Source organism: Pinus tabuliformis, chromosome 8 (assembly GCF_031772625.1).
Source record: "Pinus tabuliformis cultivar Carrire ecotype Pingquan chromosome 8, CPIR1, whole genome shotgun sequence".
Lineage (NCBI taxonomy): Eukaryota > Viridiplantae > Streptophyta > Pinopsida > Pinales > Pinaceae > Pinus > Pinus tabuliformis.
Window position 1 is genome coordinate 559,543,296 of NC_142294.1, and position 72,089 is coordinate 559,615,384.

At 34.8% G+C, this 72,089-nt stretch overlaps 1 protein-coding gene across 1 annotated transcript; it reads left to right on the forward strand.

The window, feature by feature from the left end:
- Positions 1–18,568: 18,568 nt before the first annotated feature.
- Positions 18,569–24,223, forward strand: LOC149236694 (protein MODIFYING WALL LIGNIN-1-like). The gene is made up of 4 exons (XM_089369002.1): positions 18,569–18,667; positions 18,752–18,885; positions 22,751–22,816; positions 23,893–24,223. Exons 1-4 carry the CDS (start codon positions 18,569–18,571, stop codon positions 24,221–24,223), a joined length of 630 nt encoding a protein of 209 aa, XP_089225128.1.
- The last annotated feature ends 47,866 nt before the right edge of the window (positions 24,224–72,089 follow it).

Below are 72,089 nucleotides of genomic sequence, written 5' to 3' on the forward strand. Positions count from 1 at the left end.
TATTTCTATAATTCCTATAGTTGCACACGTGGACCCTATGTGTATTAATTCACACCCTAAGTGTCTTATTCTTCGACAGTGGTGAGCCCAACCAGGTATGTTAGAATGATGCACATTTTCTTACCTCTCATCTTACTGCCTAACAACTGAAGACCTGAAGACACGTTTTAAGAAAACACCAAAATTCCACACCCTAAGTGCCCTACTTATCACTGTGGTGAGCTCGCCCAAGTATGTTAGAGCAATGTGCAGGTTGTTACCTCTCGTCTCACTGCCCAAAGACTATGGACTAGGAACACTCTATCACCAAACAAATAACTTGGCTGACTGTATCGTCAACTGCCATCCCCAGCAATGACGCTAGAATGTAGTGTTGTTTTAATCAATCCTAATTGACAAAGACTGCAACCATTTAATTGTCAACCCAAGGTAGGTTTTTATTTCAATTGAGTTTTCACTATCTGTGTTGATACACTACAACTAAGAGTGAAAATAGAAAACAATAAAGAATGTCGCTAAATCAATTGCAGAAACTAAATCATTCATGCAAAAATTAAAACACTCTACAGAAATGAAATCACACTTCACAATTAACAGAGCAAAGATGCACCACACACTATACTTATAACTACACCAATTGGTAAACTACCATACTACTCATCAAATCTATTTAACAACATAACATAATTTTGGAACTAAAGCAAATATATTCTACAGATTATCAAACAATAGTAGAAAACCATACAGATAATAAAAGAGAGAAACAATAATCTACAACTACTCTACCGCTATAGTCCCTGCTAAAGAGGAGGGCCCTTCCTCCCTACGAGGGGCACAATAATGAACACAAGATTAGTTTCAAAATCAACTAGGAAACAACAACATCATCACCGCGGTGCCTTTGATATTAAGAACAATTAAAAGTTACAAGATCAAAATAACAGTACTCTCTATGTCGTCCCCCATGCCTGAGGGATTAAGCTTTTCTTATAGAAATTACATACCCAAAAATTAGGAACATATGAGTCATGATAATCTCATGATTTTCATGTTGATCATAAAATAGAAATTGTTATAACAGTTCCTAAATACGAATCCTATTTAAATACATCGGTTAAAACCATAATTGCTTGGATCTGTCATTTTCTAAGTAGACAATTCATAACTCCCAATAGTTGTTGCATGGAATAGTACCCACGGTTTGACAGTTATGGTGTAAAAGCATCATGCAGTCAAGTGATAGTTTGGGATGTAACAATAGCACAAGATAACAACAACGTGTACTGGCACCCAAGGTGTAACAATAATAATCTATAACATCAACGCAGTGTAACAATAATGTTATTAACAACATAATGGTGTAATAACAAGATCTGTAATAGCACACAGAGTGTAAGAGAACTCTGTTTCATCCTGCTCTTAGATCGATTAGTGCGGTTATTCTTTCCATAACATCGTCCTTGCGAGCAACCCCTGAACAAGAGGAGAGGATCCAAAAGACTTCTCCAATGCTTACCCCAGTTAGCCATAAAAAGGGAATATTGCATCGTTATATCTAGAAACAATGGAAACATAACATGACAGTAAAATATGATGTTCACAATAAGGAAAAAGGTGGTTAACATGTAAATTTATGTTGGTCTAGAGGGGAAAGGGGCGAAACTGGGGAAAGAAAGTATAGGAAATAGGTACACAAACTACACCCAACAATTACCTTTTCCTGATTTGAAGAATTTCATGATTGTTGATCTTGTGTTTGTATTTAAATGAGTAGGGGAATGAAGGGGATTATTTTTATGTAAGGATTAAGTGGGGAAATCATGATAATATGAACGATGGATCAATAATCCTTGAAGAATTAGACCTTGCATGAAAGAATTGACCAAGGTAGAGAAGTTGGAGTTCTACTAGTGTGTCACCAAGTGTTGTCACTACGACAAACACTCTCCAAAATTTTACCTACACTTGAATTTTGGAGCCTATTGTGGATATTATGATCGGTCATTTTGTGGTCACTTATTGATTGGTCGAAGTCACTTTCTCACACATTCTTAGTTCACAAGAAGTTCATGAGAATATTCTTTTACTCAAGCTTGAATATGCATAACACAATCCATCAAGATAGTTCCTGTGCAATGTTCAACCCATGTCCACAATTAGTGAACGCTATTAGTGATAGTCTCTCACTTTTGGTTGCGTTTGTTCTTCTATTTTGGTGAGGTTTTCAATCTGTTGCTTTTGTGCACCTTCTCTTTCACGAGTGTTGTTTTAGTGCTTTTGATTGTCATTTTTTCTTCGTTTCACTTTAATTAGTGCCCTTTTCATGTTATCTTTGCATTGGCATGTGTCGCTTTCACTATCGTTCATGTATCGCAAGTTTCATTCACACTTTTCTCTTCATGTAGTAAATGTCATATTTGAGCATTTGGAGTGACACATAATGCACAAAATCTAGTTTTGGTGGTTTCAAGGGGTAAAATTCGTGTAAATGAGTTGGAATTACCATGTAAACATGCATCACACTCATTTTCAAAGTTTTAGGCATTATCGCACAAGTGTCATCACGGTCATTGCAAAGTGTATATTTGATGCCATGCTTGGTGTAGGTTGTCACAAAGTTGTTGCATTAAGGAAAGGATGTTGTTCATGTGTTGTGAGTATTCCATGTTGTGTCATAAAGTGATATAAGTGTGTGTTCATGTTCAAAGTCATGCTTTTTCCTATCTTCCTCTCACTGATCTGACACTTGGTCAAATTGAGAAAACTCTCCAACCAGACCATTCAACCTCCTTTGGCCAACCTGAACTATGCATTGTGTAGTCTCAACCCTCCAGCAACAGCCTTGTCTCTTGGAACTACATAATGTGAAGTTTCTTCCTATGAAAACTACGTCCTACTCAATCTTAGTGCTTAAACCCAGCCCCTAGGCTCTAGAACTACACAATATTTTCCTCCAGCCAGGCCTGAATTGTGCATTGCATAATATCAGCCCTCAAGCCCAGGCCTTGAGCTCTTGAACTATGCAATTGTAAAATCACTTGGCCTCCCTATCTTTCCAACTCTGTATAATGGGAAAATGCAGTACTCAATCCCTCGTCCTGTATCCTTGAATCCCTCAACTATGCAATCACTTAGCCCAGGCCTTCAGAACTACGCCCTACAAAGTCTCAAGTCTTTACCCTCCATCTTGATCCCTTGAGTCCCTCAAATACCCAGTCCCTCTACTGAGGCCTCCAAAACTGCACATTCCATAGTCTCAAGGCTAAAGCCTCTAGCCTAATTCCTTGTGTCCCTCAACTACACAATCCTTTGACCCTAGCCATCCTAAACTATGCATTACACAATCTCAAGCCTAAATATCAAACCTTAACCTTCAGAATTGCACAATCTGTGAGTCGTTATCTTAACCAATCACTAGTTCCAACCCTAACAAGTGATTTCATGAAGCATCTTAGGCTAGGGGTTTATTGGACTAATGTCATCTTGTGATGGGTGGATTTCAGTCACATGTATTCTATTATGTCATGACATGATGATGATGAAGGAGATGGAGAAGGAGAACATGCTAGAAGATGCCTAAGGAGCTGAGGAGATAATATGATCATTGGGAAAGAATATGAAGGAACACTGGATCATACAAAAAAATGGAAGATCATGACCACATTGAAGACTCCTTATCTTTAAGTCATAAGGAGGAGGAAGAAGAAGAACATGCACCATCTTTTCAATAAGACACAAAGAACACAACAACAAAATGTGACTTAACATTTCCATGTCATCAGTGTCATGTCATGTTGTGTAATTATCCATCATGTGCAACATCATTCATGGATTATGTAATTATATATTGGAAAATGTAATGTAAAGTGGATGTCCAAGAGTCATCTATGTAATGTGAAGAATCATGTAGGTATTCGAAAAGTCATGAGAAGTCAAATAGTCATGAGGGTAGTCCAAGAGACTTAATGGAGGTGAAGGATCATCTGATTTGTTATATATATGCCCTCATTGTTCATGCAAGAGACTTTTCGCCTTGGCTTCTGCCATAAGGCATCAGAGAGGCAGAATCAATACTTTTGGGGAGCAAGTCATGGCTCCAACGCTTCACTATTAGAGCTAGTGATGTTCTTTGTATTCATGTACCTTAGGACTTCTAATTAATACTTGAAGCCTAATGGCTAACACGTTTTCATGCATGTATTGTGAATATTCGTGATAATGTTATGTGAATGATTATGATTATGCTTACTTCCACCTATACTAAATTAGTTGAGCTATTTTGGTTATTTTAGTGTTTATCTTATTGAAAATGTGTTATAATGGTTGTAACAATCATTGCATCTGTGTGCACTATTATACTTGATGTTAGGCGATTCTCTTTTCTCTTGTGTGCACCTCTACTAGGGTGGTACTATTACCTCTCTCTTAGAGGCTCACCCATAGCTCACCTTTACTCCCTGTACAAAAGAAGAACATTGATACACCTGCAACTAAACAATCACCAAACACACTTAATTGATTTCACAAAGGCACATAGGTTCTTCTCTCTCTTGCTGATAGCTAAAGCCAAGACAAACCTATAAGAATATATGAAAATCAGGTCGATACTCCAGTTGTCTCCTATTCCAAATGTTTTGAGGTGTAATTTCTACTTCACATCAGGGATACCACCTTAGTTGATTAATTTCTAGCACCATTAACAAACTTTGATCCTCACACCACTTATTACGTGGTTTTCAGGATAGTAATTGTCAGTTTTGGTTATATATTTAATTAATATCAGTTTAGTGGTTTGTCTAAATTTCTCCTTGTCAAGTTTTCTTGGAGGTTCTACTAACACATGGCCACATGAAGGCACTTTCTCTAGTCGAAGAGGTGGCACACCATAGGATTCCTCCCCTAAGCATCATCATATCTTTGTTTGGGACTCCATTGCAAACATTTTTTATTCTATTCCTTTGAAAATTAGAAAGAAAATCTGCACTCTTAAAGCAAAGGAATTTGGAGAAAGCTTATACTACTCAGATTCATAAGCTATTGGTAGTGGTAACACTATCTAGGTATTTGATCTAGGTAAATGGAGGAAGATATGACTATACTTTCTCCAATCAATTTCAACTCATAGGCAGATGGTGAATCTTCTTCACATGGTGTTGTAAGATAAACGTCTGGACAGTTATAAGCCGTTTTCTAGTCAAGAAGATATAAAGTGGATCCTACAGGATATTCGATATCACATGGATGAAATAGAGGTTCGTCTGAACAAAATGGATCGTTATATAATTTCAGATCTTGATACTGAATCCAAGGCACCTCGGGATGGGGAAGCGGTCACCAATGCTCCTCCACTTAACATGTTTATTGTACCTCCATCTCTAGAGCTCTCGATGATTATCTTAGATGGCTGAATATGTAGCTATTTTTTCCTCTTGTCGAATGTATGCAATCTCATCTTTATGGTGTTAGGGTCAACTATGTTTTATGTTTATGTTGTTTCAGTATTCTCTTAGTCATATTGATATTCTTAGGATGTTTTGTTTTGTTTAGCCGTAATCTCTAGTTTTTTTTGGTGATGTCAATCAACCACTCGGTCATCGTGATAAAATATGTGGTTGATATTTGTCAGAAAGTCCCCTATCTTCTGACGAGGTCAACATGGTTTTCAAAAGCCTACCAAATTTAATCTTGCTCTACTTATTAGTACAATATCAAAAGACAAAAATTACACAAAAAAATGGATAAATTCAATTATTTTTAATAAGTAAAAAGAATATTATTATTATTGTTGTTGTTGTTGTTGTTGTTGTTTTTAGAAAAAGTAAGATTGTTACATGAAGTTATAATATCATTTTAGGGAAACTATCTTCTAAAATGTTGATTTTGTGCCCTTTTTAACAAACTTGATATATGTGTGTCTGTATGGTTGAGCAAAGGGAAGGTTCTTGTGAGTTTCCTCACATATGGTAGGATTGTTACATGAAGTCATAATTACATTTTATGGATGGAAATTGTGTTCTAAAATGTGAGCTGGTCTTCTTTTTAACAAACTTCATATATTTGTGTGTATGGCTAGGGAGGGGAAAGGCTCATGTGAGCTTGCCTCATGTATTGATATAAAATCTTGACCATCTTATAAGTTTTTAATTAGTGATAGCTTTAAATCACATGGAAACCATTAGCATTTCATAATTTTAACTAATTCTTAGTATTTCCACATTGTTTACATTGTACCTATCAAAATTAGCTTTGACAACTCATAAAAATGTGGCTTTGACAACTCATAACAATGTGAAACTATTAAGATCAAAATTGTCAAAAAGGATAATGATTCTCTTTATAATAGAGGTTCCCCTGTATTGTGAAATTATGAAAATCAAGAAAATCAAAACCATGTAACATTCTACAATTTGCTTCGATTTTGATTTTGTAAGATCTTTAGTTTACTTTGACTATTTTGTTTTCTTTTTTCAATTTCAATATTTTTCGATGAAATTTGAATTTGAAATAATATTAATTATTATACAAATTAACTGATTTGCATTTCATGGTTTTTTTATAATAGAATGGTTTAATATGGTAGTATCATGAAGGTATTAATTTTGTTTGTAACATAAGTTTGTAAGGTGGTCAACAAGATTTAGCCACGTTTAAATTATTTGTGTTTTATTTTTCCTAGTTATTATTATATTTTTTTTAAATAATTTTTTTTTCTTCCTTTGAAATTTGTTATACGATCTTTTTTTTTTAATGTTTTTAGTTTTTATTGATATTATTTTTTGAATTCTTTATATAATTTTTTATAAAAATACATTTTCCTGTTACTTAAATTATATTTTGAAATGTAAATTAATTAAGTACTCTAAAAATAATTTTTATAAATTAATTAAACAATTTTAATAATTAAAAGATACCACTGCAATTTTTTTTGTAAATTTATAGGATTCCTTTTCTGAAGTTATCTATGCAGAATCATTTTTTTGATGCCTTGTCTAAATTTATGTATAAATGCTTTGTTTGAACTTTTATCTACATATCATGTAGATTTACCAGAAATTAACCTTGGTGATACCTTGTTTGAATTTATGTATAAATACTTTGTTTGAACTTCTATCTACATATCATGTAGCTTCACCGGAAATTGATCTTGGTGATGAAGATGATGCACTTCACTAGTTTTTGTTAATTGATCAAGTATTACCATGCCCACCACACACTGCTATACATAAATTACTGGTATGAATATCTACACTGTGCACCAAATGTAAATTCCAACTGCAAAATATTTTTTAACAAACATTCTAAAATGAGGTAAAGGGATATATTTGTAAGTAATTTAAACTTGCATTTGATTTAAACTTCCACTATGATTATTAGATTACTAGTATATGCATTTGAAATATAACTACTACACTATATGGATAACTGCAAGTGGAATATAACAATATTTATAATTACAGAATACTTGTGTGGATAGTTGCAAGTGGAATATATCAATATTTATGATTGTAGAATAATTATGTGGATAATTCCAAGTGGATAATCCCAAGTTTCGGGTTTTTTTTTACCAATTGTGAGTTTCAAGAAATTCATGGAACTTAGATTTGTGCTGTGGGAAGAAACTACTAGATGTTTTTCCTTACGAGTGCTTTCCGTCAAACCATAAGGGAATCTTATACCTAGGTTCTTATAATGCATAGAATCTTAAAATCAATCCATATTTTCTCTAATTTAGCAACCCTAAGGTAATCCTATACATAGGTTTTCCTAATGCATAGATGCTTAAAATTAATCCATCTTTTCTCTAATTTAGCCTAGTCAAGGTGACATTCACCATTTGAAACCTCCATCAATGTGTACTTCACTCTTATGTTGAGGCACAACAAGGCGTCCAAGCTTCGATGCTTGACCTCTACATCGATGACCACCACTTTGAATTTAAACATCTCTAAGGCTAACTGTATGTTTATTTTTTATGCCTCCCTTACAAGATGTGATTACCACAATTCCAAGGTTTCACTGACTAACTCGAGTCCCTTATGACACTGCAGAATGCTTGGAGATGCCCTTCATTTCCTTCTTGCTCTTGGGGTTACGACTAGAGCTCACTTTACATCAACAACAATAGTTAAAATGAAATAAAAAACAATAATGGACAATAAATAGTGTTAAGTGCTATTTATATGTAGTAAACATTTTAATTTCACAATGTCTCCATAGTTACCTTTGAACATTTTGCAGTACCATTTATTTCCAAATATGAAAGGAGAACCATACTACATATGCAATTCTCGGTAATTTATGGGTATTTTTTTGGTTCTAAGTGTCATCCTTCATTTGAATTTTCTATGTTGACCCACCCTATGAATATCACCCTATCAATCGACAAGCCATATCCATGGCATATAATAATGGCTGCATGGTAAAATGAGCTCAATGGTGTTTTTGGCTTCCATAGAACCCATGTTGGTACCAGCTTATGGGGAGAATTTATCTGTCACTGGTAACATGACTACATCAGTTGTGCCACTCTCTTCTTCTCATCATATTGTAAGAATATCTTCCTTCTCAACATTTTTCAAAACGTTGCTCATTGTACCATCGAATTTAAAATTGAAGGGCGAAGGAGAAGATCTTTAGGATTATTTAGATGTACCTTTTACGTAGTGGTGGGTTGGCATGGAGTTACATAACTTTCTATGGAATCTCCATAAGTCTATAATGATCATTATCACAGGGTTTTCTTAGATGTGACCATCTAGAGTGTCAATGCCTAAACACTTACCACGAAAATAAACTTGCATGACAAATTGAAGTGTTGTAGATTTATTTAATTTTAAATTATTATATTTCAAAAATTTACATTTATTTTTTACATATAATTTAATATTTAATTTAATTTAATTTTCATTTACAATGGTGAAGATTCACAATTTTCATTGCACAATAGGTGGATTTTTTCGTGGCCAAGGGGCTAGTGATTTGAAATAGTTGGTGTACAATGATTTTATCTCATTGACCATTACTAGCTTCTCCCAATGCAAGGTGTAATTCTCACCATCTCTTGTACTTCATCTTCTGGTTTTCTCTCTACATTAGCAAAAAATTAATTATGTCTATAGTGAGACCAATGCAGTGTTGAAGGGATTTCTTGTTACCGGAGGTGATTCAATTATTATCTTTAGAAGGGCATGCCATCTACATTTCAAACCAATCTATATTTAAATGTTGTAAGTTATTACACCCAGAACAAAAAGTTCAAGGATGAATCTATAATAGAGTAATTTATAGAATTCAACCTATATTGTCCTTATTCTCTTTGATACTAGTGTGTTTTAATTCATTTATATTGAACTCAATAACCTTTCTAAGTTCCAATGCTGAAGAAATACTCCGCGTGCCTTTTTATGACATCATTCCCATACCTATTTAGCATTATTAAATTACTAGTGATTGCAGCTATCAACTGAGTCTTTTTATGACATCATTCCCATGCCTATTTAGCATTATTAAATTACTAGTGATTGCAGCTATCAACTGAGTGGGATTTTAGTCCATCAAAGGTGAATTATGGCACCCTTTGTTCAAAACATCATTATTTTCCACTGGCATATGTTAGCCACTACAACTTGTGTCATATCCACTCTTCCTTAATGCGATTTACAAGAATTTGGCTTCATATCTTTTATTAAGGATAGAATTTTGTTTTGCACATTTTTCATATTAGAGAAATGTTGATTTTTTATGTCATATAAAATGTGCTTGCAAATCTAGTGTTTTATTTTTTCATTTAGGAGTTAACTTGCTTGTGACACAAATAGTTTCTTTCCAATGAACAAAAAATACTACTTTTGAATTATCAATGCATTTTTCTCATATTTGAGCAACCTGTTTCTCCCCCTAACACATTTTAGTTGTTAAATTTTAAAGTTACAAAAGATGAAAGAAAGAAAAACACCATATAAATTTTCAAAAGTCATATTCTGTGTATTTTCATTTTTTATTAATAAAAAACTTTGTATGTATTTTTAATGAAATATATATGATTGTCAAAAACTCTTACAAGTGTAGAATAGTGTTTGATCCTATACAACAATTGCAATATTGTAGTTCGTTATGTGTACAATATTTTTCTTCTTTTTTCTACAATATGCAATCTTGCTAGTGAAGTGGGCTTTTAGTTAAACTAAATTGAGACAATAAATAATGATATCAATAACAATGAAATTCCATTTCCTTAGTGGGGTTGATGGATGAGGCAGGTCAAGGGAACAGGGTGAGTTCCAAAGACCCCACCGACCTTCCTACCAATGAATAGGGGTGGCATGACACCACACATATATGGAAATATTATGCATTTACTAATTATTGAGTTTGGAATGATGGAAATTGTTAATTTCTTTGTTAATTTCATTAATTTATTTCATGCTTGTTTGGGTGGTAAGGGAGGTGGGGATTTGGCAGATTTCTTGGCAATTTTAGTGAGTGAATTTAATCTCGAGTAGAGATTTTGGTCAAGGTGTTACAACTAAATTAAGGTTGCATGAACCTAGGTCCTACTGCATGCAATATTAAACCTAGGATCTAAGAATTCAGAACAGACGCTTGGCTTTGTGGGAAATTCAAGAAGAGTTCTATCACAAAATTCTCTGTGCATGCATTGGGATTCACCCCCTACCCTACTCATTTTTCCCCTCAATTTCTTGTTGTTTAGGTTGCTCTCTCTATTTGTGGATCCTTAGGGCTACATTTGTATAGTATGTTTCCTTTGCCTATGTATGTTGGAAATTAGTTAAGGATCAACTATTAATATCTGGGTAGGGTTACCTTGTAATTCATTTTATATTATTTTGGTGGAATTTGTTCCTATTTTTATGAAACATTGTTTTATGTTGGGCTATGTTAGCTGGAAGCCCATAAACTCTAGGTTTATTTCCTGGGGTTGGAGGCCTATGTACCAGGCCAAATTTTGTGGTGTGGCCCTTTTCTATGTTCAATTGGGTGGTGAGGGGCTATGGGTGAATGGAGTGGCCTCTACCTAGGTACAATAGATGTCATGGAAAGATAAAATCCATAATGATTGTCTTGCAGTGTGGTCTCATTCTACAAAATGGAAGAACAAAGGTTCTTCTAGTGGTGAAAACCATGTTTCTTTTGGACCTTGGATCGATTGTACTGCATCAATATTCATAATTCCACATCAATGATGGGATAGAGATGCAATGAGGAATGGAGGCTAGATTGAACAACATAGGCTGGGTGATTGTGACCTTGGAGAAGTGGTTGACCCATACTCCCAACATATTGTAGGAAGTATTGTTCAAGGCCCCTCACTAAAAACGATGGATAATCAACTTGGTAAAATAAATCGTCTTCTAGAATGTATTAGTGAGGATCACCATGAAGACCAAAATGAAATTATCAATTTTATGGATGATATCTAACATAATCAATGGCATATGCAAGACTAGTTGGTTAGTCTCTAGAGACGTCAAGTAACAATACAAGATAAACTTGACCACCTTGAAGGTGATCTTGCATTCATGGAGAAGCATGTCCATTGTGACTTTAAACCCCTCCATTTCTTGGCTCTTGTCCTGGTAATCCTGCTCCAACTAGTCCTTTTAAAGTTTCATGGTTGTAGGTAGAATTTTGAATTTAAACACTTTATGGTTTATCTAGTCTCTCAATTTATCATTATTAAGTATGCTTAGGTGATTGCTTATATGTTTTGGTTTATATCTATTGACCAACAAAGTTTCTAAGAGAGAGGCCAAAACGTTTTTGAAAAAATGTAATCGTTGTTGTTATTTTTCTAATTAATAGAAATGATTTGTCTTACAAACAAAAGCAATGACATTCCATGAGAACCATATCCATTCTCTTCCTTAGACATGATTTATAGGATTTTGACTTCACATATTTCATAATGTAAATATATTTTTTTATATATATATTTTGTATCCTAGAGAAATATTGATGTTTTATTAATCATATAAAATGCACTTGCAAATATGGTATTTTCTCTTTTTAGGAGTCAACTTGTTTGTAATATATAGGGTCTCTTTCCAATGCACAACCATTTCTATTTTTGAATTATCAATGTATTTTTCTCATATCCAAGGGATATGTTTCTCCCTAACATGTTTCAATTGTTAAATTTTAAAGATACAAAAGATGAAAGAAAGAACAACACAATACATATTTTCAAAATTCATATTCTGTGTCTTCATATTTTTTTATTAATAAAATTCGTTCTATTTATTTTTAAAGAAATATACAAGGCTATCAAAAACCAATCCAATCTTCTCATCTATTGGTGTGTCAGATCCTAAAATTTGTAGAGATTCTTCCCTTGTTTTCTTAGCTCTCTTTTTCTTTGGTGAATTCTTGAAGGAAATATGTTTGGTAATAGTTATGATTTTGAGATTTGTTTTGGGGCAATTCATGGTATTCCTCCTCATGGAAATTTCCTTCCATATCTTAATTTTGAAGAGAAGGAATATTTTCAAATATTCTTTATTGAAAAGTTCTTCTGAGAGGATGAATAATAATATTGGTGCAAGTTGGTTTCAAGTTGCATGAGAATTTATAGAACAAAATTTAGTCTTGATATTGTTTTGCCACGGGGTTGTCTTCTACTAGATATTATTCCTTTCATCTATTCCATCTTTAGTAGAAAAACTTGTGATTGGGGAGAGGACCTTCAAGGAGAACCTTTATTTTTATGCACTGAAGGAAAATCATAGCTTGTACGTTTCAGGCTTTGGAATTGGCTCAAATCTATTAATTTCGTTTAGAAGAGTCTTTTTTTTTTCTTTTCCCTTTTGTATATGGTTATGATGCTGGGGAAACATGGGGGGCACAAGTTTCCTCATACTTCTCTTTAGGTTGTTGGGGTCTGGAAATGAAAATGGATTAAATGACCTACCTAGGAGTAGATTCTCCATATAAATGGAATATTTTTGTACTCTAAAGGTTTCTCCTATGATCCATCCATTAGAATTAGGTTCAGTAATGGTAGAAATGGTTTAAAAAGATTTAGATCCAAGAATACATTAGGATACAATAGATTTGTATATCTCAGTTGATATTAGAGGCCATTAAGTGCGAACCAATGAAATTCTCAATCTAAATGAAATCTAAATTGTGCCTACATTCCTAGGGTAGTTTAATTACCCAACCAATGCTTAATGAAAAAACATAAATGAAGTGATACATTTTTTTAAAAGCAAAAAAATGAAACATCATTTTCCCAAAATCCTTACAAGTGAAACATCTCAAAAGCATCTATATTATATATATAAACATTGAGAAAACATGTATATTTCTATATAAATCAAGGTAGAGATGGTATCCATAGAAAATGAAATTAACATCTATATGCTATAAACTTATGCCTACGTACCTTTATTTCACCTACCCACCATGAAAAATATTTATCAACAAGTATTCCATTGCCATGCAAACTTGTTTATTTTAGTATTCAATTGATCTTCTTAATCTCTTTTTTTTTAATCTAATACTTATCCTTCAAAAATTGAGTGTGTTTTCTTATAAATATTATGAAGGGGATGGATCATAAGGGTTTTCCCTAAATCAAGGAATATGGATCCATATCCATGTACAAAGGTGTGAAATATTCTTAAATAATTTTATAAAATTTAAAAGTTACTTAATAGTGAAGATAAAAGTTACCTAATGATAAAGATAATAGTGAAGATATTATTAGTAATTTAATTTTAATTTTAATTTATAATAATGCAAGAAGTCAATATAAATGAAATTAAAAGTAGTAATATACCTGGAAGGAAAAGGTAATAAAATCAAAATATAATAAAATATTTTTAAACAAATTTGTTATTTCAAAATGATTATTATAATGATATATTAATGGTTTGTATATTAAAAAAAAAGGAATAGTCAATATGTGCAAACCACTTAGATTGAAATATAATTTATAGTTTTTTTTTTGATAAATATTTGACTCAAATAGTTATTGGTTAGAAATATATCAAACGTCAATTTTTACCGATAGTAAATATAAAATAATGCCCAAGGGAAAATGTTTTATTTATAAAATTATGATTATTTATAAAATTATGATTATAACATAGGACATCTAGAATTGTGCACCCTCTATAAAAAAAATAGAAAATGGTAGAGGCCTATTAGAAAATAGTAGGGGTTTTTTAGGGATTGAAGTTCAATGTTATAATTATGAAGGGAAAAAATAACGTAAGTGTATCTCTTCTTGTTTAGTAATGATACATAAGCAACTTTTTTTTATTTTTCATAGTAGTTGGAGGAGTGAAATGGTGCAATTCACATTCGTTCTATAGTAGTGATGTGCAAAATTGTTGTGAACATCAAGATTTGATGTTTAGCATTAAAATTTTATTATTTAGCTAATAAAGGTGAGAAACCAAACTTTTTTGTGGATGTGTTTTTTTCATTGAGCCTTACTCACAACCAGGGGTTAAATTTGAGGAGTGATTCTACTCATCAAGGAATTTTTTTATGACGTTTTTATTTTTAAATTGTCCATCATATGACTTTTAATATTTATGTGTACAAGTTTCATCTAATTTCAAATTGTACTCATAATTGTTCCAAATTTCGTTCTCTGTTGCACCATTCGGCTCAAGTCTCATTACTACACTTTGTTTTGAGACTTGTTGATCAAACTTTTTTGGAAATTTTCCAGATTGTTGAAATGTTTTCAGTTTTTTTTTTTTTTTTTTTAAGATGGAAATAGTGATAAAATAAATGGGAAATATATATAAAAACAACAAAAAATAATATTATAAAGTGAAAAAATATATATTCATAATTACTCTCACATGAAAATAATGAATGTTAATATTGTCACAACAAATTTGACAAAAATAATTCACTCACACATACCATGTTTTCCATTTAAGTCACTACCATGTTAATCCCATTAAAAGAACAATAGTTGTGAAATAATTTTCAAACCAAAAACATAATGTGCATGAACTATGTAAATGTTCAAATAGTATATCCAATATCATCATGTACACAAACTAAATTTTGGATAATTTCACCAAAAGAGGTAATTGTCAAAACACCACCATTACAAACATAAAAATAAAAGCAAAAACTTTAAATATTTAAGATTCTTCTTTCTTTAGCATCTTTCTAGATGTCAAATACCCTATCCCATTCCACCATCGATGAATCAAGCCCTGTTAGAGACACCTGCATCAAGGCATCCAATGCAACTAATGATAGCTTTGTTCTTCGCACATCCTTTATTATGTTTTGTCTTGAGAATCCTCTCTCACAAGAAATTGTGCTTGCAGGAATAGTAAGTATTGCCTGCCATAACTTTGATATGTTTGGAAAATTTGTACGCAACCCTGTAACATAAAAAATCCTCCATGCATCTTTCATGGATGATCCCTTTCAATTAACAAAAAGAATGTCAAGAAATGGATGCAACTCTTTTAAACAAGCCTCAAAATCAAATGTAGTTTTGTTTTCTTTACTTTGATAATATAGATGTTGTAAGTGTTGAAAAATCTTTTCAAGCCAACGCTTTGAATTTCATTCTCTACCATGAACATCCTCTAAATAATGGCAAGGGCTACACAACCTTGCTAAGTTGAAAAATGCAAGATCAGGGAATCTTCCGTTCAAATTCTCTACAAGAGCTTGAACATAATCTTTTGCAAGTTGTTTGCAACTTTCTATTGAACCTTCAATACACGGTTCCCATGATTGTTTTTGTATATCAACACAATCAACATATGCATGTGGAATTGCTACAAATCATAATTCATGCCTGTGAACAAACCCCTCATTATCACAAATTTCTAGAAAGCCAAATTTAGAGGCATCTATAAATTTAGATAAATAACATGTGCCATCTGCAAATGTGTCGCTTCTTAAAAACCACCATTTCAAAGTGTTTACTGTGACATTTATGGCTGCCCCTAAAGAGCTGACATCAATGTACTCTTTTTGGAATTGCTTTTTCAACTCGTTTAATTCACACATTATATCTACAAGCATATGTAAACAAAATTGTATTGAAAAGATTCTTGCCTTATCATACCATGAGTCTTTTCTTTCATTTTTCCACAATGTTAACATGTGAGGCATAAGTATAACAAGTCTTTCAATGACTTGTCCTCTTGAAAGCCATCTAACTCCATGGATTTGAAGAGCTTGAAGAGTTTCAAATTGCATAATTTCCTATAGAGCAATAAGTTGACTATTTCTTTTTGTAGAATTCTGCACCCAAGAATATACCTTATTTGCTAATTTCTCAACAAATAATAATTCAGGTATTTTTTTTGAAGCATATGATGCAACTAAGGCTTCACGATGAGCAATGCAATGAACACCTACAAGATTAGGTACATCTTTCTTCAAGAAAGTGATAAAACCATTTTCATTACCAACCCTTGAGGAAGCGCCATCTATGGAAGCTCCTATCAATCTTTCTGTTGAAAGGCCCCTTGATTCCATTAAATGTTTGATTGCGTCATAAGTTGTTTTCCCTCTTCCATCGCAAACATTTATGAGCTTTAAAAACTGTGAAATTGAAGGACCCAATCCTTTTGAGTTAAAAATGTGGCATAAATTACAAGATGTTTTTCTGAACTACAGTCTGTACTTTCATCTAACATCAATGAAAAAAAGGGCTATCTAGCATTTTGGAAATTTGTAGCTCTTCAAGATACTGAGATATAGCAAAAATGAATTCTTTTGCAGCCATGTGATTTGTATATGATGTATAATATTTGTTCTTTGGCATATTTGGCGTGTGTAAAGACATTGTAAACAAACAAAGAGATTCATATCTTGAGAGTGATAGATCCTCTTGCACCATCCAATATACTAATTTCATAGTACTGATGACTCTTTCTTTGTTCATATCATCAATGCATGCAATGTGTTCTGTAATAGACTTCGCCTTCTTCTCATTTCCACATATCCACTTTGTCTATGAAAGTTTATGAATGCTTTAATTAGCATGAACAATTATAGAATCATGTTGCAATGTAGAGCAACCAGTCCCAATTCCCCATGGCCTCATTGCCTTATGAATTTCACAATCTATGCATTTCATAACTGTTTTTCCTTCATGCTTTTCTCTCTCAACCACTTATACTTAGTTTTCCAGTCATCACGAAACTCTCTTTTTACTTTCATTTTTCTTTTCTTTTGGGTGCTAGGTTCTCTGTGGTGAAATTCTTCATCACTTTCTTCTTATGCTCCAAGATATCGTATTCTTCATTATGCCCCAAGACATCTAAATCTTCATTTATATAAAAATCATGATTTTCTTTATCAGGGAATGAAGCTTGAGATGTAGTAGACCATCCAATTTTTTTTTTGATATAAAGTTGATTCCATTTTCGAAGACATTTTTTATATATAATACCTATATAATAAAAATAAAGTATTTAGTATATATGAATTTCATTTCATCAACTAAAACCATATTAAAAAAAATGATCTTGTAGTGATTCAAGAAATGATATTAACCAGGGAATATACCTATTTATTTTTTATAATATTTAAAAATATACCTGTTAATTCTTTATAATATTTAATAATTTCTCAAAAGTAGCTTTCATAGATGAGGACGGAAACTTCCACGGTGGCCAGAATAAACATGGACCTTAAAACTCTGAAACTATAAGGCAAATCAGCTACCTAGAAAAATGGAAAGAAATTGGAAATATCAGGAAAAATCAAAGATATCTCCAACACTTATAACTTATTAGTATATTTCGATTCTCAACCATACTCATCGCTGCAAAATTATACCATTATTACTTATTTTAGATTACATGAGCAAACATAAGAGAGTGAAGCCTATCTATCCCAATGTGGAAAATGTCATGCACCTCTCACGAGGTGAATGCCTTTCGTACATGTCATCACTGACTGTACCATCTGCCAACATAAAGTCTCATATGTTGATTTTTCACTATCAGACATAAACACTCCATATGGCTATGTGTCCCCACCACGTGGAAAATTCCATGAACTATAAGGTTTTACACAAGACAATTGATTTTCGGATATGTCGTCATTGATTATAATAGCTGGCGGTTGCTCAAATAAAGACTCTAGCTGGCTATATATCAAAGCCACATGTGTAATGTATTGGGCTAGCAATTTTCTATATATGAATGAAACTAAAAGAAATTTCTCTTTTTGCGTTGTGTAAAACTCCATGTCGAATCTGTGAAGCATTATTTTACAAAGATTTCTTCTTGTTGTAATAGTTCGCCTCTGTATTCTATTTCCTATGTCTGCACTAGATTCTTTGCCTATGTTTGGAATGCTCTTTTTTTATCATAACAGTATCAAGTTATATGATCAAAGCAATTACTGTAAACAAATGAGTGGGGAGGGAGCATTTAGCAATGTAAAAGCTCTGGCCTCACCAGTCCCTTTGAAGAGGCCATTGTAAATTAGCGTGCCAATTTTCAAGATATAAAGCAACTGGTCTGCTAGATTTAGGTAAGTATCCCCTGTAGTCTGTCTGATTAAGTTGGGGAATAACCCTATTCATATCTTAAATAATATGCAAAAGTCAAGGGTGAGGAACTTCCAATACTTAATAGGATTCTTGGGACTGATTGTTGTGGTAATGGGCGTCGCAGAAGAACTTACACACAACAAGGTGTGTAGTGGGTATTTATCAAAACTGACACTTAGGTTTTATTGTTATTAACATGAATTTGATCTATGATGCCCTAATGCATAGGCCAATGATGTGCTGTATGAGGAGGGGGGATGCAACTTTCCATCAAGCCCTGCATTGGCTATGGGAACCACGGCAGCTTTGTCCCTTTTTTTTGCCCAATTAATAGCAAATGCCATTGGAGGCTTCGTTTGTTGTGCTAGGGATCAATGATCAAATTTGAACACATCAGAGCCCTTCAAAGGGCCTCTAGCACGTCCCAGAAGTAGGGAAAAAATTTTACTAGTCAAAAAAAATTTAAAATTTGAATTTTGCCATTTTAAAAAGAAATTGGAATAATATTATAAATTTTTTTAAGAAGGGCTATTATGTTGTTAACTAGTCTATTTTTTTTTTTAATTTCATTTTTTTTGAAATCCAGACTTTGAGAATTTCAATTTCCAGCTGTTAGTGCACTGTGAGTCTATCACAAATTACAATAGTTAAACTTGTAAATTTCCTTTCTCAACTGATGTTAAATCCCATTTCAAAAACAACAGTTTCCGAGTTGCTCCCATTTCAAAAACAATATTTTCCTTTTGAATTGCATTTTCTAATTTATGCCTAAAGCTTTCCATGCTAGCTTCAAATGAAATAAAACTAGATTCAAATGGAATAAAGCTTTCCACACTAGCTTTTTAAGAAAGTTAGTGACGGTCAAGATTTGTGATATTAACCACTTAGGGCCAGCCAGTGTAGAACGAAGAGGAAAACATTTCAGAAACAAGGGTATTTCAGTGAAACACATTAGCTTGTTCCCATGTTGAATGGATGGATGAATTAGCACGTTTCTCTATTGAATGGATGGATACGGTAAGAGAGATTTGAACTTTCTTCATATTAATATGAACAGTGATTGGAATCTCTAATTTTTCTGGTTTCCGTTTCAGTAATTCATTTGTTATTTGTCCGTGTTTCTGGATTAACATTTCTTTGTCTATTTGTTTTTAATTTCTTCCAGCGTCGAGGGCAGAGCATTGGGTGCAAAGCCCCTAATGAATAGTAACAATACTACTATAATTTCCTTATTCCAGCGTCTAGGGCAGAGCATTGGGTGTAAAGCGCTTAGTGAATAGTAAGAATACTACAACAGAGTCATATTTTTTTAAGGTATTGTATAGTGTGGTGTTTGTCGATTTGATTTCTTTGTGAACCATAATTCATTTAATTATTTTCAAAATTGGTAAGGTGATTTGTTTGTCCATTTACTGTTTTCAACGACTTTGTTGAGTGTGTAGGGTGGAGAGTTTCCTATACAAAGGTTTCGGTGAGCACTGTTTCTCTGAAGCAATATCGTTCTAAGGTACCTTCCCAACTTGTCTAGACTTTTCTCTAGACTTCCGCTCCTATTCTTCATGATTCTGCTCCCATTGGTGCAATATGTTCAATGAGCAATTATCTCACGAGAAAGATGCATTTTTTTTCAAATTGTGTCATTATTATTTTTATCTATTACTGATAAGAACCATTAAGGCTTAACAACTTTCTGTTTGATAATGGTAAAAATCACCACGTCTTAATAGCTTTTCATTTATAATTCTATGTGCTAAGCAATAACAAGGTGTGGTTATACTATGTTTTAGAGTTTTTAATTGAGATTTGGTAAAACAATTTTTGTTGGATTATGTTATTTCAATGATCCATGTTGTTATATCATGTTTTGAAAATTTTAGTTAGAATTTAGCAAAATCATTTTTATTAGATTATATTTTTAATTTATTAATATATAAATAAATTAAATATTATATATATATATATATATATATATATATATATATATATATATATATATATATATATATATATATATATATATATATATATATATATATATATATATATATATATTCAATGAAAAATCAAACTATGATTCTAATAAATTTCTGCGAAACAAATTTGATAGAATATATCATAAAAAACGTGGCAACATAGAATAGTTACACCAACGATTCACAATCAATAGTTGTAAGTGTGAGATGTTACAACAGATTTGATTTTGACGATTTTAGTTGTATGGAATTGGAAGAATTGATGTATTGAATTAAACATTGTGCTAAATACTGATATAGTGAAGTTATAAAAGAAACTTTGGTATGCGCAGGAGAAGCAATCTATCATAAACATCTTACGAGCCAGAATGAAAGTTTGCCATACAACATTGCTGGAATTGGAGGTACTGTATTGAACAGTGTACCACATACATACATGTGTGTGTGTGTGTGTGTGTGTGTGTGTGTGTGTGTATGTATGGAGGTATTGAATTGAACAGTGTACCATAAAGATTCTATCATTAATTAAAATTGTTAATCTCGCAAAGTCTCAAACAACATATAAGAAAGAACATGCTAAGCATTGGAGAATTATTACATTCGAACTTGGAACTGTTGTATAAAAGAAAAGTTCAATATATAAAAAATTTAAGTCTTTCAAACGCTGGCAATTGAAGATTTATAGAAGATCAAAAAGCATGCCTTGAGTTTAGATTAATTACCATATGCAACAATTATATACTTTATTATAAATGCAAATCAGTAGGTCTTCAAGCTATTCTTGTTGGAAGGGAAGTCTAGTGAGAGGAAACACCAATTCTTACTCCAAATAGATTAGTACAAGTTCCTTCTCTAGGTGAATTAGTACAAAGACCAGGAAGTAATGATACAACAATATAAATGTGAAAGCACAAAAGCAAAGGCAGCAAAACATTACAAAATATGCATGATAGAAAGTAGTTGTGGTAAGGGAATTCCTGGCCCCCAAGAGTGGAATTGTAAGCTGTTGAAATGAAACAGATAAAGAAGGGCAAAACTGCCATTTGCATGAAGTCTAGACAATAAAGAATTTAACAAACATGTTAAAAAGGGGCCATTCTTGATGTTGTAAGGCAATGGGGAAGAGTTCCTTTTATCAAAGAAAAAAAATTGCTCTGATGTGGTAAGCATGTTTTTTTTTTAACTTTGTGAGTATTATCATAAAGTTTAGTTTAGTTGGGTAACATTTAAGGAATAACTCTTTGGCTAAGGTGCTGAGTGTGGGTGAAGTTATTTATTCCACCAAAGATACTAAGTTAATCACAGAAACTATTGGAAACTTGTTTATATGAGCAAAATGGCCCAGTTACTCCCAGAAACTTGAAGAAATCTGGCTATCTGAGCAAAATGGCTCACAGATGGAAAACATGTCCTATTGGGGAAGTTGAATTGATGTAAAATATAACCATTCCTTAGAGCAACAAGGAGTTCCATCTCCTTAGATACTTTATTCAAATGCCACATCTATTTTACTCGTCGTTCAAAAACTACCAAAAGCACTCTTTCAGTCCAATGTAACATGTTTGTAATTACAAATTCCATTAACCATAGTTTGATCATACATAGAAAGAATTTACTTTTACTATTTGGATAACATTGTATTTCTTACACATATGTTCTTCACTACTCATATCAATTTAATATAGCAATTTCCCATACCACATCAAATGACTCTTGGCACAGTGGAATTTGTACTGTGAAATCATGTTATCGAGGCTCTTCTGCGCCATGTTTTCTTCAACTGCATGTTGAGATGTAAAGTTTTTCTTTCATCTCAAACTAATTCTTTTTTGGATGTTCTTACACCAATATCTGCTTAATATAACAATAATTCAAAGACAGAGAACATAACATTTGGTGAACATAAATGTTATGAACATAGTTGGCCTATCACTTGTTAGTTACAATGCGTATGAATTGTACGATGAATATTAGACTTGCAGATGTGTTGGAAGGGGTTATTGTTCTTGATAAACTGAGGAATATCTTGTAGCTTGCAACATTGTAAAGGCATCAGAAACCAATAGTATGTTGTCTTCAAACTCAACATTAGTTCCAAACTACCGATTCACCATGTGTTAAAAAAAGAAATTTGAAGATAATTTACTGTTGTCAATTGAATTGCTTCTTTTTTTTATGCTTTTCATTATGGAAGGACGACCTGAATGTGTGCCCTTCTAAAAAAAATTAAGACATGCCCTTCAAATTTGATCACTGCTAGGGATCAGTGCAATATTCTCACCTGCAACAGACTGACTACCATTATTCTCCTCGTCTCATGGTACAGTGTTCTATTAAAATGCTCAGATAATTGATTTCTGTCTTTGAATTCTGATGGCAGGGTGTTTCTGAAAATCACCATTGAATTGAATTGAATTTCTGGTTCTCCCTTGCAAAACATTAAAACATTTTTGGGCATTGGTTGTAAACTTGAACAGATTTCAGAGTAGATATGAGCAAAATCAGTTGTTTGAATTTCTCTAAAAATCACCATTGAATTGAATTGAATTTCTGGTTCTCCCTTGCAAAACATTAAAACATTTTTGGGCATTGGTTGTAAACTTGAACAGATTTCATAGTAGATATGAGCAAAATCAGTTGTTTGAATTTGCTCCTGTTAGTTATATTATAGAATGTTTTCCAAATTTGTAATCAAGATAAAGATGGTTAGTTATATTATAGAATGTTTTCCAAATTTGTAATCAAGATAAAGATGGTTTAGAATAGAGGGCAAATACTATACACATCCTGTAATAAGAAATCATTGGCTTATTGCTTAAGATAGTTTAGAGTAAAGGGTAATCTCAAAGATGTGTAGTTTAGAGTAAAGGGTAATCTCAAACATGTAGTCTAACAGTTAAGTGGGGAGGTCAAATATGTAGTCTAATAGTTAAGTTGGGAGGTTTGCTCACTACATGTTTTGTGATCGGATTCAAAATCTATAATCAAAATAAAAGTGACATAGAGATAAAAATAAAAGTGAAATAGAGATAAATATGAACCAGTAGTGAATATTATAAAATTAGTAATCCTTAACTGATAGTATGCTATGAAAAACAGAGATCCATAAATTCCAAATTAGTAATCCTTGACTGAGTGTATGCAGTAAAAACTAGAAATCCTAAAATTTCATTATAGATGTATATACAGAAATTGTTTTGAATTTATTTCTGTCAATTATATTTTGAAATATTCTCTAAATCTATAATCAAAATAAAGATGGCTTTTTATAGTCTTGGACTGGATGTATGTATGCAATAAAGACCAGAAACTCCATGATGTATGGAGAAAGTCCGGAGAATAATATGCCCAATTGCCAAAGTCTCATTCTCATGCCTGTGGGTTTTTTTTGGGCAGGATGAGTTTTGCAATCATAATTTATCTATTTGTGGAGGGGTCGAGCATGATTCAAAGCCAACCATACAACAAGCCCTGGTTGGATGAGGGTTGCTATGTTGTGAAAGCTAGAGTTTTCAGCGCAACAGCTGCCTTATCATTTCTAACAGTCATATTAGACATTCTATATTACACAGCAATTACAGAAAAGAGAACTGAGGATCTACCCATGACCTCCTCAGTTGTGCCAGTGGCAGTGCCATCGGCCATGAATTCAGAGAGAGCTAATTCTACAAGGAATATTGAGCTCAACAACCTTGATGGGTTGACCTCTGGTAAACATGAGATCTAGAGAAATTATTTCTAGACAATTTAAAAGCACAGAGACCAGAGATCTAGAAGTGCATATACTGTTGCAGATGACTAAGCAGATTTGTAAAAAGGGAGAAAACCATGGGGGCTATTCACAGGCCAGAGACGTACAACAAATACTTCAATTGAAAACCCAACAGCTAGATTTTACTTTGTAATATATTATACTAGATTTGTCTCAAATGGGAATATTGAGATCCAATAAATAAGGGACATTGAGCAATCATAGTCTGAGACTCCCACACAGTGACACACCTCTCTCTAACACAACGTGTGAGAGAGAGTGTTTAAGCACACTCGCAAACAATACATGGGCCGTCAAACACAAACCTTGAGCCATAAGTAATCATTCATCCATCTCAGTATACTTAATTATGGAATTGGACCATATCACACATTCACAAAGAGAAGGCTCAGCAGGAAGGGTGAAGCATACCCTTGCATTCATCAACTGAGTCTTACTGTTAATAAGTTGTAATAGTTATAGTCATAATCAATTATAATCAGTTTCACCCAAATGATTTATATCTATGTAGCCTAAGCACAACATTCACAGACACAGATACACAGGGGATAATAGAGAAGGTTGAAGCACGACTTATCATTCTTTCATATCAATATAGATAGTAATGGATTTGAACTGGATACATACAAAAGGTTCATTACAAAGGCTAAATTAAATCAATCTTGTCATCATATGGATTTTACTTGATTATGGGCTGGAATAGTTACAATACATAGCCAAGTATATACAGCAACATCCGAATGTACGTTTAATGAATATACTTTAGTCTTCCTGATGATCTTACCATTACACACAAAGATTCACATTGTAGGTTTATCAGCCAGGATGAATTGTGTATATATGTAAATAAATTGGGTATAGCTGATTATGGTTTGGGATCTAACCTTGATAGCTTTTTGCACAATGGGATCATCAGGGGATTGAAGAAGGCATTTATCCAGTATCGTCCTCCTGCTACTCTAACTGAAACCCCTGATTGTGGATATGGTGGTTTTGATATCCCTCTCAAATGCCTATTTGACCCATTTGCACCGATTCTTTGCACAAATGAAAGGGAAAAATTGAATCTTTGTAAAGAATGACAGAAAATGATACAGTTAAAAAGTTGCAGAGGAAGTTCTATTAATCAAAATACACAAAGCCAAGTAAAGATAGAGAAAAATTCAATTTATTAAAAATTAAATAACAAAACACTACTACCTTAGAGAGATATCCAACTAGCATGCATAGAAAAACGAATACAGATATCCAACAAGCATGCATAGAAAAACGAATACAGATATCCAACAAGCATGCATAGAAAAACGAATAGAGCAGAGCATCTCTCAAATATAAGTAGTGTGAAACACTATCTATGGCTAATAGGCTATCACTTACTGGTTACCTGGTCGGCTAAGTTCTGGTTTTGTAGCATTTGAAGTTCCAAACTTTGCAAAGTTTTCTTATGCCATGCTCCTCACCAAAGTCACCACATTCAACAATGAATAACTTAAAATTGTTGTTGATTGGAATTTGGCACGAATTGGAACTTGGAAGTTGCAACTTGCAAACGAATCACCATAAATTAGTAACATAACTCGGCAGTGGTAGTTGGGAATTAATTACCAATAATACCATGCCATTTACCTGTTGAAAATAAGAAATTGATATTTATGACTTAGTCTGGAATCTGGATATGGTCACTTGGGAAATTGCGATACGGGTGGATTATTAAATTAGATATTAAAAATGTCAATGAATCACTATCCACAATGATTCACTCTCCGTTCAGCGCAAGGCTAAATAAATATATATATATATATATATATATATAGACATATATATATATATATATATATATATATATATATATATATGTCTATATATATATATATATATATATATATATATATATATATATATATATATAGACATATATATATATATATATATATATATATATATATATATATATATATATATATATATATATATATATATATATATATATATATAATTTTTATTTTTTTTTAACTTTTCAATTTTAAATATGCCCATCATATTGATGTTCTTAAAAATTATTGGCAAGTTACACATAATGTGGAGATTTGGAACTAGAAAGTATTTTACATGTAAAAAAGCCAAATACAAATATACGGGCGTCAAATTTAACTACTACTTGCAACAATAGCGTACTCGCACTCAACATTGATAACTATATTATTATGTCATAATAAAATATCAATTTTACACGGAAAATTATCTTTACTTCGCATCAAAGTAAAGGCACAAGTAATATCAAATACATGCCAGATTAGGTTAGAATAATTAATTATTTAACAATAACATTTACTTAAAAAACTAAAACACTTTACTAGTGCATTTGAAAATAGACTGTATTGGTTCGTATTTATAATGCATTGCATGTTTAGGTTCTACAAAATTTTCATGGTTAAAAAAGATATAGTTAATCAATGTGCTCCTATGATCCCAATGCCTAGATGGACTTTGTGAGAGACAAACCATGAAAGTATAAGATAAAAATAAAAGTGTCAAACTAAATTTTATTATCACATTTATTTCCATAGTTTGAACCACTCACATCATTAATGGTGTTCACTCTTTTTATATGGTTTTCTTGTTTTCAATAATCTATAGTATTTTTTTCTTACTTTACTAGCTTTATTGATCAATTCGATTAAATTTCAAATTTTGGGAAATAAAGTAAATTTTAGTTTTCTTTCCTTGATGAGGAAAACTAAACTTCTTCATGTGAGAATCTTTTGGGTAAATTTTTTGGTCCACTTTATTTTTTTCTTTCCTAAAGAAAAAAAATGCAATTTTTATTAAGAGAAAATAAAAATTACATTTTATAAACACACCAAGTTTGTATGCTATATTTGTGGGAAACATGTCGGATAAAAAGAAATATAAGGCAGATAGGGGACAAAAAATGGCAAAGACCCTTGATACATAGGCATGAGAGAGAAATAAGAACATATACAAAGGAAGAGAATAATAAAAGGTAACAAAAATCACATTCACAAGTCTTTTCCCCCTTCTTTTTGTGCACCTTGTGCCAACCATTTGATGTTGGTTCAATCTGAACCAATGTCAATGAGCTATCTGCATCCACTAAGACAGATTCTTTATCTGAGTTAGAACTCTCTAAAACATGGGGTATTTTAGAGCCACGTATATTGTCTGAGATCTACATGCCTACAGTGGGAGTGTCCCATTGAATCTAAATGACCAAACCAAATTGAGCTAGGGAGGTCTCTACTAGTTGTTGCCCAAGCTGAGTTATATTCTCATCTACCACTTTTTCTTGAAAATCCTCTTTGGATTCTTCCTCTTCATAATTTGTGGGAAGTATGTCAAAAAGATTCCATCCATTTGGATGTTTGGCCTACTTATTTTTCTTTTTTGGGGTTTTCGTAGCCAAAGGAATATAATTCTATAAGTGACCTATTTGAAAATATTCACGACATACGAATGTTGTATTCTCATGGTCCAAAACTTGGACCACTACTAATTTTTGTTCTTCAATGTGATATGGTTTATAATACCTTTGCTTAGATCTATTTTCACACATATTCTGGGAAAGGTAAAGATACCCTTATTTGTTCGTTCCATATCTCTTTTTTTAAATTTTCACAATGCATTACCTATGCCTTCAAGAACTTTATGGCACCATAAGGGAATGGGAAGGTTTAGGAGCCTCAAACAAATAAGCATGGTACTAACCACCATAGCTTTGGCACAAAAGCCTAGGAACCATGTCATACTAAATAATCAAGCATTACCCTAGAACCATGGCCTTTCTTGAAATAGAAAATCTAGGTCCCTTTGTGAATCAAATTGGAAAATGAAGTATCCTTGGAGCACAAGAATATATTATGATTTAGCTTCCATGATGAGAAAATCCATTGCTTTAGTGCCTAAGTTTTTGACCAAAAACTATTAAATCTACAAATGATTTTCTTTTTTCGTAGGGTTCTAAAAAGAGAGGAGACTTCTGTATTTTTGACCTCTAAGGCTGGGGCCTATTCCATTTGGTAATTATTATAAGGACTTGGAGTATTTTGGTTTTGTTCCACGTATCTAGGAACCCTCCCTTTAGTCGCGTCTTTGAATTATATTATTGCTCCATTTTCAAGCTTGGCACTAGGAGCACCTCCAAATAGTCTAGAGTTTAAAATTATTGTAGAGTTCCTCGATATAGAGGTATCTTTGAGAAATAAAAGGTCATGGAGGACATTCCCTTCATATTGTAGACATTGGTATTTTTGGGGTATGCCCCATTTCACTTGAATTATGTTTTTAAGGAATGGAACCAAGCAAGGAAAATTTTAGGGGCTAATATTTAGAAGCGGGCTAATTTTGCATGCTTTTTCCAAAAAAAGATTCACCAATTTTCCATTTTTTCTAAAAATGATTCGCCAAAATTTTATAGTACAAAACTATTTTACCTCAAAAATTGCTGAAATTTTATATAGACTAATATAAAATCGTTAGATATCTAAATAATTTTACAAAAATATTACCAAACTTTTTATAGTTTGAATATTATGGATGAGGAATATTCGCAAAGTTTTCTAAACATTAATATGAAATTCCATCCTTAAAATTTTCCCTGGAACCAAATATGTATTTTTTGTCTAGATAATTGTATCTCCCCCCCATATATCTAATAAAAATCTAGAATTTTATTTTATTTTCCATCTGTGTATGGAAAGAGGGGGTTCTAGTAGCTGCGGGAAGAGTGTAGGGGATACCCTGACCTGGCTCCAGCAGAAGCCATGAAGCCTCATGGGAAAATAAATTTGATATAGCCCTTGAAATTGTAATCAAATGAACGAAATAAACACAAGAGAAAATGTTTTCATTCATGGTACCTGATGTTCATTTAGCCCTCCTCCAAGTCAACCTCAATGATTCTCTGTCAATCTTATCAATGGCATATATGGTGGCCAAGTTGGGGCTTCAAGCATGCCATGATATGACCACCGTGATTCAACTATAATACTCCCATTTCCCATGAAAACCACACAAAATATCTGCAAATAAATCTCCCCCAAGTGGAGTCGACCTTGCTCAAGCACCTCGTAGCAGACTTGGAAAGGCACAGTGAAACCATGTCGAGAGATGGATGCATTGATTTGAGAAGGTACAAAAGTGGTAGCATCTTCAAACTTGGAATAATAGATATGAGAAAAACTAAAGAGATGCACCTTCACTCCTTCCATTTTCCAGTTTCCACCAATTTGAGTACCTCTCTTACATTGAGATAATTATATATTGATACCTTGTTACAGCTTCTTATTTTCAAATTCACTAAAGTAAAATTTGCAATTGTCTTAAGTTTTTTCCACCTTTTCATTTGTTTTAATTTTATTTTTATTAATAATGCTCATGAAATACACTTCATAATTTTTCCTAGTAATAAATTCTTATTTGGTTCTTACTATGAATTTGTAGGATGCACCTCTAGTGGTGCATCTTGATGGTTTCCACACTAACAATTTCGTATAAGAAAATGCATTGTAATTATGTATAAGGTAAAAATTTCACATAGATTTTAGAAGACATTAATAAAAATATGTAGCAGTGTCTTTAATTAGCGTATAAGCACCATTGTCTATGGGAGATATGTTGTAGCTAGTGCACTATAAAATATAATGTATTTAAATGGTTGTTTCACATTAACAGTGTTTCTCATAATACATAGGTAATTGATGTGAATATTCGTGTGTTTCTTGAAAACATGCACACTAATGTGTTATAAATTAAAATTCATCAAATTCAAGGTGTGTATATGTTTATCATAGGCACTAGTGCACACACACAAACATATTATTTTTATTATGTGTTCATCAAACCTTTTTTTTTGTCTTTCTAAGTTGATTAGTATCTATGCGAGTAATCATGCCCCTAAATGAGAGAAATATCATGAATATTTGTGTATTGAGGTGCATATGAATCTTCTAGTGTGCTTTAGGTTGACAAGTTTTGGGTTGCTCAAAAACATTGAGTGCGCTATTATCATCCAAATGAGGGCTTACTAATAAATCTTATGTGTATGTGGAGGTTGTAAGAGGACATTTGTACTATGAGGGTAGTTGGTATCCTTGAGGACCTTGAGTGATATTTATATATTGATGGGACTCTCGATTTATGGGGAGAGAGATGATCCTTATTTAAGATAAAACATAGGTAGAGAAATGGGTTAGCTAGATAGATTGTATTTTATAAGTATAAAAGGTTAGGAGGGAGGCTCTCTCTCTCTCTCTCTCTCTCTCTCTCTCTCTCTCTCTCTCGCTATATATATATATATATATATATATATATATATATATATATATATATACATACACACACACACACACACACACACACACATATATATATATATTCTATTCACAACATGTTGGATTAATTAGTTGATATAATGGTAGCATAAATTTATGAATACGTAAGAAATCATTGTATCACACAATGTTAGATGTAAATTGTTGAGTGGTGTCTTTCGGTTGGTTATTTACATGGGTATTTTTAACAAACGAGTTCACAACATTATATTTTAATAAGTTCATTAAGTGAGATAGAGAGGAATTTTCATTTTTTTGTCTTATATTTTTTTCTCTAAAAGTGAGTGCACTCCCTATAGCCTTTCCTTGATGTCTATTTTACAGGCTTATGAGAGTCATGTATGCGTAAATTGGGGGGCGGGGGGGGAAATGCTTATGCTAACTAGTACATGAAATATCTTTATTTAATATATCTTAGACAATAGGTAGAGGATGTTAGTAGTGGTTATCTGTTTCCCATATGTCAAGATGTGTACCCATGGAGATATTGATTTGGTCCTCTCTCTTGCAAAGTAGTGGAGTTCACTTAGTGAGTCATTAAATTTCTATTTAACCTAAATTGGTTTGTGTATAGTATAATTTTATGTGATTGATGTGTTGTGGTGATGTGTCCATATTGGGTCTAGGAGCAGGAGTTGGTTGGAAGCATGCTTGCAATATTATTCATGGTTTAAATAGTTCCACAGTGGATTCCTATGGAGATTGATTTATTGGGAGATTCATACGTTCTCATGACTAGGAGGTAAGGCCTTCTACAATGATATCTATGTAGAACCTCTTAGCGGAGGTGAGATAAGAGATTACATACCTTTAGATGTAGATGGGGGATTTGTGTCAGCAAATTCATGTGGCATTGATGGGACCATCTAACACAGGGAAGACAGGTAATTGAGAATATGATATGAGTATGATTGAAAGTGTTGGGATGTCAAATGGTAACCACTTTTTGTAGTGTGTACTATCAACAAGGATTTTGGCGAGATCTTAATAGGCTCGATTACCATAGGAGGGAGATAAACCATTTTTCTATAGGTGTATCTTGAGCTTCCACCACCTTAGATGTGGATATCAAGAAGCATAACCATTTATGCACATACTATACTTGAAAATTCTAATATTTTATTTGACAATATCCAAGTAATTAGGAAAATTATAAATAGGAACAGAAAATGGAATAAGTGGTAGTGATTGTGTAGGAACATAAACATGAAAAAGTATACATATCCCAAGATTTGAAACATTTCTTTATACTTGGAAATCATATAAGTATTACCACAAAACGATAATTTTGTTCCCACATCAAGCATGGTTATGGGATGTGGCTAAGTTCTACTCAAAAACAAAAATTAATAGTTTCGGTTTTACCTTACACATGAATAAGGAGAGGGAATTAATTTATACCTTCCAATAATAAAAACAACTTTGGTGTGTACTTCGACATTTTTTGTTCTTAGTTCATACAATGTTTTAGATCTCCAAGTAGAAATATTTGGTTAGTATTTCTATCATACAATTGGTTCACCAACACTCTCCATTAACTCAGAAAGGGGAGACAAGTTACTAAACTTAAGATGATACTTACTTAGTATAACTTTCAAGTTTCAAAAAATGTGCATAAAGTGTTACTATGTGTATTTTGTATATCACTTATAATATTCTCAACAATAATAGGAACTATTGGACCATAAACTTTGGGTAGACTATTTTTAACATAATTGAACAATGTGACACATTGATGGTTCTATTTCATCCCTTTATATATTGCATAACCACATACTAATGGGGTGTTATGTATGATATTAAATTCACAGTGTAGTACCATTGACCTAGGGCAATTATTAGAATATGCCATATTGCAATTTTCATGGAAAAGTAACTATCCACTATTTTGAAATGTTTGTCTATGATATCTTTCTCATAATAAGAGCTTGAAGCTTTTTTGGATTAGTGGAATATCTTGCACATCTGAATTTGATCCTAAATCATGATCCTACAAAATTTAGTGAACAATTATTTAAATGCATATGTGCATAAACAACATAAATTTGAATACATAAATGAATCATAAATAAAATGTGGACATATTGAAAATGTCAAGAAAAATTAGAGGACTTGCAACAATGTGTAGTAAATTGGAATTTAAAGAATTTGTCATTGATATTATTAATGTTTTCTTTGCATATGAACCAAAACCATTATCCATATGTGAACATATTTTTAAAATAAATTTTGGGAAGCATAAAACAATCTAACTTCAATGATAAGTTAAAAAGGATTTTAAAGTTCACTATTGTATTCTATTCATTTAGGATGCACTAGTTCATATCGATATACAAAATGCATAGATGCTTTAGAAAATGGCATACACTGAAGAGTATCCTTTTTATATGCCTTCACAAAGAAAAATATCTACAAAATATTAACAATAAAAGTTTACATCTATATTTTCTCAATTAAATTTTTTCAATGGTACATTTAAATAAAACAAATGAATCAATGCACTTTAAACTATATAGAAAACTAGAAAATCAAATTAAAATATTAAATAAACACATATATAATCAATGTGCTAAAATAATTTCATTTTTTTAAATGTGTATTTATAAAAAATCCATAATTCTTATATCATTATTTTTCCAAAATTTAGAGGGAATATTTGAGTCCACAGGGTGTGGGGAAGTTGGTGAAAAAGTTTTAAGGCACTTTTTGGTGAAAAGGTCACTAGTTGAAAATCCCATGAACACAAATCCAACCATGAGTATGGGTTGGTGTAGCTCAAGAGAGATTGGATAAATTTATTTGAAGAGCTATAGCCTATATTGGTAAACGATAGCAATAGGTCTCATGGAAATTTACAGAGGAGAATTTTCAAGTATATGAATTTACCCTATTGATCATATTAATATTCTCCCTATTCAATTCAAACAAGTCTTAGCACATTTTACAAAAGTAGAAAATATATTTTTTAATTTGTGTTTGTGATTTAAAAAAAATCCTCATGTCATTTATTTGATAAAATTTAGAAGGAATATTTATGTAAGTGTCATTTAACAAAAAACGCTTTAGAGTGGGTAAATTTTTTTTAGAGTCAAATTTCCAATGGATAATTTTAGGTTGTGTGTTTGTGTGTGCACATACACACACACATAACCTACAATTATCCATTACAAATTGAGTCTTCAAAAAAATTACCCACTCCAAAGATATAAACACACACACACACACACACCCTACAATTATCCATTACAAGTTTGAGTCTCCAAAAACAATTACCCACTCCTAATTTTTTTGGTATCTCTCTCACACATAAATGACTTCATTTTATTGATCATCTCAATATTCCCCTATTTCTTTCAAGAAAATCCAATACATTTTCAAAAAAATAAAAGGGTCTTATAGGTACATTCCATAACAATGGCAACATTAACCTAATTGTAGATGAATATATCCAAAGACAAACATAAAAATTGATGTGGTCCAAAAAGAGGAGACTTAGATCCCATTTGACATAGTGCACTAGTCGATTGCAACTTCACCAAAAGATGCAAAGCTCAAACAGGATGGCCACTTCACCAAGCCAAGGCCATAGAGAAGGTTGTTGCAAGATATGTGAATTGAGTTCTGAAGACAAAAAGGTGCAAAAAGGTTTCTTCAACCAAAACCACCCCAATAGTGAGCTTCATGTCCCTTCCCTCATCAAAATAATTAAAAAACTAAGGAATCAACATATATAACAATTGAACACCACAAAATTCTATTGTTGAGGGAAATAAAACCATGTAACTCACTGAGATAGGCATATCCATCATAGACAAAATAGAGAGAGTTCATATCTCAATCCTAACCAAAGGATATGTTGGCATTTCTAACAAATGGGTCAGTTGGTTCTCCAGTAGCATCTATAAGATCCCTTGAGGTAGAGTCTCAAATATCCAAATGGCTTAGAAGAGAATCGATGTTGCCATGAGAAAACCTGATATTATATTTTTATGATGTCACATCTACGTCTTTGCTTAAATTTTATTTATTTACTTATTCACGTATTTTTCATCTATTTAATTCTAATTAATAGAACATTATAACTCATCAAAATTCCAAGAATTGTTTCCATGTTATATAAAAATTCTATTGTTAATACTTAGCATATGATATCTCTTCCTATTGGGCACCGCTACACCTTATTATAGAGAACTTTTATATATTCACCATTCTCTTCATTAATATCATTTGATGATATGTATGTTTTGTTTAGTGTTGTCAAGGGCATATGACATCTCAACTCTAGGTGATGACCTATATTATTTCTTGTTAACAATGTTTTCTCCCCCTCATCTAGGTATAAATTTTTACTCGTGCAAGATACCAGTGCTAACCATTGAATTAGTGGTTACTAAGGTAAACCTTATTTTAGGAGTTAACACCTGATCCTCCTTTTTCATTTGAGTTGGCCACATTTCAAATAAATATTTTTTATTTTTCCTTTGGGGAAAACTTAACTCTACGATTAATGTTGAACATTGTTATACGATATTTATGATTGCAGACAAAAGTATCTCCCCTAGGTTTGGTGTCTAACCTAGAACAACAAAGAGACAAGGAACCCAATGCTTCCCTTAAAGTAAATAGATGGTGAAATGAAGCCTACATGGAATATGTCACACACTTCACTCCTTATTCAGCTTGAATGTTGTTATACGATATCTACGATTGTAGACAAAAGTATCTCCCCTAGGTTTAGTGGCTAACCTAGAACAACAAAGAGACAAGGAACCCAATGCTTTCCTTAAAAGTAAATAGATGACGAAATGAATCCTACATGGAATATGTCACACACTTCACTCATTTAGCTTGAATGCTCCAATTCCAGCTCTGATTGATTGCCAAAATTAGAACCAACATAGTCATATAACACAAGCCAAGAAACTAAAAGATCTATGCAATATCATCTAAATACTCTATTCAATAGATCAACATGGTATTGAAATACATGAAATAACAAAATCACATATAAGAAAACAAAGAATTATTTTCATTAATATAAATGGAAAGAGTTACAACCATAAATAGATGTTGATCTTGTATAAGAACTCTTCCAAGCTGATTTTTCCTTTCCTTATCACAATGTGCACCTCTAATCATCCTAAATGCATGAAATGAAACCTCTCACAATAGCAACATAATGGTATAGTCACTCTCCAAAATCAAAACTATTACATATGGAAGGATGTAAGTATATAGAGGAGTGGGGCAAGTTGGGAGTTCTTATCTAATTATCAATCTAAGATTTTAGATCCACCTTTAATGGGAGGATGGGATCAAAGGATAAGACTAGAAACTCCAAAGTAGGATAGGATAGGATCCGAGTTTTTTATCTGAGGTAAATGGTTGTAAAAAATTCCTGAAGCTTCTGGAAGAGGAGGCTTCTGAAATTTCTTTATTTTTCCTGAATTTCTAGAACTAATGCAAATGCAAAGGGGAGAAACTTGTAGGTAATCAATGTAGGCCGTAATGGAGAAACCTACAGGTGAAAGTTGTCCAGCAAGAGGCCAGGGAGTGTAGGTCCTAAAAATTGGCTCAAATGATGCAGTTTTAGGAAGAAACTTTGGGGAATGAAAAAGGCATGCTTAGGGTTTTGTGATAGATAATGACAAAGAGGAATATGGTGTCGATCGGTCCCATTAGGAGGCTTATTGATCAGATGTGAAAAAATGGCCTATAATAGATTTGCCCCTAAAGCGCAAAGTTAAAAATGATGATTAATGACTCAGGTGTTTTACCTTCTAACAAGTCGGGATCAAGAAAAGTTGACAAGCTTCTCTTGTTAGAATACATTTTCATCATGACATATTTTTTGTTGAGGAAGACATACCCATACTCAGCACATAAGTTAACATAACATGTACAATGATAAAAATACGTGTCCACAGATTAAAATTGGTGGACCCATGACTGGATGACTATCTGTATGATCATCACCATCATACATTGTGATCTCTGTATAACTCTTGAAATCGTACCCCGAATGGATGAAACTAGATACAGGGTCTTCTGTATATGAGTCTAACCATGTGAATCAATAAGATAAGTTATAACATAGTGGACACCATTTGATTACTGGTGAATTATGTAAGTTTTTAATAGAAGTGAGATAAATCACCAATGATGTTAATGGCTCTCAAGGTACTACAATACAATCCATATGGTGTGAATAAATGAGTTGATGTCGAACACCACACATAATATTTTGATTGAAGGCCATTAATGTAAAATTATCGCTCAAAGCGAGGAAACTTGCCATTGATGTATGAAAGCACCAAGGTACCAAGCAATTTTTCTAAGTAAACTTCATGGATAATGTGTTGATGTTGACAGGAAGTGACCCATTGCAGGAGGGCCTTGATGTATCCCCCATCAATGACACGAAATGTGTATCACGATTGAGATAGAATGATTGAGTGATGATGATATGGAACTAGATTGAGAAAGGAAAACATGGAATGAATGCTTAAGCTTATTGTAGTATATATTAAATGAATTACTTCTCTTGAACACACCGTCAACATTGAATGGAGTTGGAAGCACTGACCCAAAACTGAAATGGAGGCTTTAAAAACGGTATGATAACTAAAATACAAGAAGATTACCAAACCCAACATTCACAGAGATGAAGAGGAAGAGTGTTGTGTTCAAGAGAAACTCACTGGCATTAGCAAATGGAATACCCTGCTTTCCCAATTTCCCGAACCATATTGGTCAATACCTCTTTATTTTTTAACAAGTTTGGGGAGGATAACATGTTCTTGATCTGTAAGTTCATTCAAATTAATCCCTCTGAGTATGTTTAATGAACACTGAGAAGGAGTGGTTCGGTATTTTCATGTTCGACAAGTCCATCATTGTTTGATGTTTTAATGAGTCCATCGAAGGTAATAATTGACATATTTTTCATGTTTAGAGAGTTTTTAAAAGAGGAAAAAAAGAAAAGTCCATATGTCCCTTTTCATAGATAGTCTCTCAATTTTGAAAAAGCATAAAACAATAAGGAGGAAAAGCTCTTAAACATGTTTGAATAAGGTATTCCTTTTTCATATATAGTCTATATTAGTCTCGAAAAGGGTTAAAATTATACTGAGAATACGTCTTTTCATTTACTTTTACAAGTTCAAAAAGGCAAGTGCTTGGCGATCTTTTCATATTTTGGGAGTCTGAAAAGAGCTGAAAGAGGACTCCAAGGGGTTCCTTTTTCATAGGTTTACAAAGTCCAAAAAATAGAAAACTATACTCCTTGGTTAAAATAACTTGTTTAAAGCATGATAAAAATCTGTTAACAACTGTCAACCTCCTCAAAACATCATAAAAAGAATTAAACATACTTGTTCAATAGTAAAAATGAAGCACATCTAGGTCAAAACATTAAATCTGAATAAAATAATGTGAGAAATGAACATAAATACTAAACAATGTGAGAAATGAACAAAAATAAATATTCAAAATGACTATTTATTTTCACCATTTCACATTTATCTTCAACAGTGAGAATTCTAAACTCTTTTTCCCTCGATCTTCTTCAGCTAGTTACAACTAATCTAGTCGACCATTCTGAGTATTGTTGCTTCTAGATAAAAGATAAAATCCTTCTCTTTCTTGTCATGGTCCATTTTTGTGATTTCATGAAGAATTTTGAGGTTTTAACGGTCGTGGGGTTCTAAGAACACACCCTATGACCAATGCACCCCCCCCAAAAAAAATCAAAATATGCATTGTACTTAGGTCGACTATCATTGATGAGAGAAGTGAAATGCTCTGTCATGCACTATTGGGGTGCATTGGACGCAAAATGCTAATTTTTTTATTAGTTTCCCCTCAATTTTTGTCATTTTTTCACGAAAAGGAGCCTAATGAATCTCTTATTGATGTTTTAGGCATTCATTAGCACAAAATGGCATTCGTTTGGAGATAAAGAGAAAATGAGGAATATTATTTAAATGTAGAAAATGATCTTGCTACCATCCGCACACTAAAAAAGTGTAGATTGCTAAAATTCTTATGCCTTCCTTTATCTATAAGGGGTGCCCCCATCTCTCTCCTACGTGGGAGAAGTGGTGAGGAGACAGTGAAAGATTATATTGTTAGCTATTGTAGATGTTGAGCCCAACCAACTAGGGAAGGAAATATCAATATAAAATATGTAACCCAATTTCCTTTGAGAAATTTCTTATTCATTATTGCAAGATTGGAAGGTAGCTCAATGCTTCATGTAGCAATTAGATCATACATGCAGTATGAGGTGGAGTGTCTAGACCCAACAACCTTTAACTAGAGTGAGGGATTTTTGGTTAATATGAAAGAACAATTGACTAAAGAAAGAGAGGGGAAGTTAAATAACTTCAACTATGGTTCAATATTAGTGTCTTTTGTTCTAGAGCAGGTGCCACTACTTCGGCATCAACAGATTATACTTGAGCCTATCGATTCGAGGGCCCCACGCATGAGGAGGTGGATAGATAATATGTCACGGCATGCATGTTTCTCCGCGATCAACTTATCACCAACCTTATTTGGGTGGCTACGTAGACAGTTCATCATGATCAATGATTATCCTTGCGCAGGGATGGATTTCCATGGTGATCCCGACCTCGTGCTTCTTGAGGGTGAGAAATGGGATGCTTCAGGTAAAATATTTCAACCATTTAATTTTTTGAAAGTTTTAATTTATTTATTTATTTTATTATTATTATTTTTTTCTGAATAAAGACTAATTCTATTAAGAGAGGAAAAATATAGTACAATCAAGCCTGGAAACAGGCATAGCAGAGAAACAAGGGAGCCGGAGGTGATAGGGAATCAACCTTGCTCCATTGAGACAGACAAGGGAAGGGCCATAGAAAAGTATAGGAATACAAAGGAAAGTACTGAGAAAAAAGCTACCCCGAAGGGTTATTTCCTGCAAAACGACATTTTTGCCTTTTTTCTTGCTCACTTTTATCCACCTAGTGGAGCTTGGCTGAGTCATGACAAGTTGTAGATTATTCTATTCTGACGGCTGAGCATCCTTATTAGAGTCTGAGGACGAAGAGAAATGAGAATGTTTCTGAGAAATCTGAGGGTTAGAGGGAACCTCCGGATTAGCCGAGGGAGCGTCCATCAGTATTTCCTTATTCTGCGAATCAGCTTCAATTTCCTCATGAACCTGCACATCTGCCTCAGATTCCTCCTCCTCTAAACTCGAGAAGCCTAAATCGTCCAACGAACGAGGAGGCTCAAAAGGATTCCATCTTTTGGATTTGGGCTTACGATTTAGATTCTTCCTTTTATCTTTGAACTGGGAACATGTACTCTGAAGGTGCCCTGTTTGATGACAATGGCGACATCGAAAGGCTGTATTCTCGTAATCCAGTGGTTGAGTCCAATGGACATCTCCAAACTTGAGATTAATTTGATCCTGTAGTCCTTTGCTGATATCTATTTCTGTACACAGTCTACCGTAAGTGTAGAGACCATTTTCCCTTCTTGAGGTATTTGTAGCCAGGTATAGTCCCAAAGTGTTTCCAATGGCTAGAAAGACAGAGAAATCCCAAAAAATGAGTCGAAAGATTCGGGAGCCTGACCCAAATGGGAAGCTTGGAGATGACTGCTGTAGAGGGGTCGAAGTCAGGAAACCAAGGGGTAAGAAAAAGCCCAGCTGAACCCCAGAACCAAGGGCCTCCCGTTAAGGCTTTCTGGTAGTCTTCGCTTGAGTAAAAAACCACGAGGAAGAAACCTTTTGAACATAAGAAGATTTTGCATTTTTTAGTCCAAAAGGAATGGACCCATTGGTAAAGATCTGCTGTGCGAGGCCAGAGCCCATTAAATCTACATATGAGTGTTGATTCTGCAAAAATCTGGTAGTGGTTTTCAACCCCAGGATTAGAGAAGCTAATGGATGGAATTTCCTCTGATTTGTCTACCAGAAACGGCTTTGGAGCGCCATTTAGCTGGGTTGCCTTTGAAGAGAACTAAGGTTGGGCAGCATTTTTGCGTGCTACATCTTTGTAAGAGAAACATGGGGCATAGGAGGTTTGCCCAAAGGAACCACCTCTTAAACGGAAAGAAGCCCCAATAGAAGCGTCCTTTTGAATGCTGTAAAAGGAGAGAGGAAGGGGATGCATAAGTTGCTTACCCTCATATAGCAGTCTACGGCAAGAGGAGGGAATCCCCAGCCGACATTCAAGTTTTTGCAGAAGATCCTACACAAGATCTGTTGCGTGAACCCATAACATTATCGTTTTTCCTGAAAGATTGACTTGGATCTGAAATGCATGTGATTCTTCAGGCAGATCCGGCTGGTTCAAGAGAGAAAGCTACTTCAGAGTTGAGCTCGTCTAAACTTGCCTCCTGATAGTTGCTTGCCCACAGATCTGGGTTTTTTTAAGGCCCCAAGATCTTCTGGGCTTCTGATCTGATGGTTTAACTACAGATCTGAGCATCTGACTACCATCCATGGTCAGGACGCCTGATTCAGAGCAGAACCTTGACCCTGCAAACACAACTTGGACCAGGTTGGGTGAAAAGGAAGGATATGGACAAAACGCTATTGACCTTGCCGCCGATTCGGTATCTTGACGTCGGATCTTGAGGATTCGATGAATGCAGATCTGTAATAAATGCATATCTGTGACCCCATTGTGCAGATCTGTGACATTGAGCTCCCCTGCTTGGATACCGCTGAAATCTTTCTTCAAAAGAAAATGCTCCCCTTCCTTTACGCGTTCAGTGTCTCGAGCACCAGAAACGATTTTGAAGCCTTCAATTCCTTCTGCGCTAAGGCTGATGCCAACGGCCCCCGTAGAGGCATCTTCCTTCTTCAAGACCAAGAGTTTTGCTGGCATGGAGACCAAGAAACAGCAGATCTCTATGAACCCCTTTGCATGCAGTAAAACTTCGAGAATATTCCAGGATTTGGGTTCCATGAAATTAGCCGGAGGCCATTTTATGCCTCCTGGGATCGCCAAGTCCTCTACGACAGAGAAATCATTCAGCGCGGTGGGCAACAGAGAGCCACAAACCATTGAAACCCTTGTCTCCATGCTCCGAAAACAATTTTTTGGTCTCGACGAGAGTAGGTATTCGAAAGATGAAGTTTGAAAGTTTTATTATTATTATTATTTTATTTTTTATTTTTTATTTTTATTTTTATTTTTATTTTATTTTTTATTTTTTATTTTATTTATTTATTTTATTTTTATTTATTTATTTATTTATTTTTATTTTATTATTATTATTATTATTATTATTAATTTTTTTTTTTTTTTTTATTTTTTTTTTTTTTTTTTTTTTTTTTTTTTTTTTCCGAGACTAAACTATTGATGTTTTCAAGCATATATTGGATCAATTTGACAAGTAGGTGCTTCATATCTCTATCGTACAGAGATACAACTATGTGAGGAGGCAGTGGAACCAGTACAAGTTGTTGCGGTAGGACGAGATGTGCTATGAGATCTTGAGTTAGGTGATATCCTATCAGAGGTGGAGCGCCACATGGAGGGTCTCACACATGGGATTGATGAGACTGTGGTCAACCAGATTCTAATGTGACTTCAGCGACACACTATCAAAGTGCCTAGCCGTATTGGTCAATTACTGTGAAATATAGCCTATGCATTATTATTCTATCATGAGAACCATTGATTTATCTACTTAGATATTTTCACATATTTTTTATATGGGTGATATAGCCATACGTGTCTCGGGGCACACGTTTTTATAAAACCAAACTTAATATATATGTACATATTTTCAGTGTTTCCTAGTTCCTATAATGCTTCCAATATGATGTGATGTGAATTGAAACTTATTTACATTCGTTGAAAATGTCTATCTAAAATGTAATTATCTAGGGCATCTACTAATGTGTTTAGATTTCTAGAAATATGTCCATATCATATGAAATCAAAATTTCTTTCTAGAAGACATACTCTCAAAACCATGTAAAGGATGGAGGGATTTCTCACTGAATAGACATTATCAAGTTGTAGTACTATGAGTTGTGAGTCAAGCTTGATGACTAAAAGACAGATACCATGTAAGATAACATGAGATAGTAGCTCAACCACTGCGCTATACCCAACGATGTTGTTAGTAAAGCAATGAATGAAAATCCCTTGCATACTCACTAGATCGGCATTTGGAGAAAAGATAGAAAATGCTACAGACGATAGATTCTGAGTACTATGACTATAACCAATATAAAGTTCGATGGAACTTGACATCTGCAAACCAAACATAAGAGGAATCAACAGAAACTATGGAAAACTCTAAAAAGACACACTTCAAATAGACTCAACAGACCTATAGAGAATATGTACATAGTGTACTACGCGAGATCAAGCATAGTATGTTTTGAGGTACAACCCATTCCTAGGCTACACCAATGAAACTCCATCAAAGTCTACTAACACATAGGCCCCTTTTTCAAGGATTCACTTCTGAATGTACAAAGCCAACCACATGGGTTGGAACTTTCCTAGACCTAACTTATCGACCTGTTGGTCATATAAGAGAACCAAGTCTCCTTCCAAGAAGACACAAGGCTTGACACTTTTGTCAGATTGCACCTTGACACATATTTTACGATATTCATTGGCTCAAACAACATCACATAGAGTTTCATCCAAATGAGTCAAATGTAAAATACACTCCTCTACGGAAGTGGTAGGAAGAAGTTGGACAACTAGTTTTAACGATGTAATTTCCCATTCGATGGGGAGGATTGCTTCCATATCATAGACCAAATAGAAGGGTGTGAATCCAGTAGCAGTCCTAACTGAGGTTCAGTATGCCCATAACGAATCATAAGGAAGCAAGTCCTGGTTTGATTTGTGGACCCTTATCATACTTTGAAGCATAGAGTTAAGAATTTTGTTAACAATCTCAACCTGTCCATTAGTATAGGGATAGTAGGTAGTGTAATTTTCATATGAAAGTCCTAGCTTACCAGTTATTTTGGTCATCATATGATTCCATAAATTATTTCCATGATTCGTAACTATTTCCTGTAGAACACCAAACCTAGCAATAATGTGATTGAAGAAAAATTATGTAGTTGTTTCGCCATTGTTGTTATATGTATGCATCGCATCAGCCCATTTAGTAAAGTAGTCTACAATGACAATGACATAAGCATGCCCCTGATCGAGTGAGGATTACCTGTCATAAATTTTATACCCCATTTTGTAAAGGGATGAACAATGAAAACAGGATGCAATAGAGTAGGCAAAGCATAGATCTTACAATCATAGATCTGGCATGCATGACACTTCTAGACAATGAGAATACAGTCGTGAAACATAGTAAGCCAAAAGTAACCAATGCATAAGATCTTTTGCATTGTAGCGTAACTAGACAGATGAAGGCTAGATGCCCCTATGTGTCATTTATTAATGACTTTCTTGACCTCCTCAAGGGTGAGACACATTTGTAAAATTGTATCAATACCACGAGGGTAAAGGGTGTCATCGATAATAACATAATTTCGGGATTGGTATTGAATACGTCATTTCCCGGAGCGAGAGGTATTGGGCCAGAAAGTCTAGGTTTGGAGATAGATCAGAAATATCCATACCATGGGTTAGATGATGAAATTAGAAACAATGAATCTTCATGGATAAAATCTTCAAATGTAGATTCAGAATCAGGGGAATAAAGATCACACATTAGCTCGAAAAAAACTTGGGATTTCTTTGACTTGGACTTGATGAACTCCAGGTCGAACTCTTGAAGAATAATGATCCACTTAGAGTACTTTCCTCGTAGAAATTGACATGATAATATATATGTCATAGGGTTGCAACCCAAAATGACCATATTTTTCCGAAGCAATATGTAATTGAGAAACCTTTGGACGACTTGAACGATCACCAAAGCCAACTTTTATACATGAGTATATTTGATTTCGATATCACTAAGGTTCTAAATCAGATAATAAATGGGATTTTCGGTCCCTATATCATCTTCTTGGACCAATACGATTACTATAGTAGAAATGGCAGCACCGAGATACATGAAATAATCTCACTTATAATCAGGGGGTATAAAAGAGATGCCCGAACTAGTACATCTTCGGGGGCATCAAACACTTTCTCAATAGCGTCTTCCAAATTGAAGGGGACCACTTTTTTCAACAAACAATTGAATCCTTCGGTGAGCTCAATGTAATTAGGGATGAACCTCTACGGGAAGTTATCTTTCCCTTAGCTTCGTTGTAAATGAACAAGATAAGAAGGTGCATATAAGTCAACAAATGCATGTACTTTCAAAGGATCAATAGAAATTCATTATTTTCAAATGACAAAACTGAGTAGTTGACCATAACACACATTTTGTGGGTTAATTAGAATGTTATAATATCTACAATGGAGGAAAATGACATTTAGATGCATTAGGTGATCATATCGATATTTAGAGTCCACAGGGTGATCATAAAAATAGGGTTGCATGATATGTATCATTTTGTGAAAAGTGTAATCCATAGCACGTTGAAATGTGGCCCTAACATTCTTTAATTCTAATGGGATATTTCGATAGGAAAAAGTACCCCAAGGAAAAATAAATGTAATGTTAGATTGGCCCGCAAGAGAATGTTGATTTGATTATATCCCGATAATCCATCCATGAATGAATAAATCTCACAGCCAGTGTAGTCATCAATAATCTAGTCAATAAATAGGGTCGGATAATTATCCTTTGGACAAGCACGATTCACATCTCAGTAATCGAAACATACTCAGATCATGCCATATTTTTCATGACAGGGACAACGTTTGATACCCAATCAGTGAAAGGAGAGGGCTTTATGAAACCAGCCCAAAGAAGCTTTTCAACTTCAACCTTAATCCCAATGGCCTTTTTGGGATGGACAGGATGGAGGTGCTACTAGACAGGTTTGGCATGAGTATACATTTCAATCTTGTGCACTACTATATTTGGGTCGATGCCTGGCATTTCCTCCTAAGTCCAAGAAAATACATCCCAAAACTCATGAAATAGGGCTCTATAGATCTCGATCTCAGTTGGACAACAAGACACTCCAATGTATATATTTTTGAGAATACCTAGTTCGACAGAGATATCGAGAGGTATCATTTCTTTGGTAAAATTAGGAAAATACACATCACTAAGATTATCCTCAATGGAATATGGTAAGGAGGAACGATGATGATGTTCGTCCCACGACCCATGATCTTGCATCATGATCCCCATGATGCTCTCATCGGCATAGAATATGTCAGAAAAAGGATCAGAAGATGTGCCATAATCCAGTGTTCGATCTACCCACTTAATCGAAGAGAAGGTGTAAGATACACAAGCCAAATAGATGGCTTCATAATCTTGCTCAACGAGGATAAGTGGAATTTGGTCGCCAAAACTTTGGATGTTAGTTCGATCAGGTACAATCTAGGGACCATCTAGGATAGTAGAAGATGATATCATGTTGATATAAGCAACCGAGGATGAGCTATCGGGAAGGACAGGAAGAGGGAGTGAAAAGTTTCCCATAAGTGAATAATCCTTCAACAATCCAACTGTGACATGGTGATAGGAATGTAGAGTTTCCCCTACAAGAGGGACACTTCTAGTAACATGAGAATCAGAGGCGAAAAAGGTGAGTTGATCTATGGCTATAATCTCACCTTTGTGAGGAAAGGGGATCGTATGGAAGTAGGTTGAAATGATGACAGCTATGGAATAAACCTATGTATGTCCTAGTAGAATATTATAATCGAAAGGTCCTCCAATAACTTCAACTTCTATGGAAATGGTTTCCCCCTAGTTCTACTTGAAGGGAATTCAGAATCCCATAAGGTTTACATGTTCTTCCATCAAAAACTTTTAATGTGGTGGTTGATTGACTTAGTTGAGGTAAACCAATAGCCTTCTAGCAAGACAAGGACATAATGTAGGTCAAGGATCACTCGTCCACAATAGAGAGATGAATGTTCTTACCATAGACAATGACCTGGATTATAAAATCTAACTAATCTAGAAGTCAAGGGGTATAGTTTTCATGAGAGAAAACCACTATGTTGGAATCTGATGGATCCACACATTTGATAGCTAATAAAAAGGTCTTCTTTTGGGTGGGGAAGTTTTTCAACACCTCAAGAGTTGACATAACTGATGGAGACTGAGCCAAGTCTTCAACTACGTTATATTTTTGGGGAACTCTTGAACGAGGGTTGAAAGAAGACTTATGAATAACTCCCTTCGGAGGCTTGATAGTCAATTCCATATAAATCAGAGGTGGATTAGGATATGATGAAGGTGATTCCAAACTAACTGGTTGATCAGTAGCCTCATTGTTCAGTTGATTCACATTACCATTGTCCCTATTCTGAATCACCACCATAACATTGGATTTCAGCTTTGAGGAGGAAATTATCAAAACCGTGTTAGATGAAGAAGTGTCTCGAGCAACCATATGAGTCTCCTGATTCAAAAATGGTTAGGTCAATACAGTGGGAGAAGTGGAATATTTAAGGAATTGTTTCACTTCAATGCGGTGCAGACAATAACATGTAATGTGATCCTCATTACAAACCAAGCATGGGTATGGAGCCTTTTGTTTCTCATTGGAGGATTGATTTGTTTGTTAATCCTACAGTGAGGGCTCTTTCATCTTCCTACCTTTTCCTTTCTTATTGCTTCCAAGTTTATTTTGATACTTTCCTTTATCAGATGAATTGAAATTTATTTCGGAAGGAGAACTTGTTGGAGGATGAGATTGAGGGTTTTGAGCAGATGTGGTAAGAGAAATATTAGATGGTTTACCCGCTGACTGTGAACTAGCAAAACCAATCACACCATTAGTAGCATGTGATTCTTTTCTAGGTGGAGGAGGAACAATATTTGAAGGTCTCATCTCGATTGGTATCTTATTGTAGAGCATGCCCGATTAGGTAGAAAAAAGGTCCAAATATTGTGCACAAGAAATAATGTGCTCTTCGGTCATGAACCCACCTTTAGCCACATCTTCTATAATAGGAGCCAATAGATATTTAGTAAACCATTCCATAGCAATTAATCAGGAAACCAAGTCTTGACCAACCAACAACAACATCCCCACTCATGAATGTGATCTTAGATGTGAGTAGAATCTGATTGTTTGAAGTTGGTCAAGAGTTTCGTTCTAGTTTCATATTTGATGGGAAACTAGAAATGTGTGAGGAAGGTGGTGGCTAAAGTGTTGAAATCATGAAACAAAGCTCTAAGTAATTAAATATACCATTTAGTTGCAGTATCTATAAGTGTTCGTTGGAAAAGACGAAGTCAAATGAAATCATCATTAAGGGAGTTTAAGGAACACCATAGATGATACGTCATAATGTGCATTGACGGGTCTTCTCCTAGATTCCCATTGAATTTTGGGATAAAATAAGAAATTTAGTGGGAATAATCGACCACCATGGTGAATGAGAAATGGGGTCATTAGTGAGCCGAGTTAGGTCTAGAAATTCAAGAGTAGCAACAGGAGGAAACTGTCGATTAAATTCTAGAGGAGGATAGCCTGGATATGAGGGAATAGCTTGAGAAATAGACACTTGCATCCCTGGATAAGGAGGGTTCTGATGAAAAGGAACCTGGGTACTAGGATAAGGGGGATTATTATAACTAGTATACATGTAAAATTGTTGTCTAGCCCCACGATGACAATAAAGTTGTTGGAATTGTTAGGTTTGGGTGTGTTGGCCCTGAAAAGGTGCTTGAGGAATACCTTGATATGGTCCATCCTATTTCCCGATGAGGGTTTTCATTTTCCAATTGTAAGGTGGGATCGATTGGGACTGTGCCATGTTAGGGTCCTATGTCTAGCAATCTTGGTCATGTTAGTTTTTCTATTTGTCTAAGGTTAATTTGTAAATATTAGTCATGTTTACCTTGCTAGTATGGTTCAAAGAGGTTTAGATTTAGTTTAAGTTTCATGTGGAGTTGTTTATCTTTCTAAACGTCCAAATGTCTTAAGTCATGAGGTATCCTTATTAAAGTCTAATCATAAGTAAGCTTTGGTCGCCATGGAAAGAGTACAAAGATCATATCATAAAGTCGTTGGTTATTATAGTTTAATCACCATCCTTGGTCATCATAAGTGGGTCACCTAAAGTCTAAAGATTTAGTATACATCAAATAAATCATAAGATATATTAGGCAACGATTCGAAGGCTGTGGTGAGTCAGTTTGAATGTCATTCCAATGACAGGTTATGATCTCAGTGGGAAAATAATGGGCAGAAGGATAATCCTTTCCTTTTCCCCAAGGGTTGCATTTTCAGAATGGTACTACACATCCATGATTTTCATTCCCACACATGATCATCACCATAATTTCCACTCCAGGCCATTTCGAAAGATTATTCGATCTCTCCTCTTCATTCCACATCACTTAGATTTCCTCCATTTCTATCAAAAGTTGTGGTTTTCTCATTGTGGTTCAGTGCGAAAGGGAGGCAAGGGCGCTATGAATCCACATAGTTTTGTAATTTTTGCATACTAGTGGCCTACAGCTCTTCATAGGTGAAAATAAAAGTCTATCTTTATTTCACAGTCTTGGATGAATCATCAAATTGCAATTAGGAGCTAGGAAAAACCACGAAAAGACTACAAGGGAGATAAATTCATTGTCACTACCTATATGAAATTGTTGTGTTTCTGCCTTTTGTGCTATGTTTTTATCATAGTCGTTATGATTCCACACAGTGGTTAATTTTTCACATTTTCCACTACAAAACTGATTTTTGTATCTGTGTAGTCTCCACATGAAAAGTATTCCATGCTCTTAAAACTAAATTGAAGCTTATTTCTCAGAGTTTTTATGCTTTAAAGTGTTAAAGGACCCAAATGTTTTGAGCGTTGTATTTCTGTCTTTTGCGCTGCGACTATCCCATTAAAGTTCTTTGTCCAATTTTATGAAATTGAAAGTATTTTTATGGGTTTCCTAAGAAAGTCTATATCTATTAGTATTTTGTGTATTACTTTATGCCCCTTAAGTCATCATTAGAGGTTTAAGGTATCATAACTCCTCCACTCTTAGAAAAAACAAATTATTTATAACCCTAAACTATTTACTACTGCAAGAGAAAAATCATGTCAACTCTAGAAGACAAAAAGCACAAGGGAGGTGCCATTGTTCGATTTGAGCCACAAGATGTCATAGTTATCAATGCAGACCCAACCATCAGAGTGGATTTTGAGCAGGTGGGGTGTATGAGGTTTTGTGAAAATATTCAGGGGTATCATTTACAATTGACTAAGGAGTTTTCCAAGGGTTTTGATGGTTTGAAAGAAAATATGGGGACACTTACTTTTCTAGTCATAGCCTAATTAATTGCTAAGGCCATTGAGATCCCTTTGAATGGTGAGGAATGGTTTAAGGGTATGGAGTTTGATCTGGTTCATTTCAAATATTTTCTCAAACCAAAACACAGGAAAGGGTATGGGTTTGTTGTTCCAAGAAGCTATCTACAAGACCACCATAGTAAATTGTTGGAGGTGATTCAAAGGTACTTCACATGTGAAGGGAGGTTCAGTAAATTTTATCACTATCATATTAGGCTCCTAATGCATTTTACAAGTAAAAAACATTTGAATCTTCCTTATTACTTATTTAGAATTTTTTATAAGATGGATGATAGAGTTCAAGCCAAAGGGAGTCCTATTGAACCTAGTCGGTTTCATTTCTCATTGATTAAACTACTGGTGATAAAGGAGCTTCAGAAGAAGGAGAAACCATGAAAATATATTTTGGTTTCTTCAGGGTGGGTAGAAAAATATTCTAATAGCCATTGGACCAAGACAGATACCCCATCGGTTGTAGTCAAAGAGGGCTCACCTGCAGCAACTATCTCGGTCAAAAATCCTTTGAATAAGAACAAATCAGTTGATAAGAGGAGTTCTAAGAAGCTTAACTTCTCACCTTAGGTAGAAAAACTTGCAAGAGTACCAAGAACCAGAGCTTCAGCCAAGAGGTTGTCTGTATATCCAACACCTACACCTGTTCAAGTTGTTGAATCAAAAAGCACACATGGAGAAATAGAAGTTGTTGAAAGGGATCAGAAAATCAAAGACTTGCAATATCAATTAGATAAGGCTCATTTAAAAATAGCTTATATGCGTCAAGAAAATAGAGAACTTAGGCATAAAGTATCACAAGAATTTTTTCATCCCAGTGAAGGAGAACCATCAAGGAAAGCATTGGTACATGCTGACAAAGGAAAAAGAAATCAGGTCATTGATGTTGAAGAGATAAAGGATACAATTGAATAATAAAGGAGACCTAGGACTAGGCATGATACCAAGGTGCACATGCAAATAAAAGAGACTATCCATCTAGAACAAAGGGTGGCTTTTAATGAGTAGAAGGAGTTTGAAAGGCTATTGAAATAGCTTGAAGGATTTCAATAACAGGTAGATCAACTTGCAAGAAAGGATCATAGGGATATATTGAGTTTTCTTAAGCAATTACAAGTTGTTGAGAATGTCCTTGATAAGTCCATATATAAGTTAAAGTGGACCCTGCCTCTACAAAGGCAAGTGAAAAGTTTATATGTATAGAATTTGGTGTTAAAAAGAAGACTCGGATTGGGAAAGAAAAATCTCACCAAGGCCAAGAAATCCGGGAAGAAGAGGAAGAGGGCAATTTTGGACATACTAGTAGAGACTTGTACAAAAGTAAATATTCATAATGAGGATCCCACTGAACTCTAATGTTTTTTATTTTTTCTACAGAAATCAAAATAAATTAGTTTTGGTGGAAACCACAAAAACGCAACAAGGACTTGTTGCACTTTTTATGTAGTCTTTGATGTTGATAAGATATTGGATATTTGAATTTTTTATTTTCATGAGAGGAGTTATATGAATGTCACAATTATTATATTGGTGCCTCCAACATTTATACCACAAAGAAAGTCATATATGCTCTACGAAAGTGGGGGTTAGTCCATAAGGAGGTTTGCAAGAACTATGAATCTTATCTCATAGTTTCGACACCATCATAGAGACATTTTAAAGACACCCATTTTATCCATTTTCTCAAATGAGGACTGGACCATACAGAACATCGAGGGCTACTGCAACTTGCTATGAAAATGGCTGATGTGCTGCAAAACTGGACAGTCTACACCATTTCACTTCATATTTCGAATTTTTGGTTTTTAGAAGTAGTTTTGATCATCTCAATAGTTGGAAAATTTTCTTGAGAGTTGTAGTTAATGTTTATTTGCACTATAGTCCAAGTTGGTGATGTTTTAGGCATAAACTGGTTATGAGTAAAACCACTCCTAGTTTTAAGTATATGCACTAAATCTTGAAGTATCTAGTTAGAAGTTTTTTTTTCAATAATTTCAACCACCTAGAGTGGGAGACCAAACCTCGTTATCTATATATTGATGAAAAACTTAGTAGAAGGTTCTATTTCTCAGATTAGAGAGAAACATACTTTTGTGCACTATATTTTCTGAAAAGTTTCCAGTGAATGAATGAAAGACAAAAGGTGGTTTGTAGGGATTCCTGTGTCATATTTTGATAATGCTTACTTCTCTATTCTTGTAAGTTTATCTCATGTGTTTACATCTATTAAATGTATGTATTCGTTCTTGGAAAAGATATATGTTTAACCCAAAATTCATCTTAATGGTATTCTAATTTAGTTTTCCCAAATAATCTCTGTTTTCCTCTTAAATCAACATTTAGAATTCATTTATAGTTTTAATGATCTGAGTGTTATTTCCATATTTCTCACACTCACCATCCTACAAAAATTTAACTTGATTTCATCAATAAGGCTGCTGACCTTGCCCCTGTGGAGAAAAACCTTTCTCTATACATCATACAACTGAACAAAAAATTTATTTGGCATGAATCCATGCCCATGGATCTATCTCTTTTCTCATCAACAAAACTTTGAAAAACCTACCTTATTTAACATTATACCTAGCTTAATATTAGATCAGTTGAGAAACCTAAGTAAGAGAGCCCTCTCCAAGGCTAGAAGGGCTAGGTTTTGGTGTAGAAGTGGTTTGTGATTACCTCTGGAATTTCTCTCCTCAGCCAAGGAAAATTTATGGAGTGATAACATTCCATATTATCAATAATATGACCTATCTAAATTTGAGGAGTAACCTATCCAAGTGGTTGAGAATGTAACGTGCCTTTTACAAGTTGGTTAAGAAAGACCTGGGATGTGCCAAATACTGATGTAAAGGATTGTGATGCAACGATCACCTATAAAGGTTGGCTCACATGTATTTGAGCTTATTGGGGTGTTGATGGATGGATAGGAATTTGAGATGAAGATGTTGCAAGTTGAGGATTCAACAATCGGTCCCAAAATGAACCAAGTTGAACAGGAAAATCATGTTGCCAAACACTAGTAGCCATTCCATGATAAGGAGGTATATGATAAGGCTGATTACAAAATTTAGGTATATTTACAACAGGTTGCCACCTGTGAGAGGAGGAGGACATGATGGAGACAACTGTGATCCAGATGGAGGGTACCCAACATAAGAAGAGCTAGGTTGTTGAAGGTAATCTTATCGACTAACATAAGGGCCAGCTTGTTGCTCAATCGTGGGTGTAGTTGGAGGAATAGGATTAGACTTTGTGGGACTCATACAAGAAGTACCAAATGTTACTCCCGCATTAGATGACATGGGAGTGGTCCAAATACTAGAAGCTACACCAGAAAAGGTACCAGATAAAAACTGATAACTCGACAAGACGAACGGGCCACCATAAAGATGTGTTTGTGGTGATGTTGCAAGCATAGATGAGGAAGAAACATTCGGTGTCTCAACCATAGTGGTGGACATGGGTTGAATGACCAGGTCAATTCTAGTCATGGCTAATGGTCCAAATGAAGATTGTCGCAAAAGATTTGTTGATAAGTCCGAAGAATTACGAAAAGGAGTTTGTCTCTAAGTTTGAAGTGGTGGAAGAATATCAATCTAATAAAAATGGAGTCCTTCCTAATGAAGAAGAGTAGAAGGACTAGGATATTCTTGTGGTATCTCTTCCATACTCGTAATTCTATGTGGAAGAGGTTCATCGTCAGGTCCAATATTTATAGGTTCTGTCTGAGACAAACGAATAGAAGAGGAAGGTATTGAAGTAACAGGTGAATATGGATGAGGCTCCTTAGGTTCAACAAACTCAGGAATCAAATTTTCTGACCCAGGAAGATTAGTTTCAATAACATCATGTAACAAGGTTTCAAGGACTTCTATTCCAATTATGTCAATGTCACCATTAAGAGTAGATATAATCTCAAGCTTAAAACTAAAAGGATAGATGATTATTTCAAATCAATATCAAGAGGAGGGCTAGAAGTAGTTATTGAAGTTCTTGATTTAGTATTCAACATGTTCTTATGCTTGTGACGACAACGAGGAGTATCCTCTAGTGGTAGAGGAGGCTTATTTTGCATTCTACATGAACGATAGGGTGGGGGATTTTGTTCTTTCACGTTGGATAATAAATTTTATTAACAAAAAAAGAAATAAATCAAAAAGAGGGTAATCTAGGAATAAAGGATTACCAAGCAACCATGAACTGCAATATACACCTTAGTGAACCAAGGACTTAATGTACAACAACCAATCTTGACGGAGGTTTTGTTTGGTGTATCACGGTATATAATGTGACATAATCAATTAACTATGGACGATAACAACCTATAGGGGACTCCAAAAATATACTCGATAGTATGTGGAAGTGCATTCGATAGTAGCGTTATATAATGCGTAACCATTCGATGGGAGCATTCCCATATACTTTACATGTGTGGAGTGTCATCCAGTATACTCAAAGGTAGGTGGAGAATGATCCTATACACTCACATACATCGAATGAGATTTCACCACCAGGATGAACACTAGAAAAAAATGATAGCTCGTACGTTTAATGACACTGGAACACGTCTTTAGCCTAGTCCTCTAAGTTTTTGTGTTAATGTTACAAATGATCCTTAGTTTGATTCAACAAATTTTACTCTTTATCTTTAAGTAAGTTTCAGTTTTTGGCTCACCACGAATGTCACCTGAATATTTTAAAATGAAAATCTAGCATGAGAAAATGGAAATCTTTCTCTTTCAATGAAAATATAGCTAAGGAAGGGAAGAAACAATCAGTATGATACATACAACATGTACAAAACATGATGCAAGATGCAATTTTCTACACACACAATTTTCAAAATCAAGAAAACTAAGATGAAAATGTTTAATCACTGATCCAAATGCACTTTTCAGAATGACGAATAAAATAACAAATCATCCAAACAATCAATGATCAAACAAAATTAGTTTTCAAGAGACCAAATGATAAGAACAAAGAAAAATCAAAACCAATTCTTACCAAAGGAAATGAAACACAAATGAAAACAAAATGGAGGCTTTAGAGAAACCACAAGACACTCAGGACTGAGGAAATTTCAGCTGGAAGTAGGCTGATCAAAGAGACACTCAAAAATAAGGGCAGGTTTTCTGCGAAAATAGGGGCGACCTCTAGTGCAAAAGAGGCACGAGTGCTTTGTTACGCTGGTACATAGTCGGGCCAGGTGAGGTGAAATGCTCTGTATGAGGCACTAGGGGAGTGTTGGTCTAGGGACAGATAATTGTGACACAAAAATTACAAATGGGACTCAATCAAATCACTTCCTAGGTTTGTTCTTGACTGGGTAAAGCAAAAAAGGTCCATCAAAGAGGTAATCAAACACAATGGACAAAGGAACCACCAAGGTAATACACCATTCCCCAGTATGGTTGCCAATTTTTTATATAGGATTTAGGATTGCAAACAAAAATATCACCCCTATGTTTGGTAGCTAACCTAGAATAACAAAGAGATAGGGAATCCAATTATTTCCTTATAGTAAATAGATGATGGAATCAATCCTACCCAGAATCCATCACACACTTCACTCCTTCTTTAGCTTGAATGCTCCAATTCTAGCTCTGATTGCTAAAACTAGAACTGGCACAATCAGATAACACAAGACAAGAAACTATAAGACCTATGCAATATCATCTAAACACTCTATTCAATAGATCAAAATGGTATTGAAATACATGAAATAACAACTTAACATATAGGAAAACAAAGAATTATTTGCATAAATATAAATGGAAGGAGTTACAACCATAAATAGATGTTGATATTATAGAAGGGCTCCTCTAAGCTAACTTGTCCTTTCCTTGTCACAATGTGCACATCTAATCACCCTAAATGCATGAAATGAAACCTCTCACAATAGTAGGAGAAGGGAATAATTACTCTCCAAAACCCAAAATGTTGCATATGGAATGCTGTAAATATATAAAGGAGTGGGGTAATTTGGGAGTTCTCATCCAATTACCAATCTAAGGTTTAGATCCACCTTTGATGGGAGGATGGGATTAAAGGATGAGGGATGGAAACTCTAAAGTAGGATAGGATAGGATATGAAAGTTTTATATGAGGTAAATGGTTGTAGCAAATTCGGGAAGCTTCTTGAAGAGGAGGCTTCCAGAATTTATTTCTTTTTCCAGAATTTCTAGAGCCAACGTAGGTGGGAAGGGGAGAAACTTTTAGGTGATCAATGTAGGCCATAGTGGATCAACCTATAGGTGAAAAATGCTAAACAAGAGGCTAGGGAGCATTGGTCCTAAAACTGGATCAGATGATGTAGATTCAAGTAGAAACTCTGGGGAATGAAGGAGGCATGCTTAGGGCTTTGTACAATATGATGAAAAAGGGGAATACTATGTTGATTTATGCCATTAGGAAGCTTATTGATCGAATGTGACAAAATGGACTATAACAAGCATAATTTGAAGACTCTGGAAGTTCTCCATGCCATGACCTTGCGAGGTTTTTGAGGTTTTCTGCCACTTGTACTATGCTCACAATCTACTCGGCACCTATCTAGGTAGAGGATGGATGAATGAGATCTCTCATCCTCCTGTTAGAGTAAATTCCTTAGGGGGTCATCGGGTTCATTCACCATTTGGTATTTCTCCTCCCAAAGTTCAAATCAACCGGTCAAGGTTTGGAATTTCCAATGTTTTTCTCATGATGAAGCTATAACTGAGTGAGCTTCAAGCCATAACATCGAGGGGAGAGGTAAGGTTGGTGTTGTCATGATTTTACCCAACCGACTCATTATTTTCTCTTTGGGGAGCAGAAGGAAAGAAACAAAAACTAACATCATCTGTTATGGTTCCTTTGCAGGTAAGCTGGCCACTACTTAAGTCAACTCATAAAATTTTCTTAGTATTCACTAGCTTATCAGGTCAAAATTCCAGAGGTATCATTACCCTTGCTAATATTCATGTTGTTATTTCTTTCCTTAGGCTATTGGCATAGACTCAGGGTTTATGCTTGACTTTGTAAGGAAGACTTCTTCCACTCTAGCCACCTATAGATAGAAACCTAACTATATAATGGGGGGGCTTTCTCTTTTAAAAAGGTTGTGTTAACATGATTTCTCCATATGAAGGAAATGACTATTATTCTATTATTTATTTTCAGCCGGTTCTCGTTGTAGGTCCCCAATACTCAAAAGTCATCCTTGGAGCAGGAAATACTTCATTTTGGCTTGGCCTAACTAGCTATGCATGTTAATAAGTTATTTCTTGGGTACTACACTTACCTTCTATGCATGCTACTATTTTGTAGTTTCCCTCTGTGACAACTCTAACTCTATGAAACCCTCCAAGTTTTAGGAGCGATATGTAGGGTCTTTGGGGAAAAAAATGCTAAACCCTTATCTAGAGAAACATATTTTATTTCTGGAAAGTTTGATCTCTATATTGTTTCTTTTATACTAGCTCGAGTTATTAAAATTATTACTTGGGTGATACGGCCTTGGCCACTTCCCATGGTAGAGATTTATGTTTATGGGTTACTGTGAAATAATTGTCACAATTCCTTTTATTTTTTTTTGGAATTGTATTTTCAACGAGAAGAACTAAATAATTTATTCCAACACAATTGTCAAACTGATTTATATTTTTGTTACCACGGTTCCTTGTGACACTATCACAATTTTCTTTTTTTGTATTTGCAACATTTTTTATAGTTTTCGAAGTTTATCACTTCCAATAGTAAAAAAATGTCCAATGTTACCTTACCAACAAACTTCAATTTATTATTCGATGGTCTAAAATGGAAAAATAAAGGTTTTCCTGCTTTTTTTACTCTCATGCGTAAACCCATTTTCTTTTGTTGTATTAACAACTCATTGATATCTAGGACAAGTATTTGGTGCTAGGGTTTTTTTTTAATAAAGATTGTATTGAAAGTATTACCATTTTCTTTGTATTGTCATAGAAGGAAATAATCATTACCAATTTTTGTAATAAAGAAAAGCAAGAGGATAATGCATCTTCCCCTCACTGTAAATTTCAATGCAAATTATTTATATTTACTAGAAAGTCACCTTTATCCACTTATGTCTAGCTTAGGGACTATACTATCCAATTGGCTTAAGGCTGATGGGATGCACTAACCCTTATCCATTGCACTTTTTCTCTTACAATAATTTATAGAATAATCTAAATCTTCCAAAAATAACATGCACACAAGTCTTTTTTTCCTTCTAGTTTTTCTATACCTTCTGTTTTTTTTAAGGTCTAACCAGAATCACATGACAACATAACCCATTTCTAGTATAACATGCACACAATTTTATTGTTCTTTCCAAATAATATATTCTCTTTGTTTTAAGATCTAGTAAGAGACATACAACTACATTTATCCTCACTATGCCAAAGGACTTTAACTACCCTATGTCACATAAGATGACATGCCAAGTTTCCTTGGGCCTCCAAACCATTAATTGGACAGTTCCTCCAATTTCCCTAAGCTAGATCCCTTTCCAGTCAGTTAACCATACCCCCCCCAGCATTAGTCTTCCAAACGGGGAGTTTCACACCAGTATTTATCTCCCACTGGTGGTCAACATTCACTTCTTTTTTCTCCCACAACGTATTAAAAAGAGAACTACCTCATTTCAATGCCTCTTATCTCTAGCCATCCCCTTATTTTGTCCTACCAGATCTTTGTGCTTTCTCCCTTGTTTTTTTTTTCTAGGGCCATTTTCTGCCACCCCCCACCTTTTTCAATTCTCCTAGAACCATTTTTTTGTGAACTTCTCCTTATTGAAAAGTAACTAATTTTTAAGTGTCCACTAAATGGGAATGGATCTCCAACTCCCCGAGTGACCTTGGTTCATTCCTTATGCTTCCATTACTTGTTTTTGTCACATTCCTCCATCGTTTTAAATTAAACATGTATGCATACATAACACATGCATAATTCATGTAAATATAAATTATTTTCATATACTAACCAACCAAAAATACATGACTATCATACTAAAGTCAACTAATATCCAAACTTGAGTTGTAAGGTTTTCCAAGTCTTTTCACCTGAGGCATTTCATTTCTCTCCCCCGGGAGGACACCATCCTCGGTGTTTTCAAGTTCCTTTCTTCTTTGGAATAGTGTTGGAAATGTCTCCTTCATTATTTCTTCCAACTCCCATGTAGCTTCTTTAGGGCCATAATGACTCCATTGTACCTTGATTTGTCGAATGGTCCTTTTTCGAAGGACCACCTGTCTTTTGTCTAAAATATGTACAAGTTCAACTAGGAACTCTCCTTTTGGTTTGGCCTATATAATATACTAATTTATCACATGATGAGGATTAGGTACATATGTTTTTAATAAGGAAACATGAAATACATCATGTGTTCTTATGTGAGCAAATAGAGCTAATTCATATGCTATATGAATTTTATTTAAGATTTCAAAGCATCTAGAATAATGTGGAGCTAACCTTGAGTGGTTACCTAGTTTCAAAGAACTCCTTTTTAGTTGTACTTTTAAGTACACATGATCTCCCACATGAAATTATCTAAATTTTCTCTTTCTATCCAAAATAACTTTTTTGTCTATCTTGGGCCTATTTCAAATTTTACCTAATTTTTTTACCATATGCTCGATTTCTTGGATAATTTTACACCCCAAAATCAATATATCTTCTAGCTTTTTCCAAATTACTGCTACATTAAATTTTTGTCCATATAATGCCTCAAAATGACTCATTTTTAATGAGGCATGGTAGATATTATTGTAAGCAAAATATACTAGATGGATAAACTCTTCCCATTTAGTAGGTTGATGCATGCAATACATGCATAAACTATCTTCCAAGGCCTATTTTACCCTCTCATATTGTCCATCCATTTCTGGATGATAGGTTCTGCTGAAATTTAATTGAGTACGCAGACCTGTGAATAGTGTTCTCCATAAATTGGATGTGAATTTTGCGTCTCTATCCAAGACAACTAATTTAGGTATCCCATGCAACTTAAAAACTTCTCTCATGAACACCTCCACCACTTGAGAAACTTTAAAAGTGGACTGAACTGGTATTAAATGTGCAGCCTTGGTCAGTCGGTCAACAACTACCATTATAGCATCATGCTATTTCGAAGTTTAGGGTAAGCCTGTGATAAAATCTAGGGAGATTTCTTCCCACTTCCACTCAGATTTTGGTAGGGGATTCAATAACCCAAAATGGCATTGATGTTCTGCCTTTACTAATTGACATTCATGGAATTTTCCTAAGTATTATGCCACTTCTCTTTTCATACCTAGCCAGAAGAACTCCTGCCTGAAGGAAGTTATCATTTTTTGGTATCCTAAGTGTCCTTCATAGGGTTTTTGGTGATATTAAGTCATAATAATTTGCTTAATTTCCCCCTGATCAGGTATATATAATTTACCTTTGCTTAATTTCCCCTTGTATTAACTTTGGGATATTAGTTTCTACCTCAGATCTTCATTTGTTGCCAAATTTATTCTTTTCGATAGGTTTGTTTTACATTTTCTGACAGGAATTTCATTAATCTATTTTACCCTTTGGCTTAGAGAGTCTACAACTTTATTCTCCTTACCCTTAATAAGCTTAATTTAAAAATCATATTCACTTAGGAAATCCATCCACCTGACTTGCCTAGCATTTAAATATGGTTGGATGAAGAAGTATTTGAGACTCATATGGTTTGTGACCAAGGTAAACTTTGTTCGAATCAAGTAGTTCCTCCACATACTTAGAGCATGGATCACCATGGCTAATTCCAATCATAAATTGAATAATTCCTCTCATGCTCTTTTAATTTCCTCGCTTTATATGCCACTACATTACCTTCCTGCGTTAAGACTTCCCCCTAGTCCTTCCAAACACACGTATGTGCACACTTCAAAGTCCTTTTCTAAATCTTTTATGTTTAGTATTGGTGCCACTGTAAGGAAAATCTTCAATTTTTCAAAGCTCTCTTGGCACCATGGAGTCCATTCAATATTCACTCCTTTTTTTGTAGGGAGTTTATGGGGTGAGCCAGTTTTGAGAATCCTTTTATGAATTGACGATAGTAACCGGTTATCCAAATAAATGATATAATATTGGAAACATCTTTTGGAGCTGACCATTCCTTTATGACCTTCACTTTTTTTTGTATCTACTACAATCCCTACTTCAGAAACCACATGACCCAAATATTATATATTTCTTTGATAGAATTCATACATGGAAAATTTTGTGTAAAAATGATTTTCTCTTAGGGTTCTGAGTTCTATCTCCAAGTGTTTTTTATGCTCCTCAATAGTTTTCGAATATATCGGTATGTTTTCAATAAATACTAATACAAATTTATCCAAGAATTTTCTAAAGATACCATTCATCGGGCACATAAACGTGGTTGGTGTGTTCGTGAGCCCAAAGGGAAACACCGTGAACTCATAATTCCAATATCGAGTTCTAAATGATGTTTTTGGTATATATTCCTCCCAAATTCTTAGCTCGTGGTATGCATACCTAAGCTATATCTTAGAAAACAAAACCTCCCCCTTAACTTGATCAAAATGATCATTTATTCTAGGAAGGGGATATTTGTTCTTGACTGTCAATTTATTTAACTGTCTATAGTCTATACATATCTTGAAATTTCCATCTTTCTTCTTGACGAAAATAATTGGTGTCCCCCAAGGGGATACACTATGTCTTATATATCCTTTTGCCAACAGTTCTTGCAGTTGGATTTTCAACTCCATTAGTTCTAGTATTTTCATTTTATAAGGAGCTTTGGAAATAGTTGCAACTTTGGGTATCAAATCTATATAAAAAACCAACTCTCTTGGGTGCAATCCCTGGAATTTCTTCTTGAAACACATTCTAAAATTCTTTATCTACATCCAAATTAACAATTTTATTATTTGTATAATATTCTAACTTGATAATGAACAATTGACAACCCTTCTTGGCTTCTTTCTTTAGTTGTAATGTTGATATTTGTCGCAATGAAGCAGGCCTATAAATTCCCTTAATAATTTTGTTTTTTCTATCATGTGTCACACAAGTGACAATTTTCTCCAAACAATTTACAAGAGCTTTGTGCCCTTCTATCTTGTACATCCCTATCAGCATGTTCTAGGAGCCCAATGCAATTATATTTAGACTAACAGAGTTTTGTTAATGGCAGAAGTGTCCTGAGACACGTAATTTTATTAATCAGAAAAAAACAATTACATAATGATTTTGCAAGAGTTTACACCCGAACAACACAAACACTCTTGCAATGAGCTATATATAAGCTCCATGTCCTAACTACCTCTAATTATGGATCACTTATTAAATAACAAGTGTCCATTTACAATAAATGCTATTCAAACCAACTGGCTAACTAATCTCCTAAAATAGAGCCTAAGATACGACACATTTGGAGAGTCATATCTAGTTACAACAATATGCTAATTCTAAAAGTCTCCATTAAATAATTAAACATTCTAGAATAATAATTATTAATTTAATATCTTAAATTAATAATTATTTTATTCTAATTTTATAACCTATGATAAAATTGTATTTTTGGATCATCTAACATTCCCCCCTATGATCCAAAGATACATTACAACAGATACCAAGTTCATCCCTGAACTTAGTAAATTTTATTCAGCCAAGCGGTTTCGTGAAAATGTCGGAGATCTGATCCTCGGAAGGACAATAAACTGGCTTGAGGACATCTTTGGCAATGAGAGATCTAATATGATGATACTTGGTGTCCACATGCTTTGTCTTTGAATGAAAAACTGGGTTCTTGGCAAGTTTGATGGCTGACTGGCTGTCAATGAATAACGATGTAGCTTCTGCCTGAGAAATTCCCAAGTCTTGTAAAATTCGGCACAACCAAACAGTTTCACATGCTGCTTCCCATGCTGAAATGTACTCTACTTCTACTGAAGAAGTGGCCACTGTAGCTTGTTTCTTACAACTCCAAGATACTGCTGCTGACCCCATGTTCATTAAATAACCTGATGTTGATGCTCGATCATCAATACTCCCAGCAAAGTCGGCATCAGAATATCCACCAAGTACAAAATTTTTAGTCTTTGTGTAAAGAAGACCAAAATCTTTTGTTCCTTGGATATATCAAAGAACTCTTTTGGCTGCATTCCAGTGGCTGTCTCGTGGTTCCTGCATAAAACGTGAAAGAATACTGACTGCATAAGATAGATCAGGATGAGTATTTGTCAAATAAATCAAGCTGCCAATCAACTGTCTGTAAGTTGTACTGTCCACTACTGTCTTCAATGGTGCGGCCTACACACGTATCACACTGGCTTTTAAAAATCCACGCTGGTTTGCTCACGCTGGCTTTTTGCAGTGAAATTCGATTGGAGTGCTGGTCTCCAATTTCGAATCCTCATGCTTTGTTCAATTCCGTGGCCCTGGACAATCTTTTGCTGATCACTTCAATGGAGTTGAGTTTTCCATGATCTCATAGAGCTGGAATCTCCTCCTCAGATCAACTGCAACATTACTGGAGCTCTGATACCACAATAATGGCAGAAGTGTCCTCAGACACGTAATTTTATTAATCAGAAAAAAATAATTACATAATGATTTTGCAAGAGTTTACACCCGAACAACACAAATACTCTTGCAATGAGCTATATATAAGCTCCATGTCCTAACTACCTGTAATTATGGATCACTGATTAAATAACAAGTGTCCATTTACAATAAATGCTATTCAAACCAACTAGCTAACTAATCTCCTAAAATAGAGCCTAAGATACGACACATTTGCAGAGTCATATCTAGTTACAACAATATGCTAATTCTAAAAGTCGCCATTAAATAATTAAACATTCTAGAATAATAATTATTAATTTAATATCTTAAATTAATAATTATTTTATTCTAATTTTATAACCTATGATAAAATTGTATTTTTGGATCATCTAACATTTGTTTTCCATCTATTTCAACTGAGAAATTATTAATCCAATTAGAAACCCTTATTTGCTCTCTTGTGGCTAGTTTCACTAAACAAGGGTGTTATATTTTTTAGTTACCAATTTACAATTTTCTACAACTTTAGGACTAACATAGCTCAAACTAGCTCCTAGGTCAATTACTATTGAAACAAACTGGTTACATATTTTACCTTTTTCTCCCACCATTGTAGATTGATGTTCTGTTTGACAATCCTCTAGTGTTGTGTTAATGCATGATATGCTTTGAGCTACATTATTCACAGTGAGGCTTCTTGGATGTTCTAAATATTTTGGGTAGATATTGGGTTGTATAGACTATTCTACACCAAGTGTGGTTCCCCATAGCCCCAAAATTTCAAGGGCTCTTTGTCTTTCCCATTGTTTCTCTTGTTAGGTTATGTTTTCTTTGATCCCATCTGAGTGTGTTCTTGAAATCTTTGAGGCTTTCCATTACTCTTGTGGAAATTTCAACTTGATCCTCCCTTCCTGTTCTACTTCACTAGGCAATTTTTATTCCTATACTATTAAATTGTGGTCGGTCCTTCTTATTTCCATTCCAAGGTTTAGAGTTATCACTACTTTTCTTGGCTTGCTGGTAGCAAATACTTTCTTTGTAAATTTCTTCATCCATAGTTTTTAGGTTGGCATATTCTATTTGTTTCTTGAAAGGGGGTGGAAGACAACTTATAAATTGTTGTACTTTTTCTTTTTCTTCCTTAATATAGCAAACATATCACAGTAGGTGGGTAGATTTTGATATTAACTAATCCAAGGTCATTTTCCCTGATTTTTAGTCATGAAACGCCATGGCTCGGTCATCAAAACAACCTTCAGTTAGGTATTTTGCTTTAAATAATCATTGGAATTCATCCCAGCAGAGCTCCTTTCCCTCTAGGTTGTGCACTATGCACACTTCTTCCACCATAAATAAGCCTTCCCTTGTAGATGATATGTGGTTATTTTATCCTTAAGTTGAGAGGTATATTCAAAGAATTGATAGTATTGATTAATATTTAACATCCATGCCTGCATGCTTATTTTATTTCTTTGTCATAAATTGGGGGTCGTATATTTTAAAATTCACCCTGCAACTCCACCTTTCGATTCTTCTTTGTCTTCATCATAGCTCTGGTAGAACTATGTTCCTCCTCTTTAGACTACCCCTTCCTACTTCTGGCCTCTTCCACTATATTTCTTTTTCCAATATTTCCCTTTCTATTCACTCCTCCTTTTCCATCCACTATATTAGAGCTAAGTAAATTTGAAAGATTCCTTATCACTTGCTCCTATTCAACATTTTCTTTTTTCAGCCTTTCTTGATTCATCCAGAGGTTAGCTATTTCATTATGAAGTTCCCTCACCATATTCATTAGCTCCCGAGTGGGAATTTTTGCTTGCGGTACTAAGTGCACATATATTTCATCTTCTCCAATAGGATTACCTTCTAGATTTCTTGCCATGATCTCCTCGTCTCTCCCTCGGCAGTATATCTAAGTTTATAAATTCTTTGTTTCAAATAGAAATCATTGTTAGTCACAATAGAAAAACACAGCCTCCCAAGGTCCATAGCTAAAGAAACCTAAGCTCTAATACCAATTGTCACATCTCCATCTTGGCTTAATTTTTATTTATTTATTTATTCACGTATTTAATTCTAATTAATAAAACATTATAACTCATCAAAATTACAATTTTTTTCCATATTATATAAAAATTATATGGTCAATACTTAGCATATGATCTCTCTTCCTATGGGCCGCCACAACACCTTATTACATAGAGATTTTATATATTCATCATTCCCTTCATTAATATTATTTGATGATATGTATGTTTTGTTTAGTGCTGCAAAGGGTATATGGGGTCTCGAATCCAAGTGCTGACCTATATTATTTCTTGTTACCAATGTTTTCTCCCACTCATCCAGGTATAAAGTTTTACTCATGGGAGATACTAGTGCTAACCATTGAATTACTAGTTGCTAAGTTAAACATTATTCTAGGTGTTAAACCTTGATCCTCCTTTTGTGTTTTGGTTGGCCACATTTATCATATAGGTAGTTTTTCTTTTTCCTTTGGGAAAAAGTAACTCTATGATTAATAGTGAGTGTAATTTGAAGGCTCTGGAACACTGCCATGCAATATCCTTGTAAGGTTTGGAGGTTTTCTGCCACCTATACTATTTTGGCAATTTTCCCTACAATTGTCCAGGCAGAGGATGGATGGACGAAAACTCTCATCCCACCATTAGAGTAACTTCCTTATGGGGTTAGTAGGTTCATTCACCATTTGGTATTCCTCCTCCCAAAGTTTGACTCAACTGGTTAGGGTTTGGTGTTTACAATGTTTTTCTCACAAGACAGTTACAACCCAGTGAACTCTAGACTCCAAAATGCCTAGGGGAAAGGTAAGGGTGGTATTGTGATGATTTTCCTGACCACACTCATTGTTTTCTCTTTGGTGAGAAGAAGGAAGTAAAAAAACACTAACATCATCAGTTATGGTTCCTTTGCAGGTTTAACCTCATGACATTTCATGGAACGACATTGTCCATAGTGAAACTGGTAAGTTGGCCACTACTTAAGTTGACTCGTAAATTTTTCTTAATCTTAACTAACTTATCCGGTTGAAATTCTAGAGGTATCATTACCCTTGCCAAGATTCATGGTGTTCTTTATTTCCTTATGGTATTGGCATAGACTCAGAGTTTAGGTTTGACTCGATATGGAAGACTGCTTCTTCTCCCATTGCCTACAGGTAGAACCCTAACTAGAAAATGAAGGGTTTTTCTCTTTTAAAAAGGGTGTGGTAACATGATTTATCCCTATCAAGGAATGATTAATATTCTGTTATTTATTTTTTGTTGGTTCTCCTTGTAGCTCCCTAGTCCTTAAAATCAATCTTTGGAGTTTCAAAATTACAATTTTTTTTTTTACATATTATATAAAAATTATATGAAATTAGTGTTTCTATTCTAGCAGTTCGAGTTATCAAAATATTACCCGATTAATACAGCCCCGACCACTACCTGTTGTGGAGGTTTTCCATTACACCAAAACCCGCAGGTGTTGGTAAACGTTACAAACCAGTAACTAGGATCCCCAGGGTGGAAATTACGGATTCTATAGAGGTGCAGTGATTTTTCCAACACCCACCCTCAAATGCAACTCAGGGGAATCAAACCTAGGTCCAAGCTCTGATACCATGTGAATGTGTTAGAAAACCTGCACAGATGAATCTAGCTAGTAAAGGTTGAACACATATATTTGCAGAGCAAAAACACTAAAAGAAAATCGAAAGAACAAAAGAATGATTGATTAGAAAATAGGTTACAATTCTCATGATATAGCATTACTGGGTGAAGATCCCAAGGTAATACACCATAGTGGTGATCAATGAGAGGACTCAACACCTACAACAAGTTCTAGAGAGAACTAGCCAGTTGCGAAGTGAAAGGAGGAGCAAATCAGGGAGTAAATCATGCAGAAAGAATCTTGCATGTAGTCACATGCTCTAACTAACTGTTCGCATGTAGGTGTGTAGAACCTCCAACACCGCCCCTGAACACCACTATGGAGAAAAATAGAAAATGGGCCCTGACAACTAAGGCCAAAGGTCACTAAAAATACAGTGCAACTTGTACTAAAATTGAGGAAAAAGGGAAAACCTCGTGGGAACCCCCCCCCCCTCAAAATATAATGTAATCAAAAGAAAAGAGGAAGAAAAGATAGCTACTAAGCAACTGTGCCCTTCACTCCAAGACGATCGCGTAGAGAGCGAAACTTCTGCTCAGTGAATGTCTTGGTGAAGATGTCTGCACTGTGTTCTACTAAAGGATAGAACTACAAATCAATGATCCGATCATGTACTAAGTCTCTGATGTAGTGCACATCGATCTCTATGTGCTTCGTCCGCTACCGCTGTACTAGATCCCTGCAAAATTTGAGATTGCTTTGGTTGTCACACCAAATGACAATTGGCTAGTGGAACTGGACGCCCAACTCAGTGAGGAAGTGCTGTAGCCACAGAGCCTGAATGGTGATGTTGACTACTCCTCTGTACTCAGCCTTGGCTGAAGAGAGAGCAATAGCAGCCTGCTTCTTCCTTGACCAACAAATAGGGATAGACCTTAAACTGAGTGAATATCTGGAGGTGGACTTGCGATCAATGATGTCAGCCACCCAATCAGAATCAGTGAAGCCAAGGAGATTCAATGCAGTGCCTGCTGCATAGTGAATGCTGAAGGTGATGGTGCCCTACACATATTAGAGGATGTGCTTGGCAGCATTCCAATGTAGCTCATGCAGCGCCTACATGTATCTGGAAACTACCCCTACATCATATGAGAGATCTGGTCTGGAGTGGGTGAGGTACAATAATCTCCCCACTAGCTGTCGGTAGAGAGTACTGTCAACTAATGGAGTGTCATCTCCATCCTCAAGGTGGACCCCAAACAGAAAAGGAGTCAGTGCTGGCTTGCAATCAGCCATGTGAAATCTCTTGAGGAGATCCCATGCATACTTAGCTTGAGAGAGTTTGATGCATGTGGCATCTTGTTTGATCTCAAGACTAAGAAAGAAGTGTAATGGACCCATGTCCGTCATCAAGAACTTATCATGCAAGGCCCTCTTGACTGCAGCAATGCCTGAAGCCGAGCTGTCGGTGATCAGGAGATCATCCACATACAAAACTAAGATAAGAAGAGAATCATGTGTCTTGAGCATGTAAACATTCGGATCAAACTTACATCTTTCAAAGTTTTGTGATAAGAGAAAAGAATCCATCTTCGCATACCAAGCTCTTGGAGCCTGCTTAAGGCCGTAGAGATATTTCTTTAGTCTGCAGACCAAAGATGAATCCTGAATGAAACCATGTGGCTGCTCCATGTAGATCTCCTCAAATAGGTCTCCATGAAGAAAGGCATTCTTCACATCCATCTGATGTACTTCCCACCCCCGGACAGCCACAATGGCAAGTGCAAGGCATATGGAATCCATCTTTGCTACTGGAGCAAAGGTCTCATCATAATCAATGCCATGCACTTGCTGGAAGTCTTTGGCTACTAGCCTAGCTTTCTATCTGGTGATTTGCCCATCTACAACATTCTTGGTCTTGTAGACCCATTTGCATCGAACAAGTTTCTTTCTTGAAGGAAGGGGGGCCAGATCCTAGGTTTGGTTCTCGAGGAGGGAGTTATACTCCTCCTCCATGGCGAACTCCCAAGATGGATGCCCAGCAACCTCAGCATAAGACTGCGAATCAGAAGACTGAACCAAATGACAATGCCAGGATGGTGTTGGTTCAGTGGCAGTGAGGGCAAGAGGAGACTCAATAAACTCTAAGCTAGCCCTCCGTGGATTAGAATTATCCCCCATAAGACCATTTCTAGCAGCTGGGTGGTCTTGTGCATATATATCACGTAAGATCCTTGTTCTTTGATTTATGACAGGGGAAGTTGATTCACTACTGGAAGTCTGATCTAGGCTTGGATGTGGATCATCATATGCATGCACTGGATTTGTATTTGAAGACTCTGTCTCTACATCTGCACGCTCTACCATGGCATTTGCATGTTTTGTATCTGCATCTAAGTGTACTGAGTCATCATCTCGGATATGAGGTAGATAAAAGGTGTCTGCATGAGGCAATTGAGGTGCATGCGAGAGACTTTCCTCAAATTTGACACTTCACTCAATGATGAGCTTATCCGTAGAGGAAATCAGGAGTCGGTATCCCTTCACACCGTCAGGGTATCCAACAAAGATGCACTCAATGATCTGTGGATCAAGAGCTTTCCTCTGTTCAGAGGGGATCTTGGCCCATGCTCAGGAGCCGAAAACACGGAAGTGGGTGACCTCCAATTTATTGCCGCTCCAAGCCTCAAAAGGGGTCTGATACTTGATAGACCTATGAGGAGATCTATTCTGGATGTAGTTAGCACAATTAGGTGCTTCGGCCCATAGCTTATGAGGCAGTGACTTAGCATGCAGCATGCAGGAAGCCATCTCTTTGAGAGATCGGTTCTTTCTCTCAGCACTCCATTCTGCTGCGAAGTGTATGGAACTGTGTACTGCAACTGTATGACAGACTCAAGGCAAAGGTTCTAAAGTGTTGTGTTAACATATTCCCCCCCCCCCCCCGTTTTCAATACGGAGGGCTTTGATCTTTCTCTCTGACTGTGTCTCAACTAGTTCTTTGAAATCTTTGAAGTGCGCAAAAACTTCAGATTTGGCCCTGAGAAGATACACCGAAGTATACCGTGAGAAATCATCAATAAATGTAAGCACATACCTTGATTTATTGATGGAAGGATGAGGAAAAGGCCCCATGAGATCAATATGGATCAGATCTAGAGGAGAGGATGCTCTGTGAGTCTTGCCGGTGTCAAACTTTTCTCTAGGATGTTTGCCATGGACACACCCTTCACAAACTCCTTTGGAGAAACTGATATTTGGCAAGCCTTCCACCATCTCATGCTTGCTTAGCTACTGCACATACCTGTAATTTAAGTGACCAAACCTCTCGTGCCAAAGCCTACTACTATCATCAACATGTGTAAGCAATAAGGAGGATTCAGATTCAATAAATTCAGAAAATGTATACAGTCTGGCTCCATTGTTTACCTCACCGGTTGCAATTTTGGAGCTGCTATGTAGGTCATATATGTTAATTGCATTTGGAGTGAATTCCACTCTCTTTTTAGTGCTGGAATGAGTGATCTGATAAACTGAAAGCAAGTTTACCGAAAGTTTTGGAACATGAAGCACATCTTCAAAGCTTCCACGTAAAAGTTCCACTCTAACTTTTCTGGTGACCTCAATAGGTGAGTCATCTCCCATGAGGATGGGAGGTCCTTTGCATGCATCCAAAGAGGAATAGACTTCCTTTGTAGGAGCCATATGATGTGATGCACCAGAATCTATAATCCATGCATCAAGGGAAGAATTAATTGCAACTAAAGCATGAAAATTGTTACCTTTCCCGTGTGGCGGATCCTTAGTTTTCTTCTTGGCGCCTTGAGGGATGTGGTCCCCAAGGTTGTGCTTTTGAAGGATTTCTGCCATTTGGTTAATTTATTTCTTCATGCAAGAGGATTCTGGATGGAATCCTCTTTGATAGTAGGTGCATTTGTTTCCTTTCTTTCCTTTCTCATTTCTCGAGCCGGAGGAGTCATTGAAGGGCTTGGTGTACCCTTCCTTCTTTGGATGCGAATGCGCTTTTCCCTTGTCTTTTTGCTGCTGATTTTTTTGATTTGAATTAGATCTGTGATTTTTATTGTGGCTGCCATCATGCACAGCAAATGCATGCGGTTTTGGAGGTTTTATTTTCCCCATGCCAATGAGTTTATCTTGCTCAAAAGTAAGGGACTCCATGAACTCTTTGAGAGAAGGCATAGTGTAGGATTTACCTGTTGCAAGCCCTACTGAATGAAATGTAGACACAAAGACGGGGTATTCTAGTCCGAGCTTTGACATAAGAGAGAGAACTTGGTGACTCTCCTCCTTGGATTTGTCAATTCCACAACCCTTGAGTTGCAACAATAGATCATTATATTTGGTGAAGAAGTCTTGAATTCTGTCATAGTTCTGTGGATTCAATGACAACAGCTCCACTTTGAGCAGATGTCCTTTCATCTCATCCTGTTTCCCCTAGATTTCTTCAACCTTTTTCCAAATCTCACTGGAAGTACTGTAGGCAGATAGATGAAACTTCAACTCTGGCGAGATGCACATGCATATGGATCCGTGGGCCTCATCCATGCGATTGAGGTACTTGGATTTCTCTATGGCTGAAGTGGGTTCCACTTCTACAGCCATGGTAATCCTGTACAACACTTTTTAATGAAGGTATCAAGCCATTTGGTCCTTCCATTCGTGACAATTGTATGGTGTTAGGTTCGATGCTTAGGGAAACTCCATTTTTATATCGATCTTCGATCTCCAAGCTGTAATACCTACAAAATAAAGTACCGGTGCGCCTTTTATCTAGCAACCTGTGGGCTCTAATACCATGTGGAGGTTTGCCATTACACCAAAACCAGCAGGTGTTGGTAAACGTTACAAACCAGTAACTAGGATCCCCAGGGTGGAAATTACGAATTCTATAGAGGTTCAGTG

Excerpts from the sequence above, each read along its gene's own strand:
- LOC149236694 (XM_089369002.1), top strand. The coding sequence starts at position 18,569 with ATGCAAAAGTCAAGGGTGAGGAACTTCCAATACTTAATAGGATTCTTG. Across the intron at positions 18,886-22,750 it reads ATTGGAGGCTTCGTTTGTTG|TGCTAGGGATCAGTGCAATA; the intron begins TGCTAGGGATCA and ends AAATTTGATCAC. Across the intron at positions 22,817-23,892 it reads ATTATTCTCCTCGTCTCATG|GATGAGTTTTGCAATCATAA; the intron begins GTACAGTGTTCT and ends TTTTTTGGGCAG.